The sequence below is a fragment of the Salvelinus sp. IW2-2015 genome, linkage group LG1 (genome assembly GCF_002910315.2).
Source record: "Salvelinus sp. IW2-2015 linkage group LG1, ASM291031v2, whole genome shotgun sequence".
NCBI classification, from domain to species: Eukaryota; Metazoa; Chordata; class Actinopteri; order Salmoniformes; family Salmonidae; genus Salvelinus; species Salvelinus sp. IW2-2015.
In genome coordinates this window covers 48,690,832-48,762,920 of record NC_036838.1, presented here as the reverse complement: position 1 = coordinate 48,762,920, position 72,089 = coordinate 48,690,832, and the positions used below count along the sequence as shown (strand labels likewise).

Sequence of the window (72,089 nt, the reverse complement as noted above, 5' to 3'; positions counted from 1 at the left end):
GAGAGCTAAAAAGATTTCTAGCTCCTTGGTGCTGCCATAGAGAAGTGCCCATCAAGAAGCCACAGATAAAATGACGTCAAATCACGTTATATCTACCGTAGCTTTGATTGGACTGGTCATGTCATGTTAACCATAGAAAGAAGTCTGGTGACTATTTCTAGTGTCAATTTTAGATCAATGCTATGCATTTTCAGCCATTCCTGAACCTGAGACCAGACACAGGCTGACCTGAGGGCAATACCAAAAAAATGGTCTATTGATTCTGTATCCTCACACAGAAATCTGCAGAGCTTCGATGATTTTATGCCCCAAATATTCAACATTTTGTTGGTGGCAAGAATTCTATATAATAATTTTAGCTAAAAGCACAAAGTCTTGAATCTTGCATTGTTTTATATATCAACTCATACACCCTGTACCATGGAATCGGTACATCAAAAAATCTCTTCCAACTATTTTGCAATCTGTATGGCACAGTTGTCAACATCCTGTCCTCAAATGAAACTGGTATACTTTCCTATTTTTTCTATTTTTATTCCTCCACCAGTTTTGATCCTTTATATTGGCAGACAGACCAGTTCCCTACCTCCTCCGCTGCCACCTGCCTCCTCCATTTTTGGGTAACTGTAATCAATTGGTTGTACCTTGATTGAGCAGACCTTCTCGTACAATTCTGATAACTCCATGAATGACATAACTCTCCCATTCCAATTTACAATATAATTAAAACAAAATACTATTTTCAAACATCTTCCCATAAATACAGGTATTTTATCAACAAGCACATTTGAGTTCAGCAATAATATTTGTTTGTAATATATGTTCTATCTTTTCAAGGCATGAAATTTAAATTGTAGCCACTCTGCAATGCTTGTTTGGAAAAGAGAGATACTTTGACAAAAGTATAATTTTCAATTAATCGAAAATGAGAAATGGCAATCTGCACTAAGCAACAAGGCAAATTTTTAAACAATCTCGAGCACCGAGCCAGCCCCACGCACCAGCCCTCCGGTGCCGGCACAACGTACCAGGCCTCCAGTTCCTGTTCCACGCACTCGCCTAGAGGTGCGTGTTCCCAGCCGGTACCACCAGTTCCGGCACCACGCACCAGGCCTACTGTGCGCCTCCAGAGTCCAGTATGCCCTGTTCCTGCTCCCCGCACTCGCCTGAGGTGCGTGTTCCCAGCCGGTACCACCAGTTCCGGCACCACGCACCAGCCTACTGTGCGCCTCGGCAGGCCTGAGTCTCCCCCTGTCCACCCGCCTGAGCCGTCCGTCTGTCCAGCGCCGCCTGAGCCGTCCGTCTGTCCAGCGCCGCCTGACCGTCCGTCTGTCCAGCGCCGCCTGACCGCCCGTCTGTCCAGCGCCGTCGACCGCCCGCTTGTCCAGCGCCGTCTGAGCGCCCGTCTGTCCAGGTCGTCTGAGCCGCCCGTCTGTCACGCCGTCTGTGCCGCCCATCTGTCCAGCGCCTCTGAGCCACCCGTCTGTCCAGAGCCGTCAGAGCCGCCCGTCTGTCTGAGCCGCTAGAGCCGCCGTCAGTCAGGAGCCGCCAGAGCCGCTCGTCAGTCAGGAGCGCCAGAGCCGCCCGCCAGTCAGAGCCGCCCGCCAGTCAGAGCCGCCAGAGCCGCCCGTCAATCAGGAGCCGCCAGAGCCGCCCGCCCGTCAGAGCCGCCCGCCAGTCAGGAGCCGCCCGTCAGTCAGGAGCCGCCAGAGCCGCCCGTCAGTCAGGAGCCGCCAGAGCCGCCCGCCAGTCAGAGCCGCCCGCCAGTCAGGAGCCGCCAGAAGCGCCCGCCAGTCAGAGCTGCCAGAGCCGCCGCCAGACAGGAGCTCCAGAGCCGCCCGCCAGTCAGGAGCTGCCAGAGCTGCCCCTCAGTCCGGAGCTGCCCTCAGTCCGGAACTGCCCTCAGTCGAAGCTCCCCTCAGTCCGGAGCTGCCCCTCAGTCCGGAGCTGCCCTCCGTCCGGAGCTGCCCTCAGTCCAGTGGGCCCTTTAGTAGGGTTCCAGTCCTAGGTCGGCGGGAGGGTCGCCGCTCTAAAGACGCTACTGAAGCGGACTAAGACTATGTGATGGGTCCACGTCCAGCGCCAGAGCCGCCACGCGGACAGATGCCCACCCAGACCCTTCCCTATAGGTTGAGGTTTTCGCCGGAGTCCGCACTTGGGGAGTACTGTCACGTTCTGACCTTAGTTCTTTTGTATTTTCTTTGTTTTAGTATGGTCCAGAGTTGGGTGGGTTATCTATGTTTGTGTTTCTATGTTGGGTTTTTTGTTTGGCCTGATATGGTTCTCAATCAGAGGCAGGTGTTTGTCATTGTCTCTGATTGGGAACCATATTTAGGTAGCCTGTTTTCTGTTGTGTTTTGTGGGTGGTTGTCTTCCGTGTCTGTGTGTTCCACACGGAACTGTTTCGTTTTTTTCGTTCGTTCACTTTATTGTTTTGTTTTTCAGTGTTCAGTTTGTTCCATTAAAGATTCATCATGAACACTTACCACGCTGCGCATTGGTCCGACAATTCTTACTCCTCGTTAGATGAGGAGGACGAATTCTGTTACAATATGATACTGGAAAAATTCTGTTATATATTATTTTGTCTTAGTTAAAAATAAGTTGTCCTCCAGTAAACTTTGACTAAATTTCCAATATCCCCGTCCACGTGGAAAATCTATAAGAGTTATGTGAATGCCAATTAGATGATGATCTGATATATCTCACTAGGTCGGGATTTTTTAGTCTCCAAATATCCACTATTTCTAATGTGTCCATAATATTTGTGATTTCCTTAAGGTCACGGTGATGATAGTTTGTAGAGTGATTACCTTTACGGTCCATTGAGGTACTCAACACTGTGTTAAGGTTTCCTACCATAATGATTTGATCATTTGTTGCCTGTAAGTTTAATAAATTGGTATAAATGTTTTCAAAGAAGTATGGATCATCCTGATTTGGACCATATAGATTAATGAGCCAAATCTCTTTTTCGTCCACTTTCATATTCAAAAAGATCCACCTTCCACGCGATTCATTCCTGACTATTTGCACATTCAGATCGAAATTTTTGTTAATTAATATCATCACACCTTTTGAGTTCCTTTGTCCATGACAGAAAATTATTTCACCACCCCATTCCTTTTTCCACACAACTTCATCTAAGGATGTAGAGTGAGTTTCCTGTGAACAGTATATGTTATATTCCTTTTCTTTTAGCCACGTAAAGACTGATCTTCTTTTTTTATAATCTGCTAAACCGTTAAAATTATAACTGGCTATACTTATTTCACCCCTTACCATAACTAGATACTATTCTCAGTCTAAATTGACCATAATTAGTGCTTGTAAAGTTACTGCCATCAGAGGTATTATGACAGTCAAAATTGGAGCTTTCAAATGTCTGATATTTAGAATTCAAGAAATAGGTTCTAGCAATATTTGTTTTATTATCTTGCCTGTTTGCCTGTGAGCCAATGCCACAGATGTTAGAAAATTGAGACAAGGTATTTTGTGTGTAGTAAATCTGAGTAGGTTGATGTGTATGATATTGGATGTGATTTAGTGAGTGTGTACGATGTCTGTATAAGAGTAAGACTATAATGTGTGCTGTCCAAATAAATAATAACTCTGCCAATTTGCATGGTTGAATGTCTATGTGTGTAACATGTAGTGCGTATAGCCTTAATATTTATGATGATAATTGTAATCCATATCGTATCGCCGTCATAGTTGCATCGTAATTACCTTTAACATCAATGAAAAACACATCCCAGCATTTCCATAGCAATTGACGTTTCACATGATCATGAAAGAGACCTTGCATTACTCTAGAGACGGCTTCACTACAGTACAAATGTATTCCGTACAAAATATGTTATTATTCCCCAATGCCCATATTCTGATATCTTCCCCTTGCTTGTTGTAAACATATATAAACGTGTAGACAAATACATAAAAAAGATAGACAAACAAGAAACATATTAAATTATAAAACAGTTCTCGACAATAAAAGAAGAGAAAAGAGAAAGTGAGAGAAGAGAAAGTGAGAGAAGAGAGCGAGATCAAGTGTGTATGTGTATGTATAAGTCCGTATGTGTAAGCGAGCATGTAACTGAGTACGTGTGTGTTCATATCCACTTCATAATGTTCATATATTTTTACAGTTCCCATACTTAATTTTTTTCGTAACCTGAAGTCCCTGTAGAAATTAGTACAGCAATGGCGTTATGAAGCTGTCTCGGGAATAGCTGTCCATCTATAAAGAGTTTGTCCACAATGAGAAAGGCACGCTTACCCTTCTCCCTCTGTTMCCTCTGTACCGGATACAGTCTCTTATGACGTTCGTTTATCTCCATTGGAAATTGGTCATTGAGACCGAATTTGGTCCCTTTAAGCTCCCTTCCCCTGCTTTTGATCAGTTCCTTTTGTTGGTAGTATTCAAATTTTGCGATGATCGGCCAGGGACCTTTGGTCTTGTCGCTCCAAGTGTGTGTACACGGTGGAAAGGCACATTGTTTACAGTCTCTAAAGGAAGTTTCAAAGCGGATTGCAGGAATTCTCTGATCGCGCCCTCTGGATTATTGGATGCATCCTCAGGAATCCCAGAAAATGTTTTATTTTCATGCATGCTACGACTTGGTATGTCTAGTAGCGACTCCTTCATCACCCTGTTTTCCCTGAGTAGACAATCCATGTTGGAATCGTGGATTTTTACCTTGGCTGTGAGTGCCTTGTTCTCTCCTTGGAGCGTGAGAATTTCACTCTGGCTAAACTACAAACTCCCCCTCAGCCCTGCTACCTCACACAACTTTTCCAGTGTTGCATGGATTCCAGCCAGAGCACTAGCCTCTACTTCAATGGTAAGTAAATTGTCTGTGTCTGTAGATTAATCTGTTGTTGTAACGGTATTCGTCGTCTGAAGAAGAGGAATCATCGGACCAAAGCGCAGCGTGGTAAGTGTTCATGCTTGTTTTATTAAAACTGAACACTATAACAAAAATAAACAAGAGAATAACCGAAACAGTCCTGTAAGGTGAAAACACTAAACAGAAATTAACTACCCACAAAAACCATGTGGGAAAAAGCTACCTAAGTATGGTTCCCAATCAGAGACAACGATAGACAGCTGTCCCTGATTGAGAACCATACCCGGCCAAAACAAAGAAATACAAAACATAGAAAAAAGAACATAGAATGCCCACCCAAATCACACCCTGACCAAACCAAAATAGAGACATAAAAAGCTCTCTACGGTCAGGGTGTGACAGTTGTTCTTTTTTGTTGTTGGGTTAATTAAAGTTATTTTGTGAGGTAGTTGGATCTTTCCATTTCACAAACAACTTCATATGACTCTCTATACGGGAATACGCAAATAAAGTCCCATAAGGGATGGATGAAGATGAACACAAATATGCTTTACTTAATTTATAACCAATGATGTTACACTAGCCGAATAAGCAGCGGATGAGTGAAGTCTTTTTATGAAAAAAAGCATGAAAAAAACAACAAATGTTTTTGTGTTAAACCAATATACAACGAAGTCCAAAAAATGAAAGGTGGTTTGCACACAAAAATATATACAACTTTCAAACTTCCTCTTTTGTTTTTTTGCTTTTCAGCAGGCAGGGGTGGAAAACTAACACAAACGTTTCGGTGTCCACCTTCATCGGTGTATGTCTGTTTCTCTGGTTTCAGGCATCAGTTATGTAGAGTGAGACACAGGCGTGAATGATAGTAATCAACCGGACCAAGTTTTTCTAAACTTTTCTAATCAGATTTCGGCAATCAGATTGGATTAAATGTTAGAATTGGGTATTTCTGGAGGCAGAAAAAATGCACACCTGTTTAGGCGAGGTGCTGGCTAGCGGAGTGGAACACTTGAAAAATAATTGGGTATTTCAGAACTGAAAATTTGTTTCTGTTTCTGGTTTGAATGATAGGAAGCAAACGTTGATTAACAGTTGATTGGCATTCTCACGTTTTTGGAGTGCATCATGCACTCAACTGTAACAAAGACACTTAAAATATATAAAATCTATAGTGAGAAAATATTGACTGAAGTTGTAGTTTTTAGTGTGAACCACCCTTAAATGTGTTCAATTGCCATTCAAATGAATGAACAGTTGATTCTCAAATGATGTCTTTGTTTCAATACCTTAAGCACCAGACGAGTGCTAGAATCTCCATCTACAATTCCGTGAAATTCTTACTTACAAGCCCTTAACCAACAATGCAGTTATGGACCTGTGTTTGACATTTTAGGCTTTTTATTTTTCCCATAATCCCTGTGGCATCACTAGTAATTCTAATTCCTATGATTTATGTAGATTGTCTATGATTTAGGCATATAGCCAGTCACATTTGCAACCACATTATTTTACTGAAACTGGTCATACACAGACTTTTGTGGTCATATGTGGTTATTGAAAATGAGTAGCCTAACAAGTCTCAACATGTACTCAGTCTCAGTCACATTTGCAACCAAATGATTTGAACCATTGCAAATACTGTTGTAATTTGTAATTTAGTATTTTTTTGTAAATGAATTATGCCACAAAAGTGTATTACTTAATAGTATGCATGGTTTTCAGTTTTGGCTTGTAGGCCAACCAACCAGGTGAACGTGGATACCGTGGAGGAGGCAGTTGAGGGGCCGTGGTGATGGAGGGAACTGACTATATTAATTTGGGGACAGGTTGAAACACATGAAACATTCATGGACATTTAGCTAGATTACTGTTGCTTGCTAATTTGTCCTGGGATATAAACATTAGGTTGTTTTTTTTTACCTGAAATGCACAAGGTCCTTTTTTCTGGTTCTTTGTAGAATTTGGACCAATTTTGACTCATAAAAAATTGTATGTTCTCTACTTCGACAATTAATCCACAGATAAAATGGGAAACCTAGTTAATTTCTAGTAATCTCTCCTCCTTCAGGCTTCTTCTTCTTCTTCTTCTGTGGACTTTATATGGCGGTTGGCAACCAACTTTAAGGTGCATTACCACCACCAACTGGACTGGAGTGTGGATCAATCACCCATGTATGCTCCTAAAAACCAAGGAGGAGATGGGAGAGGGGGGACTTGCAGCATGTGAAGCAGTCAAAAATAGAACCAAGTTCTATTTTAGCTCATGGCTATGAGCTCGTTGACACTCGTTGATGCGCACAAGCAGTTTGGATGAAATGATTGAATAACATGTATGTGTACATTTATTTTACAACGCTTGCGCACGCAACGCAGGCGGTGTGGTCAGTATGTAAGCCAGAAATCTGAATCTTAAAGAAGAAATAACAAGGTGTACTCCATCATTGTCAGGAAAAGCCATTATAAAGAGTTGCCTCATTCCTCACATTTTCCAGACATAGCCCAGGCTACATGTCGATGATCTAAATAAACAGGAGTAGCTGGTGCATTTTTCCCCCAAATAGGTAGCCTATTTTTCAGATAAACCATAGCCTACATCTTAAAATATATATTTTTAACCACACAACTTAACTTAGGGAAACTTAGGGAAGCCTAGGGAAAATCATAACAATTCCTTGAATTCCTTTTCTACAAACAACCCACTCAATATCTAAACCATATTTTATTCATTTGAACCACTTTGTTTGAACTCTACAAACAAATCGGCTGTAAGCAACAACAGTGATAAGGTCAAGAAAATGACATTGACAATGTGATATATAATTCTGAAACACAATCCAGTTTATAAATGTAAAATAACGTTGCATTCATACATTGCTACATTGTTTTTCATAAACGCTATTTTATACATATTATTGGCCTGCAGTTAAACTTATTTATAGTAATAGACGCTAACTGAACTTCACAAGCATGTTGACATTTATTGTCACCGGTCTTGTCCTGGAGGCAGAACTGGGCGATTTCCCCTTAAATAGGCCAGGTGGCTATATTGTACAAATTATTTGGCCTTCATTTAAGGTTAGGTTTAAAATCAGATGGTATGGCTTTGTGGCTTTGCCAGCTAGTGACCACTCTACAGAGCCACCTCCAGAACAAGATGCATGACGAAAAACGCTAACCTGCGTTTCACAATTCTTGACTCGGTAACAATGCACAAACAGTCGTAAATTCACTCCGGAGCGCAAGAGGGTACTCAGAGTGCGCTAATTCAGTGCGTTTCGCCCTCGGAGCATTCCGAGCGCACACTGTACGCTCTGGCCGAGGAGTAGGGTTGATCCGAGAGTTCTGACCTCACAACGGCAGTCAAGCACCCAAGCTAACAGGATAAGCACCCAAGCTAACAGTCTAAGGTTGGCTAGCTTGCTAGCTACTTCCAGACAAAAATGAGAGAACACCTCACTCTGACCATTTTACTCGCCCTGGTAGAGGTGGTTGGGCTGTTTTTATGTTATCCATAGCATTGGTGACTGTAACTGTGTTGCTATCAACAATTTAATTACGCTTTTTTTGCCGACGTTTACTGGCACCGCCCATCTTCAACTGGTGTTTGGCGTTCGTAAATTCATCAGTTATTCTGCACTCTGGCACACTCAGGCGAGAGTGCATCTGAAATCTGAGTAGATAGCCAGAGTGAATTTAGTAACGTGCCCTTAATCAGTTATTTTGATCAGCATTGCACCGCGAGAAAAATATAATTCTAATTTGGTGTTCTATATAATTGTGATATCGTTGACGCTCAAAGCCTGTATGTTTTCTCTCATTGACTCCCATGCATTCTATGTCCAGCATAAGCATGCTCGTTCACGCATGTAAAAAAAAAAGGCTCCCGTGTGCTTTGGGCTTTACCCCATATTGAATTAGCCAGTCCCAGTTCACTCCCTAACCTTTTCCCTTGGCCCTGACCCTTTCGATATTTGTATATGTGCAAGCAATATGGTGTGAGCTCCACCACTTTCCTGATTATGCCTACCCAGACCCGTCAGAAAAATCGAAGGGTTAGGTCAGGGCCAAGGAGGAGGGGTAGGGAGTGCATTTGGACCAGAAAATGTGTATGTGCCACCTAAGAGTTTCAATACAAATCATGTCTGTGTGTTCATTCAGGTTTAAATTCACAGTGGAAGAGATGCAGGGGTCCTTTGTGACCATGGCCAAGGACACTGGCACTGCAGAGTGCCAGAAAAGACAGAACCGAAGAAGTGCAATGGTACATGAACCTATCTATTTTCTTTGTCTCCACTGTCCACAATGTGAGTGTGGGCTGTCATCTCTATAGTACAGCACATTATCTTAGTTGTTTGTTAGTGTACAGCAATGACAACGACAGTGAAAGTCAGCTAAGTTATCAACATCATGTATTGCTATGTTTGAGGCAATGACTAAAATACATAACCATTCTATCAGGTGTAAGAATAAAAAGAATGATGACTGAAATAAATACAAATACCAAATTAGTCTCTTCCCTCACCCCTCCATTTGTGCATTCACATGCGCCTCTGTCATATCCACAAGTGTCCCAAAACAGAAGTATGTACGTTGTGTTAGGAAAAAATGTAAACATAAAAGTTACTTATTGAATTCGTCCATTTGACCTATCTTAATGTTGTTTGTTCACTTTGTTGTTGGTTTCATTGCAGTGGCAGAAAATGGCGGAGCACCTGGGTCCACCTACCCACCATCACCTAAAACCCACTCCTCTCCCTACACCTGGAAAGAGATTCTCGCTCTCTCACCCACCCCCCCCCCCCCCCCCACCCCCCACTTATTTCTCCATATAATAATCCTCTTTCGTTTTCCAAATGTGTGGTCTTGTGCTTTATGAAGACATTTTTGAAGAATTATTAGGATCTAATATAATCATATTATTTGTTTAATGCATATACATCTACATGCATTTATGACAGTTCTACAAATTGTTACAATGAATCAGGAAAGCAGCAGATACGCCAGTCATCAGAACCAGGAGGACACATGCGTTCATATTTCTGTTCAGCGTAGTAATTTTACCTTACGTTGTGTCTCAGAAAAGGGGAGGGAATCTCAAAAAGAAAATGATCTGCCCTTTCCAAGCTTCTTTCCAGAAGAAAAGTCGCATTCAAGGGGTACCCACAAGCCAAATATCATTCATAATATACAGAGAAAAGAGTCGGCCGTAGAATTGAAACCGTGTGGCCAACCCTCATAGAGAGTGCCAGAGGTCCGGAACACAGGCCCTCCGATTTGACACACTGAACTCTATCTGAGAAGTAGTTGGGGAACCCAAGTGAGGCAGCCATTTTGAGAAGCCAAGGCTATAGAGTCCACCGATAAGAATTCGATGATTGACAGAGTCGAAAGCCTTGGCCAGGTCAAGGAAGACGGCTGCACAGTTTACTGCTTTTATCGATGGCGGTTATGATACCAGGCTTGTATCACCGCCTGGTACGGCAACTGCTACGCCCACAACCGTAAGGGTCTCCAGAGGGTAGTGAGGTCTGCACAACGCATCACCGGGGGCAAACTACCTGCCCTCCAGGACACCTACACCACCCGATGTCACAGGAAGGCCATAAAGATCATCAAGGACAACAACCACCCGAGCCACTGCCTGTTCACCCTGCTATCATCCAGAAAGGCGAGGTCAGTACAGGTGGCATCAAAGCAGGTACCGCAGAGACTGAAAAACAGCTTCTATCTCAAGGCCATCAGGACTGTTAAAACAGCCACCACTAACATTTAGTGGCCGCTGCCAACATACTGACTCAACTCCAGCCACTTTAATAATGGGAATTGATGGAAATTCATGTAAAAATGTATCACTAGCCACTTTAAACAATGCCACTTAATATAGATGTTTACATACCTACTTACTCTCTCATAGTTATATGTCTATACTTGTAGCTGTATCTCATCTACTGCATCTTGCCATCTTTATGTAATACATGTTCACTAGCCACTTTAAAGTATGCCACTTTATGTTTACATACCCCTACATTACTCATCTCATATGTATAGACTGTACACTATACCATCTACTGCATCTTGCCTATGCCGTTGCTGTACCATCACTCATTCATATATCTTATGTACATATTCTTTATCCCTTACACTTGTGTGTATAAGGTAGTAGTTGTGGAATATGTTAGTTAGGATTACTTGTTGGTTATTACTGCATTGTCGGAACTAGAAGCACAAGCATTTCGCTACACTCGCATTAACATCTGCTAACCATATGTATGTGACATATAAAATTTGATTTGATTTGATTTGATATCGTTTAGGACCTTGAGTGTGGCTGAGGTGAACCCATGACCAGCTCGGAAACCAGATTGCATAGTGGAGAAGGTACGTGGGATTCGAAATGGTCGGTGATCTGTTTGTTAACTTGGCTTTCTAATATTTTAGAAAGGCAGGGCAGGATGAATATAGGTCTATAACAGTTTGGGTCTAGAGTGTCTGGGTCTAGAGTGTCTTGCGCAAGTGGGCTTGCGCAAGTTTCTGCAGGGGGTGTTGAGATGTTGGCCAAGGTAGGGGTAGCCATGGCCAGCCGTAGAAAAATGCTTATTGAAATGATCAATTATCGTAGATTTATCGGTGGTGATAGTGTTTCCTATCCTCAGTGCAGTGGGCAGCTGGGAGGAGGTGCTCTTATTCTCCATAGACTTTACAGTGTCCCAAAACGTTTTGGAATTAGTGCTGCAAATTTCTGTTTGAAAAAGCTAGCCTTAGCTTTCCTAACTGACTGAGTATATTGGTTCCTGACTTCCCTGAAAAGTTGCATATCGCGGGGGATATTTGATGCTAATGCAGAACGCCACAGGATGTTTTTGTGCCTGGTCAAGGGCAGTCAAGTCTGGGGTGAACCAAGGGCTATATCTGTTCTTAGTTCTACATTTTTGAATGGGGCATGCTTATTTAAGATGGTGAGGAAATCACTTTTAAAGCGCAACCAGGCATCCTCTACTTACGGGATGAGGTCAATATCCTTCCAGGATACCCGGGTCAGGTCGATTAGAAAGGCCTGCTCGCTGAAGTGTTTTAGGGAGCGTTTGACAGTGATGAGGGGTGGTCATTTGACCGTGGACCCATTACGCACGCAGGTAATGAGGCAGTGATCGCTGAGATCCTGGTTGAAGACAGCAGAGGTGTATTTGGAGGGCAAGTTGGTCAGGATGATATCTGTGAGGGTGCCCATGGTTACGGATTTAGGGTTGTACCTGGTAGGTTCCTTGATAAATTATTTGAGATTGAGGGTGTCTAGCTTAGATTGTAGGACGGCCAGGGTGTTAAGCATGTCCCAGTTTAGGTCACCAAACAGTATGAGCTCTGACGATAGATGGGGGCGATCAATTCACATATGGTGTCCAGGGCACAGCTGGGGGCTGAAGGGGGTCTATAACAAGTGGCAATGGTGAGAGACGTGTTTCTGGAAAGGTGGATTTTTAAAAGTAGAAGCTCTAATTGCTTGGGCACAGACCTGGATAGTATGAAAGAACTTTGCAGGCTATCTCTGCAGTGGATTGCAACTCTGCCCCCTTTGGCAGTTCTATCTTGTCGGAAAATGTTATAGGTTGGGGATGGAAATTTCTGGATATTTGGTGGCCTTCCTGAGCCAGGATTCAGACACGGCTAGGATATCTGGGTTGGCGGAGTGTGCTAAAGCAGTGAATAAAACAAACTCAGGGAGGAGGCTTATAATGTTAACATGCATGAAACCAAGGCCTTTACGGTTACAGAAGTCAACAAATGAGAGCGTCTGAGGAATGGGAGTGATGCTGGGGGCTGCAGGGCCTGGGTTAACCTCTACATCACCAGAGGAACAGAGGAGGAGTAGGATAAGAGCATGGCAAAAAGCTATAAGAACTGGTCATCTAGTGCGTTGGGAACAGAGAGTTAAAACTTCTTGTCAATAGGGGGGCGCTGTTTTCACTTTGGAAAAAATCGTGCCCAAATTAAATGGCCTCGTACTCTGTTCTAGATCATACAATATGCATATTATTATTACTATTGGATAGAAAACACTCTGAAGTTTCTAAAACTGTTTGAATTATATCTGTGAGTAAAACAGAACTCATTTGGCAGCAAACTTCCATACAGGAAGTGAAAAATCTGAAAACGAGGTTCTGTGTCAGTGCCTGCCTATTCAACTGGCTTTTATTTATCGATCTGTATGCACTTCATACGCCTTCCACTAGATGTCAACAGGCAGTGGAAGGTTGAATGGGGTGTCTAGCTTGATCTGAGGCCGAATAAGAGCTTTTGGAATGACACGTCAGCTCTTTTGGCAGTTATCGACGGCGCGCAGGGGAYCCTCACATTCTCTTCTGAAAAGCGTTCGTTATACACGGCGAATTGCTCCGGCTCTGATTTTATTTGATACATATGAGAAAAACATCATAAAGTAGGATTTTTCAACCGAGTTTGATCAGTTTATTCAACGTTTATTGGGAATTTTGGAATTTTTCGTTCCATGCGCTAAGAGAAGATGGGCATGTTTGCGCCACATGGCTAGCCAAAGTTGCTAATTCGACACAAGAAATGGAAATTCTAAAATCAAACAACGATTTATTCTGGAAATAGGACTCCTTGCACAACATTCTGATGGAAGCTCAAGAAAGGTAAGAGAATATTTATGATGTTATTTCGTATTTTTGTGGTAAATGTTGACTCCAACAAGGCGGAGAATATGTGAGCGCTGTCTCACAATACTGCATGCTGTATGTTCTACTAAAGTTATTTTTAAAAATCTAACACAGCGGTTGCATTAAGAACCAGTGTATCTTTCATTTGCTGTACAACATGTATTTTTTAGTAAAGTTTATGATGAGTTCTTTGATTAGATTAGGTGACTGTCCAAAATATCTCTGGAGATTTTGATGAATTGTTGCTACGTATTCACAATGTATAACCACGATTTGCAGCTCTAAATATGCACATTTTCGAACAAAACATAAATGTATTGTATAACATGATGTTATAAGACTGTCATCTGATGAAGTTGTTCCAGGTCACAATTGTAAATGAGAACGTGTTCTCAATTTGCCTACCTGGTTAAATAAAGGTTAAATAAATAAATAAATAAAAAATGGTTAGTGATTAATTTTATCTCTATTTTGTCGGTTTGCGTTGTGTGTTTGGCTACTGTAGTGAGCTAATAGAAATATATATTGTGTTTTCGCTGTAAAACACTTAAAAAATTGAAAATATTGGCTGGATTCACAAGATGTTTATCTTTCATTTGCTGTACACCATGTATTTTTCATAAATGTTTTATGATGAGTATTTATGTATTTCACGTTGCTCTCTGTAATTATTCTGGCTGCTTTGGTGCTATTTGTGATGGTGGCTGCAATGTAAAACTATGATTTATACCTCAAATATGCACATTTTCGAACAAAACATAAATGTATTGTATAACATGTTATAAGACTGTCATCTGATGAAGTTGTTCAAGGTTAGTGATTAATTATATCTTTATTTTGTCGGTTTTGTGAAAGCTACCTATGCGGTGGAAACATGGTGAAAACCTGCCGTTGTGTGTTTGGCTATTGTGGTTAGCTAATAGAAATACATATTGTGTTTTTGCTGTAAAACATTTTAAAAATCGGAAATGATGGCTGGATTCACAAGATGTTTATCTTTCATTTGCTGTATTGGACTTGTGATTTCATGAAATTATATTATATGATATCCCTGTCCCGTTAGGCTAGGCTATGCTAGTCAGCTTTTTTGATGAGGATGCTCCCGGATCCGGGATGGGTATTAAGTAAAGGTTAAAGGAGCAGATTTCTGGGTGCGGAAGAATAGATTCAAGGCATAATGTACAGACAAGGGTATGGTAGGATGTGAGTACAGTGGAGGTAAACCTAGGCATTGAGTGATGATGAGAGAGGTTTTGTCTCTAGAGCCACCATTTAAGCCAGGTGAGGTCACCGCATGTGTGGGGGGTGGAAAAAAAGGGCTAGCTAAGGAATATTGAACAGGGCTGGAGGCTCTACAGTGAAATCAGACAAAAATCACTAACCGAAACAGCAATAGACAAGGCATATTGACATTAGGGAGAGGCATTTGTAGCAGAGTGATCATTGGGTCCAGTGAGTAGCTAAGCGAGCTGGAGACACGGCAATTCAGACAGCTATCAGGCCGGGATAGCAGGCTAGCAGATGGGCCTCAGGGGGATGTCGCAACGGAAGAGCCTGTTGAAACCTCCTTGGACGGATTACGTCGACAGACCAGTCGTGATGGATCTGCGGGGCTCTGTGTTGGCAGCTAAGGGTCCAGGCCAATTGGCAAAAGAGGTATTGAAACCCAGGAATTGTCTGAGGGGTCTCTTCAGCTAGCCGGGAGATGGGTCTAGCTCGAGGCTAGCTCCAGCTAACTGGTGCTTGCTTCAGGACAGAGATGTTAGCCAAGAGTAGCCACTCGGATAGCAGCAAGCTAGCTGCGATGATCTGGAGTAAAGGTTCAAAGCTTGCAGTAGTAATCCGGAGATGTGGTGGAGAAAAAGGAGTCCGATATACTCTGGGTTGATTTCGCGTTGTGRAGACTAGCAGGAATTGACCGGGCTGATCCTGGCTGATGTCCGCGTTAACAGTAATGACCGCTAGCAGTGGCTAACTGACTACTAGCTAGTAGCTAGTTAGCTGGCTAGCTTCTGATGGGGGTTCCGGTTCTAAAGTATAAAAAAAATAGCAGATCCATACCACATTCGGTGAGGAGGGTTGCAGGAGAGTATGTTCAGTCCGTTGATGGAAATTGAGATTAAAAAAAATATATATATGTATAAAATATATACAAAGAAAACGATATATACACGGGATGGGACAAGACAAATAAAACAGACGCCCAACTGCTACGCCATCTTGGAAATACCTATAAATAATGAAAAGTAATAACATTGGCCAGTGTTGTCTAATATCATTTTTCGGGCTTACCCAGAATTGCCAATGAGTATTATTTTCAAATGAGACTTAGGTTTGTCCAATTATGTCATGAGTTAGAAACATCTGCTCTTTCCATGACATAGACTGACCAAGTGAATCTAGGTGAACGCTATGATCCCTTATTGATGTCACCATTTCAATTAATGTAGATGAAGGGGAGGAGACAGGTTAAAGAAGGATTTTTAAGCCTTGAGACAATTCGTACATGGATTGTGTATGTGTGCCATTCAGAGGGTGAATGGGAAAGACAAAAGATTTAAGTGCCTTTGAACGGGGTATGTTAGTAGGTGCCAGATGCACTGGTTTGAGTGTGTCAAGAACTGCAACGCTGCTGGGTTTTTCAAGCTAAACAGTTTCCAGTGTGCATCAAGAATGGTCCAGCACCCAAAGGACATCCAGCCAACTTGACACAACCGTGGGAAGCATTGGAGTCACCATGGGCCAGGATCCCTGTGGAATGCTTTCGACACTTTGTAGAGTCCATGCCCGGATGAATTGAGGCTGTTCTGAGGGCAAAAAAGGGTGCAACTCAATATTAGGAAGGTGTTCCTAATGTTTTGTACACTCCATGTATTTTAACAGCATGGATGTACATGTATTTATGTACAGTTGAAGTCTGAAGTTTACATACACCTTAGCCAAAGACATCTAAACTGAGTTTTTCACAATTCCTGACATTTAATCCTAGTAAAAATTCCCTGTTTTAGGTCAGTTAGGATCACCACTTTATTTTAAGAATGTGAAATGTCAGAATAATAGTAGAGACAATGATTTATTTCAGCTTTAACTTCTTTCCTCACATTCCCAGTGGGTCAGAAGTTTACATACACTCAATTAGTATTTGGTAGCATTGCCTTTAAATTGTTTAACATGGGTCAAACGTTTCGGGTAGCCTTCCGCAAGCTTCCCACAATAAGTTGGGGGAATTTTGGCCCATTCCTCCTGACAGAGCTGGTGTAACTGAGTCAGGTGTGTAGGCCTCCTTGCTCGCACATGTTTTTTCAGTTTTGCCCACAGATTTTCTATGGGATTGAGTCAGTGAGTGTGTATTTTACAAATATATGTACATACATTTTATTTATTTATATTTTTGACAAATACATTTTCGTAATATATTTAAATATATTTATATTTTATTGAAATATATTCCAACATATAATTTTTCCATGTTTGAAACACAATCCTCCTTTTTTTGTCCACATACATTTTCTTAATTTATTCAGCTGGTTATTGATTTGAACAATTTGTGCCAAGTTTCTTGGAAAATAAGCTACAAAACATGTTTAGTACATTCCTGAGATTTCAATATTCCATTCAATGCAGTGCACGCAATCCCCTCCCAGCGCAGAAAGCAGAAAGCAAGAAGCCTGGCATCTTGGAAAGTCCCTCAACAACTGAGCCAATTATTTGAAAGTGATCTTATTATTCCCATTGAATGAAGACACTCCATTTAAAATGAATGAACCTCAGCTACTGAAACATTTCCACCACCAGAGGGTGGTCATATGATGTTATAAACTCAGCAAAAAAAGAAACGTCCCTTTTTCAGGACCCTGTCTTTCAAAGACAATTCATAAAATCCAAATACCTTCACAGATCTTCATTGTAAAGGGTTTAAACACTGTTTCCCATGCTTGTTCAATGAACCATAAACAATTAATGAACATGCACCTGTGGAACGATCGTTAAGACACTAACAGCTTACAGATGGTAGGCAATTAAGGTCACAGTTATGAAAATTTAGGACACTAAAGAGGCCTTTCAACTGACTCTGAAAAACACAGGGTCCCTGCTCATCTGCGTGAACATGCCTTAGGCATGCTGCAAGGAGGCATGAGGACTGCAGATGTGGCCAGGGCAATAAATTGCAATGTCCGTACTGTGAGACGCCTAAGACAGCGCTAGCAGGAGACAGGATGGACAGCTGATCGTTCCTCGCAGTGGCAGACCATGTGTAACAACACCTGCACAGGATCGGTACATCTGAACATCACACCTGCGAGACAGGTACAGGATGGCAACAACAACTGCCCGAGTTACACCAGGAACGCAAAATCCCTCCATCAGTGCTCAGACTTTCCACAATAGGCTGAGAGAGGCTGGACTGAGGGCTTGTAGGCCTGTTTTAAGCAGGTCCTCACCATACATCACTGGCAACAACGTCGCCTATGGGCACAAACCCACCGTTGCTGGACCAGACAGGACTGGCAAAAAGTGCTCTTCAATGACGAGTCGCGGTTTTGTCTCACCAGGGGTGATGGTCGGATTCGCGTTTATCGTCGAAGGAATGAGCGTTACACCGAGGCCTGTACTCTGGAGCGGGATCAATTTGGAGGTGAGGGTCCGTCGTGGTCTGGGGCGGTGTGTCACAGCTTAATCGGACTGAGCTTGTTGTCATTGCAGGCAATCTCAACGCTGTGCGTTACAGGGAAGACATCCTCCTACCTCATGTGGTACCCTTCCTGCAGGCTCATCCTGACATGACCCTCCAGCATGACAATGCCACCGCCATACTGCTCGTTCTGTGCGTTATTTCCTGCAAGACATGAATGTCGGTGTTCTGCCATGGCCAGCGAAGAGCCCGGATCTTAATCCCATTGAGCACGTCTGGGACCTTGTTGTTTTCGGAGGGTGAGGGCTAGGGCCATTCCCCCAGAAATGTCCGGGTAATTGCAGGTGCTTGGTGGAAGAGTGAGGTAACATCTCACAAAAAGAACTGGCAAATCTGGTGCAGTCCATGAGGAGGAGATGCACTGCAGTACTTAATGCACTGGTGGCCACACCAGAACTGACTGTTACTTTTGATTTTGACCACCCCCCCTTTGTTCAGGGACACATTATTCAATTTCTGTGAGTCACTTGTCTGTGGAACTGTTCAGTTTATGTCTCAGTTGTTGAATCTTGTTATGTTCATACAAAATATTTACACATGTTAAGTTTGCTGACAATAAACGCAGTTGACAGTGAGAGGATGTTCTTTTTTTGCTGAGTTGATATGGGCCTACTCAAGGATTTCAGGAATCCTGCTGGGTTCTATCAGCTCTCACTGTTCCAAGGTGTGATGATAGTCACCATAACCACCATTAATGCCATGATCAATTCAGATCTTATATCATATATTAATACACTCAAGAGTTTATCTTACTTTTGATAAATATATTCAACATTTGATTTCATTATCATAATGCAAAAAGATAGGAAGTCAGAGTATCAAATAGGAAATATCTTATATTTTCCAACAGGAAAGATAGATTTAGACAGTAAAGGTATTTTATTGTATTTCAAGCACTTGCAACAGTAGAAGAAATCTTTGTCATTCTGATTTTATATTTAGAATAACATTTACTAGTGGGAGAACTACAAAGAAGGGCAATAGATGGTAGTGAAAAATGTTAATAACAATTTTTATTTTCCTATTGCTGAATAAAATATATAAAAATGAAACCTCTATGAATATGATCTGTTGCTAAGCTGTGCTCTTCTCTTCCAGGACCTCTGTAAGACATGCATATCTGTCTCTCGTGTATCAGATGAGCAAGTGCTGACATTAGCCTTGCTTAGAGTTCTTTGCACACATATGTTGTGGTGTGTCAGTGTTTTATGACAGTTGGGGTGTGGTACCAGCCTATAATTGGTTACTTACAACAAACATTTAAAAAATATGGACCATTATTGAGTTAATAGTAAAAATCCAAATAATTTGTGTAATAATCTGTCTTTTACCGTTATAAACTGTGTAGATTCCCCAGGAGATTTCTTTCTGGCACAGGAAGCTAGAGAAAGAGAGAGAGAGACAGGGGGGTATACTGGTATCTGAGAATGGCTCAGCAGCCTCTGTGTGGTAGAGATAAACACTACTGCATACACAGAAGACTGTTTCTTCGGAATTGGAGGTCTGACCCCAATGGCCACTGGTCTGCCACCGCTGTCCCCCCTCCCCCATCATCATGTCATAACCATATCATAGAACTGCTCAACTGTATATTATAGGTTCCACTTGTCAGTTTCAGATATCTTTCTCTCTCTCTCTGTGTGTGTGTGTGTGTGTTGTGTGTGTGTGTGTGTGTGTGTGTGTGTGTGGTGTGTGTGTGTGTGTGTGTGTGTGTGTGTTGTGTGGTGTGTGTGTGTGTGTGTGTGTGTGGTGTGTTGTGTGTGTGTCAGTGCATAGACAGAGATGTATCTGTGTGTGTAAATGTGTTTTTTAACTTGTGTACATTTGTGTATTAAGAGTGGCATGGCTTTGCAGGGTTTCAGGTTTTATTGGTTGTATGTACAGGAAACACATGGTATACTCCGTCCAACAAAATGCTTATTTGCAGGTTCCTTCTCAAAAATTCAACAACAGTAAGAAATAATAAAATAAAAGGATACGAACGTAAAGTAAATGGCTCAGTAGAATAGAATAAACATTTTATGATTAGTATAATACCTACTGTATATTCCTCTGTGTCTGCTGGGTGACAGTGTTCCTCTGTGTCTGCTGGGTGACAGTGTTAGGCCCGTAATTCCCGGCCTCCCCCTTTCATCTTGATAACCTCTTATCAGAGACAAGCAGCTCACTGAGTGTCACCAGCCACATCCCTCGCCACCGCTCTCCACCACTCTCCTCTCCTCACACAAACCCAGCTGTACACAGTCAGGACCTCATCCTCATTGTTTTCTCTTTCTTTGAGTGAGCCATAAGGCTCAAAATTATCTCTCTGACTTAAGATTGAATACTTAATTCATCAACAGATATAGTTCCTCTGAATTGTTCTAATTTGAATATTGTGTATTTGAATGCTCTCTATCACCATGACAGGAACAGGGACTATACAGCAGTTGTTCATGTAAATTCTCTTACATTTCCACTTCAAAAAGACAGTTACAGGCAGTGAGCTACAGTAGGACGTGTTTCTTGTGCAATGAAAGGTTTCACTTCTCTCTAACTCTCTCCTAATTTCCATGAAAACCGTAAATGAACAAAGGAGGAGGAAAGTCGAGGATGCTTTGACTACCAAATGATTGTGACAGAGTGAGGCCTGTCTGAAGCCTGCCTGTGTCCAGACCATATCTCTCTCCATGATTGCAGCACCTCTCCCAATTTGCATTACTGTCCTCCACTCTAAGCTGTGCAGAACCACAGAGAAATGTATTCTTTGCATTTTTTATTTGTTTTGTTAAAATGCCCATCTCTCCTTTTTACGATGTGGGTCTTATCAGCGTTGTATGCATATCCATCAACAGACAAAAATAGTCCCTGCTGCAAGCTGCTTGCATAACTCAATGAAGATTGTAATTCAGGAGCAGATACTGAGAAGAATTCCAGTGCGCAAAATTCAGTGAAATTCAGAGACAGTGAAATTCTGACATACACATTTTATTAGTCCAAGACATTGGTTGAGACGTATGGTTGAAGTCAGAAGTTTACATACACTTCGGTTAGAGTCATTAAAACTCATTTTTCAACCACTCCACAAATGTCTTGTTAACAAACTATAGCTTTGTGTATGACACAAGTKATTTTTCCAACACTTTTTTACAGACAGATTATTTAACTTATAATTCACTGTATCAAAATTCCAGTGGGTCAGAAGTTTACATACAGTAAGTTGACTGTGCCTTTAAACAGCTTGGAATTTACATAATTTGTGTCAATTGGAGGTGTACCTGTGGATGTATTTCAAGGCCTACCTTCAAACTCAGTGCCTCTTTTCTTAACATCATGGGAAAATCAAAAGAAATCAGCCAAGACCTCAGAAAAAAACTGTAGACCTCCACAAGTCTGGTTCATCCTTGGGAGCAACTTCCAAACACCTGAAGGTACCACGTTCATCTGTACAAACAATAGTACGCAAGTATAAACACCATGGGACCACGCAGCCGTCATACTGCTCAGGAAGGAGACGCGTTCTGTCTCCTAGAGATTAACGTACTTTGGTGCGAAAAAGGCAAATCAATCCCAGAACAACAGCAAAGGACCATATGAAGATGCTGGAGGAAACAGGTACAAAAGTATCTATATCCACAGTAAAACGAGTCCTATATCGACATAACCTGAAAGGCCACTCAGCCTAGGAGAAGCCACTGCTCCAAAACTGCAAAAAAAAAAGCCAGACTACGGTTTGCAACTGCACATGGGGACAAAGATCGTACTTTTTGGAGAAATGTCCTCTGGTCTGATAAAACAAAAATAGAACTGTTTGGCCATAATGACCATCGTTATGTTTGGGGGGAAAAGGGTGACGCTTGCAAGCCGAAGACCACCATCCCAACCGTGAAGCACGGGTGGCAGCATCATGTTGTGGGGGTGCTTTGCTGCAGGAGGGACTGGTGCACTTCACAAAATAGATGGCATCATGACGATGAGAAATTATGTGGATATATTGAAGCAACATCTCAAGACATCAGTCAGGAAGTTAAAGCTTGGTCGAAATGGGTCTTCCAAATGGACAATGACCCCAAGCATACTTCCAAAGTTGTGGCAAAATGGCCTAAGGACAACAAAGTCAAGGTATTGGAGTGGCCATCACAAAGCCCTGACCTCAATTCCTGTAGAACATTTGCGGGTAGAACTGAAAAAGTGTGTGCGAGCAAGGAGGCCTACAAACCTGACTCAGTTACACCAGCTCTGTCAGGAGGAATGGCCAAAATTCACCCAACTTATTGTGGGAAGCTTGTGGAAGGCTACCCGAAACATTTGACCCAAGTGAAGCAATTTAAAGGCAATCCTACCAAATACTAATTGAGTGTATGTAAACTTCTGACCCACTGGGAATGTGATGAAAGAAATAAAAGTTCAAATAAATCATTCTCTCTACTATTATTCTGACATTTCACATTCTTAAAATAAAGTGGTGATCCTAACTGACCCAAGACAGGGAATTTTTACTAGGATTAAATGTCAGGAATTGTGAAAAACTGAGTTTAGATGTCTTTGGCTAAGGTGTATGTAAACTTCTGACTTCAACTGTAGCCAGCAAACTCAACCCCACGATTTGAGATAGAGTTGAGCGGCGACTAGTGTGGGCGGACTGGAGCTCCGACCAAACATAAAATGAAAATGTTATAAAAAAATGACAGATTTCAGCACCCAAAGAACAGCACACATTTACAGTCTATTGTTGGGGTGCTGAAATATGTCGTTTTTGATAAAAACGTAATTTTATGTGACGTTGGAGCTCCAGTCCCCCCACACTAGTTGCAGTTCAAATCTATTGTAAATCGTGGAGCTGAGTTTAGTTGGCTAGTCCAGATATTACTGACACAAGCCACATTAATACCCGTCAACACCCCTTTTTTATACAACAATACCATGACATAAATGGAATCATACAGAAAATATTAAAAACTGTTCATGTTAACCATTCCTATCAATAACATAGAAGTAAATAATGATCATAATAAAGAGTTTCTGGGTATTGATACATTTGCTGACAATTTCTAGTTGGGACTGACTATAGTGAGTCTACCCTAACAGACAAATTAGATCTCTTGGTATAGCAGGACAAGGAGGTGTGTCTTTCAAAAAGGTTCTCCCCAACCCCTCCCATCGCTCCCTTTCTAACCTTAATCTCAGTCATTTTCGAGGGGTTCTAGAACTCAGTTAGTCTTCTGGAGATTTTCCCACACATACACAGATACAAACCTCAGGCTGAATGATCTCTTAATCTCTCACCTAGCTGGGTATCCTTCTACTGCGGCCGTACTTTACTCACCTTTGACATCCACTCCTCACAGGGACCTCAGGTAGGTACAGCTTTTCTGTCACATTACAGTGCCACTGTACACACTATCAGCCTGTGAGTGACAGTGGAAGTGTAATGGTGTGAAACTGGAACCTGTGGAAGTTAGCATTCTGCATTACTCCAGATCATTCGTTGATTGATTGGCTGCAACACTATGGGAGATAAAAGTGGCAATGGCTTCTTTAGATAAAGTTCTTAAACTTTTTCATCATGTTACATTTTGGTAACCCTAGCTACAACTGTAACACTACAGTTACAGTAAAGGAGGGCATTGTTGAATTATTTATATCCAGACAAGTGTACACTTATCAACATGGGTCTTAATTGCTCATCATGTCTTTATTTCTAGTATGTTACTTCTCTTCATCTAGTTGGATTAATAATTTGAGTTGAATCTTAATTTAACATAAAGCATTTTCATTAACATTTGAATTGTAACTATTTCACTTTACAATTTTGACATCTATGTATTTTTGCCATAACGGATGGTATACAATGAGAGTAAAACTCTCCTATACCATTGGAAATTTACAGTGTCATTTCACTATTTTCCTATTGTGATTATTTGGGCAAATTGTTTTGTTGTTGTTATTGCAGTGATAGCATTGATATATTATGCACAATTTTTTTATTAAGAGAAGTTCCATAACAGTGGTTTTCTATGGTCCACTGGCTGTTAGTCAGCAGTAATTGTGTTGCAATAGATTTCTACTAATCAGATGGGATTAGTTGATTCCGTCATATCACTGGTGCTAGGTATATTAAGTAGGACAATAATGTACTCTATCTGATTTTCTCAGACTCCATCAGACCCTATTAGGCTCCTCTTTTCCCTTATCACAAGTGAATAAAGATATGGTGCAACATTGTGTCTACTACTAACTACTGTACACCCTGCACTGTCTGTTACAGAGCAGACCATACTTCCGTTGTTTGCAGAGATTAATTATACCATCAATTCCATTGAATGTGATAAACTCACTTTATATTATGCAAAATTGTCACTGAACTATATCAAATTATCAAAGCACCAGCACCATGTAAGTGCTGAACATCTATAAACAGATTATTTCCATTGAATGAACTGTTTTCAATTTCATTATTACAATTTGTATTAGTTTTTTCCTTAGAAGAACTCACTGTTTTAGCCCAGGGATGTTTCTCTCATATTCTGTTTTTATAAAACACATAATATGAATTCCTATAAAGGTCATTTGTTGTAGTCAGCAAACGTTTGTTCACTGTTTGTAATTACAGATAGGTTTATTAATTATTAGGGTCTACTTTCAGCCACAGGCAAATGAGGATTCTTGAAAGGGAAGTTAGAAAAGAACTGCTGCTGTCGAGGGACCATCATGTCTTGAAGTTACATGGGTTTCTTTAAAATGGCATCCACACAAACAACATTATTGAATGTAAATCACATCGGCCTACTGAGATGCTGGTCCTGTCTGGTTGTTTCTATAGGTCAAATCAGGTCCCAACTAGATCTATTCCCTGGGACTCCCTAAGAATGGCAGATTTCTCCAAATCCTTTCTGTTGTTTCAGAGTCAGTGGTTATCTCTGTAAACATGGAGGATTCTACTGAACAGTCTCACTGGGTGTCTCCGGCTCTGCTCAGCTCTGATCCCCTGGCCAGCTTCTCCTCAGAGCCTGGCTTACTACCTGCAGGAGAGGAGGGAGAGCCCTTCTTCTCCAACCATGAGACTGATTTCACCAGCCTGCCCTCCTACTTCTCCAACCCCAGCCACAGCAGGGCTCCATCAGCCTACAGACACAGCTCAGGTCAGCAGTGTGGAACCTAACATAACTTTAAAACGTTTATGTTGACCTTTCAGAGTTTAAATTAACATTGAATATAAAAGTATTTGAAAAATGTGTAATGAGGGACTCCCCTGACAACTATGCCCGTCTATTGTATCTCTCTCGTACAGTCCGCCAAGTGTACTCCTCGCCCTCTCTCCCAAGCAACCTCCAATGGCTAGAAGGGCCTGGAAGCCACTCTCTGAGCTCTCCTTACAACCCATCAACCTCTACTTGGACCAGCAACCCTTTCACCAAGACTCCACTGCACCCACACACCCCAACCTCCCTTTATGCCTCCAGTGCCACATCCTCGTTTTCCTGCAGAAATGGGTACTCCTCTCCAGGCAGGGATGGCAAGGAAAGTCCCAGGCTTCAGGAGGCCTTGAAGGCCGAGCGCTTGAGTCCTTTAGGGGGAGGTGGTGGAAGCAGTTTTCTGAATCTGACTTCAGCTGCTGGGGGTGTTTACACACCATCTCCCCACTCCCACTCGCAGATGCTGGGCCCCTACAGCTCGTACATAACCTCTCCACAGGACTACAGCACAGCAGGCCTCTACTCTCCAGGGGCATGGATTAACCCCTCCTCCTACTCCCCCAAACTACGTAATAAGATGAGGCTGTCCCCACCAGGTGAGCAAAATAGGACTCCAGAATAGCCTGATTTTTGGGGGGTTCAGTAGAGATTACTTAATTACATACATCTTTATGTGCACTAACTAATATCGTAGGCTAATTATTTGGGGTTCAATACCTGAGGAAGTGGAAACTCAAAACACATTAACTAGATCGCTAACTCTAAATATAATACCCACTGCTAGTAGCCATGTATTCATCCAACAGTAAATGTAATGTCTTAAAAAAACATTGCAGTTGTAGGCTACCACCTACAGTAGGGCTGTGGCGGTCATTACATTTTGTCAGCTGGTGACTGTCAAGAAAATAACTGCCAGTCTCATGGTAATTGACAGTTAATTAACATAAACACGTTTAGCATTTCCTGGCTTCCATGTACAGCCTACAATTCACTGATGCAGACATTTGGAACATCTACATTTTAAAAAGTCTAATAAATCAATTTAATATAGCCTACACCATCACATTGAATCCATTATTTATTTTAGACAGGTTTAAAGAAACATGATATGAAGAAAATGTAGTCTATTTCAGAAAAACAGAATAGCATTCTCTGAGTTGTCTTTATGTTAGGCCCTGATATGGGTAAATAAAAAAAAACAAGAAAATCATGCCATCTGGGTTGCTTAATATAAGGAATTTAAAATGATTTATACTTTTACTTTTGATACTTAAGTATATTTAAATTCAAATACTTTTAGACTTTTACTGAAGTAGTATTTTACTGGGTGGCTTTCACTTTTACTTGAGTCATTTTCCTTTAATGTATCTTTACTTTTACTCAAGTATGACAAGTGGGTACTTTTTCCACCATTGGCTATATGTTTTGATTTTTAATACATTCTAAGGCTGCATGATGCGACTCTAATGATGATTTGAAAAAGGTTGCATGAAAGGCATGAGCTTTTCTTTGTTTTTTTTGCAGGCTGCACATACTTCATCAGTCACTCAATTACAATTTGACAAGCACTTGATATTATTCTCACCAGGCCTCGAATTTCCCGTGGCATCCCCCTTGTGTGGCCGTAATGCCCCTAAACAATCCATGCCTTTTGCGGCCAAAGTGGCCGTTGTGCCATTGGGCTGAATATAGTACACTCAACAAAAGTAGAAACGCAACATGTAAGGTGTTGGTTCCATGTTTCATGAGTTGAAATAAAACATCCCAGAAATGTTCCATATGCACAAAAAGCTTATATCTCTCATATTTTGTACACAAATTTGTTTTCATCCCTGTTAGTGGGCATTTCTCCTTTACCAAGATAATCCATTCACTTAACGGGTGTGGCATATCAAGAAGCTGATTAAACAGTATGATCATTACATGGGTGCACCTTGTGCTGGGGACAATAAAAGCAAACGTGAAAATGTGCAGTTTTGTTACACAACACAATGCCACAGATGTCTCAAGTTTTGAGAGAGCGTGAAATTGGCATACTGACTGCAGGAATGTGCACATGAGCTGTTTCCAGTTAATTTCTCTACCATAAGCCGCCTCTAACATTGTTTTAGAACATTTGACAGTACGTCCAACCGGCCTCACAACCGCAGAGCCACGTGTAACCACGCCAGCCCAGGACCTCCACATTCGGATTCTTCACCTACAGGATCATCTGAGACCAGCCACCAGGACATCTGACTAAACTGTGGGTTTGCATAAGTGAAGAATTTCTGCACAAACTTGTCAGAAACCATCTCATCTTCATGCTTGTCGTCTTCACCAGGGTCTTGACACGACTGCAGTTTGGCGTTGTAACTGACTTTAGTGGACAAATGCTCACCTTCGATGGCCATGGGCACACTGGAGAAGTGTGTTCTTCATGGATGAATCCCAGTTTCAACTGTATTGGGCAGATGGCAGACGTTGTGTGGAACAGCGGTTTGCTGATGTCAATGTTGTGAACAGAGTGCCCCATGGTGGCGGTGGGGTTATGGTATGGGCCGGAATAAGCTACGAACAATGAACACAATTGCATTTTATCAATGGCAATTTGAATGCACAGAGATACCATGGCGAGATCATGAGGCCCATTGTCGTGCCATTCATCCGGTGCCATCGCCTCATGTTTTAGCATAATAATGGACGGCCCCATGTTACAAGGATCTGTACACAATTCCTGTAAGCTGATAATTTCCCAGTTCTTCCATGGTCTGCACATGCACCAGACATGTCACCCATTGAGCATGTTTGGGATGCTCTGGATCGACGTGTATGACAGTGTGATCCAGTTCCCACCAATATCCAGCAACTTCGCACAGCCATTGAAGAGGAACTGGGACAACATTCCACAGGCCACAATCAACAGCCTGATCAACTTTTTGCGAAGGAGGCAAATGGTGGTKACACCAGATACTGACTGGTTTTCTGATCCACGACCCTACCATTTTTTAAGGCATCTGTGACCAGCAGATGGATATTTGTATTTCCAGTCATGTGAAATCCATAGACTAGGGCCTAATGAATGTATTTATATTGACTGATTTCCTTATATGAACTGTAACTCAGTAAAATCTTTTAAATAGTCGCTTGTTGCGTTTATATTTTTGTTCAGTGTAATTATAATTCCCTTCTCCCGGCTGCTGTGCTCCAAAGCACTCTCACTCACATGGCTTTCTCAGATATCTTAATTCTTATTAGCTAATGCCCGTCACGTGATCAGGTCCTTGTCACAGCTAAGCAGTAGGCTACAAGTGAAGACAGGCACATCGGGGATGCAATTGCACGTGTCACTCTTATCAAATTCCGAGGCGCATATTGAAGATGTTAGAAGAACTGTCCAAATTTAGCCTACTTTTCGTCAGCCAATAAGATGAGGAGGCAAAAGCATTAGCCTATGTCAATCTACTATCCCCCATCGTACAGAAGTTGACCTATTCTATTGGACAACTTGTTCTTCTGTGCAATAAATAAATATTCCAAACATACTCTGGGACAGTTGTGGGATGCGACAGATCCCAAATTAATACAACCACTCGCATCAAAAWWRTTTTTWAAAGAAATGAGGGTGATGCAACAGATCAGAACATTTTGCTTAAAATGTTGATAAACTATTAGACTATTTCTTCATATTATAAGTGTAGCAAATCGCACACGGCAGTAGGCTATAATTGCGATTTTTCCAAAATGCAATCAATTAGCGGAAAACACTGTTCTCAAAAATGACCGCAAATGCGATTATGCATGTAATGCTCTATTATAAAGGTGCATTTTTATGGTGAAAATGATTTTCCCCGAATTTGAAACTCGTGCTGCCTATGTATTTCTGTTAGGCTCTACACCCGTTGTAAAGCAGAATAATGTGCTTAATTTTAAGAAGTTATTTGGCCACTTTAGTTGTGATACAAACATTATCAAAACATATAGGCCTATGGGCTAGGCTGAATGAGGTGTGCGACTATGATTTGAGAATGTCGCAAAATATGTGTGAAATTAGGTTGGATTTAGAATGGACCATTAACATGTCTGTCTCGGACAGAGCATGAGGGGAAAAAAGACATGTCATCTATGCACCTAAATAGAGAATGGAGGACGCTTTTCCCTTTGTTCATTTTCATGCCAGCCTGGTAGGCTATACTCCTATTGTAAAGTGAAGCATTGTGCTTAATATTAGGAAAGTTGATAAATAAATAAAGTAGGCCTAGCCTTTAGAAAGCTGTTGGGATCCTCTTTTTAATAGAGGCCATCAAAACTCTGTTTTCTAAGCAAATGCATTAGCCTATAGAAATATTGCGCAACATGAGCTCATGGGCTCTCATGAAGTGTTTGATTTTATTTTCGTAAACATTTGCATTGATGTCAGAGTGACTAGAGGGACGATAGAGTCCTGAGTACTTGACAGTTGTCAAGTTTGGTAGGCTACTAATGACCATCAGCAGCATCAGAGCTTGGAGAAGCCAAGTTACCATGACTAAATGGTCATGTGGAATTTTATTGTGAATTTGATTGTGTGGTGGTAATATGGTCACCTTAACAGCCCGACAGTATTAACAATGAGACTTATAGGCCTATGCCCTCAACAACAAGTGCATTTCGCTCAAGTTCTACTCAATACCTCAAAGCCATACCAAATCGTAGCTATTGAGCTGAATATTCAGAGTTGAGAAATAACAATTATAACTACAGAAAGCTGAGACCCTCCTCTCTTTGACAGTGACAAGGGAACAAAGCTTCCAAAGCTGTGTTTTAACCACAATTGCATTTTGAAATGTTCAGTGGCGTAAAGTACTTAAATAAAAAATACTTTAAAGTACTACTTAAGTACTTTACTATTTATATTTTGGCTACTTTTACTTTTACTTCACTACATTCTTTATTAAACAGCATGATCATTACACAGGTGCACCTTGTGCTGGGTACAATAAAAGGCCACTCTAAAATGTGCAATTTTGTCACACAACACAACGCCACAGATGTCTCAAGGTTTTAGGGAGCATGCGATTGGCATGCTGACTGCAGGAATGTCCCCCAGAGCTGGTGCCAGATAGTTGAATATACATTTTTCTACCATAAACCGCCTCCAACGTCGCTTTAGAGAATTTGGCAGCACGTCCAACCGGCCTCACAACCGAGACCATGTGTAACCACGCCAGCCCAGGACCTCCACATCCGGCTTCTTCACCTACAGGATAGTCTAAGACCAGCCACCCGGACAGCTGTTGAAACTGAGGAGTATTTATTTTTTATTTAAATTTGTAAAAATGTTTACCCCCTTTTTCTCCCCAATTTCATGGTATCCAATTAGTAGCTACAGTCTTGTCTCATCGCTGCAACTCCCGTATGGAGAGACGAAGATCAAGAGCCATGCATCCTCCGAAACACAACCCAACCAAGCCGCACTGCTTCTTGACACAATGCCCACTTAATCTGGAAGCCAGCCGCACCAATGTGCCGGTCGCGATAGAGCCTGGACTCAAACCAATAATCTTTAGTGGCACAGCTAGCACTGCGATGCAGTGCCTTAGACCCCTGCGCCACTCAGGAGGCCTGAGGAGTATTTCTGTCTAAAATGAAGCCCTTTTGTAAGGAAAAACTTGTTCTGATTGGCTGGGCCTGGCTCCCTAGTGGGTGGGCCTGGCTCGCAAGTGGATGGGCCTATGCCCTCCCATGGCTAGCCATGGCTGCGCCCCTGCCCAGTCAAGTGAAATCCATAAATTAGGGCCTAATGAATTTATTTCAATTGACTGATTTCCTTATATGAACTGTAACTCAGTAAAATTGTTGAAACTGTTCCATGTTGCGTTTATGATCACTCGGCTACACATGCCTGTCCGTAATGTCAGTATGCCTTGTCTACAGCTGTTTCGGTTAGTTATTATTGTTTTATTTCACTGTAGATCCCCCAGCCCCGCCCAACATATCTTAGATAGCTCTTTTGTCCCACCCCCCACACATTCTGAGACCTCACCTGGCTTAACTTGTGCCTCCAGAGACACAACCTCTCTCATCGTCACTCAGTGCTTAGGTTTACCTCCACTGTATTCACATCCTACCATACCCTTGTCTGTACAATATGCCCTGAATCTATTCTACCACGCTCAGAAATCTGCTCCTTTAATTCTCTGTTCCCAACGCACTAGACTACCAGTTCTTATAGCCTTTAGCCATACCCTTATCCTACTCCTCCTCTGTTCCTCTGGTGATGTAGAGGTTAACTCAGGCCCTGTAGCCCCCAGCAACACATCTATTTCCCAGGCACTCTCATTTGTTGACTTCTGTAACCGTAAAAGACTTGGTTTCATGCATGTTAACATCAGAAGCCTCCTCCCTAAATTTGTTTAATTCACTGCTTTAGCACACTCAGCCAACCCAGATGTCCTAGCCGTGTCTGAACCGTGTCTGAAGGCCACCAAAAATTCTGAAATTTCCATCCCCAACTACAACATTATCTGACAAGATAAAACTGCCAACGGGGGCGAAGTTTCAATCTACTGCAGAGATAGCTTGCAGAGTTCTGTCATACTATCCAGGTCTGTGCCCAAACAATTCAAGGTTCTACTTTTTAAAATCCACCTTTCCAATTTGAGGTTCTACTTTTAAAAATCCACCTTTCCAGAAATAAATCTCTCACCGTTGCCACTTGTTATAGACCCCCCTCAGCCCCCAGCTGTGCCTTGTACACCATATGTGAATTGATTGCCCCCCATCTATCTTCAGAGTTCGTACTGTTGGTTGACCTAAACTGGGATATGCTTAACACCCTGGCCGTCCTACAATCTAAACTAGATGCCCTCAATCTCACACAAATGATCAAACAACCCTAAATCCATAACCATGGGCACCCTCACAGATATCATCCTGACCAACTTGCCCTCTAAATTCACCTCTGCTGTCTTCAACCAGGATCTTAGCGATCACTGCCTCATTGCCTGCGTCCGTAGTGGGTCCGCGGTCAAACGACCACCCCTCATCACTGTCAAATGCTTCCTAAAACATTTCAGTGAGCAGGCCTTTTTAATCGACCTGGCCCGGGTATCCTGGAAGGATATTGACCTCATCCCATCAGTAGAGGATGCCTGGTTGTTCTTTAAAAGTGCTTTCCTCACCATCTTAAATAAGCATGCCCCATTCAAAAAATGTAGAACTAAGAACAGATATAGCCCTTGGTTCACCCCAGACTTGACTGCCCTTGACCAGCACAAAAACATCCTGTGGCGTTCTGCATTAGCATCGAATAACTTTTCAGGTGACGCCAGGAACCAATATACACAGTCAGTTAGGAAAGCTAAGGCTAGCTTTGCATCCTGTAGCAATAATTCCAAAAAGTTTTGGGACACTGTAAAGTCCATGGAGAAGAAGAGCACCTCCTCCCAGCTGCCCACTGCACTGAGGATAGGAAACACTGTCACCACCGATAAATCTACGATAATCTATCATTTCAAACACATCACGGACCATTTCGAAACCCCCCGTACCTTCTCCACTATGCAATCTGGTTTCTGAGCTGGTCATGGGTCCACCTCAGCCACGCTCAAGGTCCTAAACGATATCATAAACGCTGTCGATAAAAGACAGTACTGTAGCCATCTTCATCGACCTGGCCAAGGCTTTCGACTCTGTCAATCACTACATTCTTATAGGCAGACTCAATAGCCTTGGTTTCTCAAATGACTGCCTCGCCTGGTTCACCAACTACTTCTCAAATAGACCTCTGGCAGTCTCTATGGGGTGCCACAGGGTTCAATCCTCAGGCCAACTCTTTTTATCTGTATATATCAATGATGTCGCTCTTGCTGCTGGGGATTCTCTGATCCACCTCTAAGCAGATGACACCATTCTCTATACATCTGGCCCTTCTTTGGACACTGTGTTAACAAACCTCCAAACGAGCTTCAATGCCATACAACACTCTTTCCGTGGCTTCCAACTGCTTTTAAATGCCAGTAAAACTAAATGCATGCTCTTCAACCGATTGCTGCCCGCAACCGCCCGCCCGACTAGCATCACTACTCTGGACGGTTCTGACTTAGAATATGTGGACAACTGCAAATACCTAGGTGTCTGGTTAGACTGTAAACTCTCCTTCCAGACTCACATTAAGCATCTCCAATCCAAAATTAAATCTAGAATCGGTTTCCTATTTCACAACAAAGCCTCCTTCACTCATGCTGCCAAACATACCCTCGTAAATCTAACTATCCTACCGATCCTCAACTTCGGCGATCATTTACAAAATAGCCTCCAACACTCTACTCAGCAAATTGGATGTAGTCTATCACAGTGCCAGCCGTTTTGTCACCAAAGCCCCATATACTACCCACCACTGCAACCTGTATGCTCTCGTTGGCTGGCCCTCGCTTCGTATTCGGCGCCAAACCCGCTGGCTCCAGGTCATCTATAAGTCTTTGCTAGGTAAAGCCCCGCCTTATCTCAGCTCACTGGTCACCATAGCAACACCCACCTGTAGCATGTGCTCCAGCAGGTATATTTCACTGGTCATCCCCAAAGCCAACACGTCCTTTGGCCTCCTTTCCTTCCAGTTCTCTGCTGCCAATGACTGTTATGAATTGCAAAAATCACTGAAACTGGAGACTTATATCTCCCTCTCTAACTTTAAGCATCAGCTGTCAGAGCAGCTTACCGATCACTGTACCTGTACACAGCCCATCAGTAAATAGCACACCCAACTAGCTCATCCCCATATTGTTATTTTTTTTATTTGTTGCTCTTTTGTACCCCAGTATCTCTACTTGCACATCATCATCTGCACATCTATCACTCTTACTACATTTGCACACACTGTACGTTGATTTTTCTATTGTGTTATTGACTGTACGTATGTTTATCCCATGTGTAACTCTGTGCTGTCGTTTTAGTCGCACTGCTTTGCTTTATCTTGGCAAGGTCACAGTTGTAAATGAGAGCTTGTTCTCAACTGGCTTACCTGGTTAAATAAAGCTGAAATTAAAAAAATAAGAAAATAAAAAACATTCTACATTGTCACCTCAATCAAAACTTCCAGTTTTTTGGAAGGCTAAAACCATGATTTAGTCAAACAGTAAAGTGCATTATGCTCATGATTCCTGTATTTAAACTGTCTTCCCTGCCCCTGTGCCTGTGCACTCGCTGAGGCCTGCTGCTGTGATGAGTGAGCCACTCTCCTCTCCCCCACATGCGCTTGAGAGAAAAATGTGTTCTGATCGTATAACATTTCCAGTGGTGGAAAAAGTACCCAACTATCATACGTAAAGATACCTTAATAGAAAATTACTCAAGTAAAAGTAATTGTCACCCAGTAAAATTCTACTTGAGTGAAAGTATAAAAGTATTTGGTTTAAAAAATACTTAAGTATCAAAAAAAATATATATAAATCATTTCAAATTCCTTACATTAAGCAAACCAGATGGCACCTTTTTCTTGTTTTTTAATTTACGGAAAGCCACGGTCTCACTCCAACATTCAGACATATTTTACAAACGAAGCATGTGTGTTTAGTTAGTCCACCAGATCAGAGGCAGTAGGGATGACCAGGGATGTTCGGTTGATAAGTGCGTGAATTTGACTATTTTCCTAGCCATTTCAAAATGTAACGAGTACTTTTGGGTGTCAAGGAAAATGTATGGAGTAAAAATACAATATTTTCTTAACCTCTCTGGGCTAGGGGGCGGTATTTTCACGTCCGGATGAAAAGCGTGCCCAAAGTAAACTGCCTGCTACTCAGGCCTAGAAGCTATGCATATTATTAGTCGATTTGGATAGAAAACACTCTGAAAACACTCCGTTTCTAAAACTGTTTGAATAATGTCTGTGAGTATAACAGAACTGATTTGGCAGGCGAAACCCCGAGCACAATCCATCCAGGGATTTTTTTTTTAAAGCTAATCTGTTTTCTATTGGTTTCCTATGGCAAGCACGTTTTAATAGAAATATGCTTGCAGTTCCTATGGCTTCCACCAGATGTCAACAGTCTTTKGAAATTGGTTGATGTTTTTCCTTTGAGTAGTGAAGAAGTAGCCCTTTCCATTCTGGGTGTATAGCCAAGTGTACTCTTTTGTTTGGGGCGTGTGACCTGAAGCTCGCTCCACTTTCATTTTATCCTCTATTGAACACAGTTTATAGCGTCTTAAATTTTATCGATTATTTACGTTTTAAAATACCTAAAGTTAGATTAGGAAAGTTGTTTGAAATGTTTCGACAAAGTTTACAGGTAACATTAGATAATGTGTATTCATGTCGGGCGAGTTGGAACCGGTGTTTTTCTGAATCAAACTCGCCAAATAAATGGGCATTTTGGAGATATAACTACGTAATTTATCGAACAAAAGGACCGTTTGTGATGTTTATGGGACATATTGGAATGCCAACAGAAGAAGATCTTCAAASGTAAGGCATGAATTATATCGTTATTTCTGAGTTTTGTGTCACGCCTGGACGGTTGAAATATGATTGGCATGTGTTTGTATGCGGTGTGCTGTCCTCAGATAATAGCATGGTTTGCTTTCGCCGTAAAGTCTTTTTGAAACCTGACACGGTGGCTGGATGAACAAGAAGTTCAGCTTTAATTTGGTGTATTTCACTTGTGATTGTATGAAAGTTTAACATTTCTAATAATTGAATTTGAATTTGGCGCTCTGCAATTTCACCGGATGTTGTCAAATCGATCCCGCTAATGGGATTTGATCTATAATAATTAATCAGCTTCTTGATATGCCACACCTGTCAGGTGGATGGATTATCTTGGCAAAGTAGAAATGCTCACTAACAGGGATGTGAACAAATATGTGCACCAAATTTGAGAGAAATAAGCTTTTTGTGCATATGGAACATTTCTGGGGATCTTATATTTCAGCTCATGAAACATGGGACCAACACTTTATGTTGCGTTTATATTTTTGTCCAGTTTATATTAGTATAACAGAAATTGCGCAACATGCCCATGGTCCGCCAGCCATCTTAAGTTTTTTCATTGTTTTATTTTTATATAGTTAGATTTTTTCGTATGTGTGTGTATTAATTTCAACCAGCCCACCCAACTAAAAAATGATCCAGCCCAATAGGCATTTGCCAGAATTGCCAGATGGCCAATCCACCCATGCTTTCCTCTGAACATCCTTTGGGATTTCAGATGATTCTTTGGGAACAAATGACCAGTAGGAGACTGATGTAGTGTGTTTGTGATTTGTGGCAGACGCCAGGGAGTGCGTCAACTGTGGAGCCACTAACACCCCTCTATGGCGTCGAGATGGGACAGGACACTACCTGTGTAACGCCTGTGGGCTTTATCACAAGATGAATGGCCAAAACCGTCCCCTGATCCGGCCAAAGAAAAGACTGGTATGATATGGCACAAGGATTGGATAAGCTAATCAGTTGTAAATTCTATTGTGTTGACATGCCAACCTATTGATTGAAAAACTCAAAGAATCCAAATGAACATTGGAACTCACCTTTCATCCACAGAATTGACGTACATTCCTCTCTCTCTGTTTCAGATTGTCAGTAAGAGGGCTGGGACACAATGTGCCAACTGTAACACCAGCACCACCACATTGTGGAGACGGAATGCCAGCGGTGAGCCTGTGTGCAATGCCTGTGGACTCTACTTCAAGCTGCACAACGTGAGTCAATGAACAAGATACACTGATACAGTATACTGACTGCTAGAGAGCTACTATTACCAGCTTCTAGCTAGCACCCCTTCACTGGTTAAAAAGACAAAACCCCACACAACTCCAAGCTACTGAACCCTAGTCATTGAACCGCAAGAGCGGTTTGTTTTAGATCTACCTCATGTAGTATAGTAGTATCAGGGTAATAACGGAGAAAGAGAATGTACTAACTTATGTATATGAAGTAAAGGCACACTTCTCTTTTCACAGGTCAACAGACCCCTTACTATGAAGAAAGACGGTATCCAAACACGAAACCGTAAAGTGTCCAACAAGAACAAGAAGGGCAAGATGAGTGCCATGTTGGAGCAATACCCTGACCTATCACAGGGTCCCACCCTCGATTACCACGGGGGCCCTTACTCCCTGGGCCCAGGGTCACTGCTCTCCTACAGCCACACCCCTCACTTCCTCCCCCCACCTTCCGGCCTGCACCCGTCTGCCAACCTGTCCTACACCCAACACCCAAACACTGCCATGGTGCCCACTCTGGTGTGAAACAGACCTGGGCATATGCAGACCCATAAAGGCAGCAACATACAGAGCATACAGACACAAAGTAGCCTACTGAGGAAAAGCTTCTTTGTAACAATGGATGCCCTGTACATAAATGCATTTATACTTGCTTACCAATTTTGCGTGTGAAGTTGATCTTGTCTAAACACTGGACATAATATGGTGGCTAATTTTTTCAAGATCAAAAAATAAAAACTTTTACAGAATAATTTGACTGTATTTTGTTAAAAGGCATATTCTATGTTTATGAAAAGTAAAATAATAAAAGTAAAGTTTATACGTCCCACTGTGATCATTGATACGGCTAACACTGGTATGAGCTTGTAGCTGTATTTTGTAAATACGCACCGACTKCAGTTGCCATATCCCTTTTCAAATGTTTATGATTTTAGTAGACCAATGTGAAAGGGCATTCAAATGTGAAATTGTTTTGCATTTGCTACATTTCTATATTTGTAATTTCTTAAAAGCTCCACATAAACAATAAAACATGAATGATAATATTAAGAAAACRTCTATACTATTTCTGGTTAATTTCTAAACAAATACCTGGGTTTAGGCACAAGTTGCTCGTTTTCAATGTGTAAATGGTATTTAAATTATCAGGACTGTTTCAGGTGCTGCAGTGAGTATCACTATAGTGGCATTGTACTCTCACTTGCTGAGGTATAATGGTGTCTTTGTCCAGGTTCTGTTGGGGTAAGGACTCTGACAGTGGAATTGTATTGGAGGCACCAGACATGCAAATCCTCGGTTTTCCATTAAGCTGCGGGAAAGTGACAAAACATTTAACTCAAGTGAGGAACTTGTGCCAGGTTCTAAATTTAGATTGATGTGACATTACTTACCGTTAGGTGAACAAAAAATGACACATGCGCACACACACACACCATGGGCACACACAGTGTTCCACAAACACCTGCATGCTCATGGTGTTTCATGCATTACACAATTTCCCTGCTGTTTGCTATGGTGCGTGAACGCAAAGGTCATGTATTAACAACAAACATAATTTGCTTTGTAATAACTCAGAAACAAATATGATATGACAGTTTGATATTCTGATTAAAATCAGCTTACAGGCAGAATAAACATGTTCAAATCAATATCATGTGATAATATCTAACTGTAAATCATTTTGGATAAAAGCATCTGCTAAATTACATTTTTTTAATGTAAAATGTAGCATGGCTGAACTAGACAACATTCGGACTGCTATATGTACAGATTGGTATGGACAAGTACATCTCAATATAATATAGAAGTTGTGACCTCGAAAGTGTCTCTTTTTCTATTTCATGGTGGGGAGTGGGGTTGGGGTTATTCAGTACAGTGGCTGTCAGACTACTGATAACTTATCACTGAAGCCACACACTCTAAACCACCCACCTGCTGCCAAAAGCCAATCATACACACTCCCCTCCAGTTACTCACTAAGAGGCTCTGCAGTGCACATAGGTACTCAGCCCAATGCCCACGCATGCTTCAACAGACTTAATCTAACAATAGACAGACTATTCAATCTAAACAGACAAATCAATCTAACAATAATGATTATCACAGTAATATTAATCCAATGATAATATCAAACTAATAAATGACAGTATGACAACAGTCACTTTTTAATAAAAAACAACATTATTTGTGGTGTCAAGCTATTCATGAGGCATGACCATAAAGAAGGCTACATTTGTGAGCAGCTCTCTAAAGAGAATAATTTTGACTTCAGTATTACTGTACATTCCTGTACATAAACTTATTTTCAAAAACACTACCACAATAATATCTTCATGAACATGTCAAGCTGTGGACATAAATCCAGACAAATAGATTCAATGGACCAGATCTAGATCTAAACAGTCATTTGCAAAGTTGTGTTTATACAACCCTTGAATCCACGGTTCACTGACATTACGGTCACAGGGAGAAAGGACTCTGCCATGATGGTCACAGGGAGAAGCAGGACCTTTATTTATGCAACATTTTGTTTCAGCCTTGTGAGCACACCACCGTTGCAAGAAGAGCCAGTGAACATGCCACCTAGACTCAAGCTTACATCCACTTTCATTACGAGAGCGGATCATAATCATCTTCAGCCTGCTTTTGAAGAATGCATATCAAAAACGAACTTCATACAGTATGACTTCCAGGGCTCTCTGACATCCATGGCTCTCTGACCATAGTGTCAAGCCAATGTATAAAGGCCTTGTGAAATAAATCACTGAGAATTCAGCCATCTCTATTTCCCATAACTATCCCTCCTAATATTATATAATGTATATATACAATACATGCTCTCTATAATAATTTATTTTTTAATACACAACTCTGCTTGTTTTTCTCAAGGTTTCGGCTCTTCCTCTCACTGTTTTGTGAGCTTAAAAAAAATAAGAAGATGCTGAGTTAGTGAATATGACATGAGAATATGAAGAGAGTAAGAGTTAGATTCTCCGAGAGGCTGGTGAGTTTCCATAATTTATTCAGCCTTTCCTTAATTGGCTTTATCTGCTGGTGCGGCCAGCTATGGTTTGGGGAAATGGCAAAAAATGACAGGGAGAGATTAGCAACCACAGGCCATCCGTTGGTTCCCATCTGTCTATTCCATTGACACTTTCAGTATTATTCTTTGAGAAGTCATTGCTTCATGTGTTTTGAATAATGTAGGCTCCAATGAATAGATACAATAGTATGTTATCAGAAATAACCTAAAAGTTTGGTATCAGCCTATGCGATAATTGTTCAGAGTAATACATCAATAAACATTGTGTAAGAAAAAACACCACTATGTGAATCTATTTCTGCTCTTGTGAAATGACTGCAGAGTTATGTTTAGTATGTGCTGTATATGTTCTGTACCTACTCTTGAAAATATTTTTGTTGAAAAAGACCAACAAAAAAGTAGGATAAGAAATAAATATACATGATTTACAACTACATGTATATATATAAATATTCAAATATTGAATTCAAAGGGATTGTTATAGCCAGGGCTAATCATCTGTCAGTGCACAAGCACACTGGGCTTATGTAAACATGACAAACTCTTAAGTTCTATTTTCGTTGATTTAGCATTTATATGTGCTGGAGGTAAACTAGATGTGGCTCGTATTAAGCCACTTCATTGGTGTTTACAATTATATACATTCAAATATTAAATTAAAAGGGATTGTGATGTCTTCTTTTAATTGTGCAAGGGTAGAAGGACTATGATTCCAAACCAAGTTGGATGTTTCACTGCCATCAGTACTGTAGACAATTTCCAAACTCTATTAGCGAGGAGCTCCAAGAGACAATGTGATATTGGCAGTATCTTAGAGGTAAACTTTTCAGAGCAACACTTTCTCTGGGAAACAGGACAAGGTATTCCTGATATGTTGCACTGAGTTGAGGCTGAAAAATAGTCGCTCCAGAAACTGTATTTGTTGAGCACATGCACCCCCTAAAGGCATATTATGAGAATGCAGCATGGACAGATCTGAATTCATTACTTTCTCCATGTTCCCACTATCTGTGTTGAAATGTTGTCTGTGAATCACATAGAAAAAACCCCACTTAAAACATAAATATGTTTTATTATTTAGTGCATGCCTGAAACTCCAGTACAGCAAGGAAAGAACATAACATTTTAGAGCAATTGTCACATTGAAACTGAGGTTTCAGTTAAAGGCCCAATGCAGTAAAAAACATGATATAGCTGTGTTTTATATATATATATATTTCCACTAAGAGGTTGGTAGAATACTGTGAAAATTATGATAATGCCCTTTTAGCGAGAGCTGGTTCCCCCTCCCTACTAAGACCACAACCAGAGTCCTAGCTGAAATTCTCTTGCTAAGGGAGTTTACATTTTTTTTTATTACCATTTCGATTGAAAGCAATCACAGTAAGGTACTTAATTGTTACACCAAAATGATTTGATATGAAGACAAAAACAGCAGCATTGGGCCGTTACCACAAAATAAAAAACAATATTCTAAAATCTTCAATGTAATTGGTCAAATGTCAATTTGGAAAGAATGTATGTAGTTGGTACTAGGGTATAAAGGGTAACACACAAACCTAAAAATACATAAACAATCTCCTATGTCCTCCTACACCAGCTGTAGTTTTCCCATTCACGCTTAGCTTCAGGTCCATTTAAAGCACCTCCAGTCTCGAATGCAACACCCTCTATCCAAGTTAAAAAAATAAAACCAATAATTATAAAAGTAAGAAAATAATGTCATAAAATGTTATTTTACGTATTACTTTTCAAATGTAAAAACAAATGTTACAGAGCACAGGATAGGTGAGTAGTGAGACAGCTCACCAAGCTACATATTCATTGCCCAAAAACTGTTATAGCCAGGGCTAATCATCAGGTTTCTGTCAGTGCACAAGCAGACTGGGCTTATGTAAACATAAACTATAAAGTTGTATTTTTGTTGATTTTGCATTTATATGTGCTGGGGGTAAACTAGATGCGGCTCGTATTACACCACTTCATTGGTGTTTCTTCATGATGAGAGTGCCGACCAGCACTCCTGAAAGCAGAATCACCCCAAATAGCAGCCATTTAATTATGCTCTCCTGGGACCTTCGAACATCTGCAGCAGCATCTCTGCCAAAGATCTCTGCAAAACAGTCCTTTCAAGGAACAGAGGAAGATTAATACAGTGAACTATGTGTTAGCAGCCCAGCTGTTTGCCCCAATACTCCTATGTAGCTTCTCCCTTTAGTGTAGTCTATCATGGTATTCTCTATTTCTCAGAGAGAGTGGGTGCAGAAAAGGATGCGCACGCACAATAGTGTTGACAATGAGAATGTATTACTAAATCCCATAATTAGGATGTATAATGTGCAGAGTAAAGTATCAGCTCCAACCTACCCATCCTCCTTGGCTCTGGATCCAGGGCTGGATATGGTTGTCCAGGTAGGTGGTCATCCAGTCTGCGATGCGTGTCACCAGTGGGCTCATATCCTTCTCAACACACTCAACACACAAGGCCCCGCCGAAAGCAAACAGACCCACCACGCGACCCCAGTTGACCCCGTCCCTGAACACTTCGTCCATCACACTCTCAAAGCTGTGGTAGGCTGTGGCAGGGGTGATGTGGAGCTGGGAGGAGAGGTCACTGAAGGCACGGGTGTAGCGCAGCTCAAACTCATCCACTGAGTCCCGTAGTGCTGCTTTCACTGGCTCCATGACCCCCTGTGGAGATGAGGGCTTCGCCAAAATGCTTCGGCTGTTCCGGTTGTTCCCCACAGACCCATTTGCAATGGCCTCATCTCCCTCAGTCCGTCCACTTGCACCCTCCAGCCCCAATTGACAACATGAATAATTCCTCTGGGACAGTCTATAGCTTATAAAAAACACCACCAGTTCCCTGTTACTGTAAGACATCTTTTCCACCTTCTATGCACCCTCTTTATCCATTGACTTTTCACTCTATTTGGATCCCCAGGGCTCTTCTGCCATATCTCACACTGTAACTGAGATGTCTGGAATAAAGGCTTGCTGTCTGGCAGTTTCCTCTGGGATGCAACAAGTTATCACACCCTGGAAGAAAAAAAACACTCACACAAATTCTCTGGTGCAGAAAACATGAAAACACTGGATTCTATTGTTCATTGTTATTAAGAATGGAACTCTGCCCCAGCAGCATCACAATCACATTGAAATACTGCACTGCTAAACCCAGGTCTGTTGGGTATGGTAGATGTTTTTTTTGTTGTTTTTTTAGACACATACTGTATGAAACTTATTACGCCATACCATTGGGGCGCCGCTTTGATGTCAGGTAGCAAGCTATCGGTCTTGGCTATCTAAAGCTATAACCATCATATTAATTTCCACCGAACAATGCACTTCTTTGGCTATATACAACGAACCAGCTAATATAGCTACTATTTTACATTATAGCACGTTTGACAAGAGTGCACAACAAATTGTCAAAATGTGTTTGCTTTTAATGCTGCGCTACTGCCATATAAATGGATTTCAAAGCTCAAAAACAAACGTATTGAGATCAAGTTAATATCACCTAGGGTACAAGTGACAAACAAGCAGTAATTTCTTAATACAGTATTCATAAAATAAGTCAAATGTATGTATGTATACGTAACTAGCAAATTAGCATCGCCGCTACCTAGCTACACATGACAGCTGCTTTTACACTCACTATACAAGCTTCCCATCTCCATAGCAATATTTCTTAAACCAATCCTTTAAAATATCATGGTCTGTCATACTTACAATTGCAAATCAGACTGATGTACCTTTCAATAAATAAGCATCGAGTTTTTTTAAAGGTAAATTAAATTTTTGTGCATAAAAGCATTTAAAATAACGACATATTTCAAGCGAATTGGAGCGGCGAGAAGGCCAATAATGCCATTGGCCAGTTTTGTTCACGTAGATCGGATGTTCCGCCTTCTCACAAAATGAATCACCAATCAAAGACACACCGGAAGTTGAGATCGTGTTCAAATTATCGCGGGCAGATTATCCGTGTGTTCAGATATTTATGTCAACGTGTTCCCCCAAAGATTTTGGAGTATAATCTCTAGTATAGAGAGTGGTGCAGCGTCTAATGCACTGCATCTCAGTGCAAGAGATGTCCCTAGTTCAAATCCAGGCTGTATCACATCAGGTTGTGATTGGGAGTCCCATAGGGATGTGCACAATTGGCCTAGGTTTGGCCGGGGTAGGCTTCATTGTAACTAAGAGTGTGTTCTTAACTGACTTGCCTAGTTAAATAAAGGTAAAATATATACAGTACCAGTCAAAAGTTTGGACACACCTACTCATTCAAGGGTTTTTCTTTATTTTTACTATTTTCTACATTGTAGAATAATAGTGAAGACATCAAAACTATGAAATAACACATATGGAATCATGTAGGAACCAAAGTGTTAAACAAATCAAAATATATTTTGGATTCTTCAAAGTAGCCACCCTTTGCCTTGATGACAGTTTTGCACACTCTTGTCATTCTGTCAACCAGCTTCACCTGGAATGCTTTTCCAACAGTCTTGAAGGAGTTCCCACAAATGCGGAGCACTTGTTGGCTAATTTTCCTTCACTATGCGGTCCAACTCATCCCAAACCATCTCAATTGGGTTGAGGTCAGGGGATTGTGGAGGCCAGGTCATCTGATGCAGCACTCCATCACTCTCCTTCTTTGTCAAATAGCCTTTACACAGCCTGAAGGTGTGTTTTGGGTCATTGTCCTGTTGAAAAACAAATGATAGTCCCAAAAAGCACAACCAGGTGGGAGGGCATATCGCTGCAGAATGCTGTGGTAGCCAAGCTAGTTAAGTGTGCCTTGATTTCTAAATAAATCAGTGTCACCAGCAAAGCACCCCCACACATCACACCTCCTCCTCCATGCTTCACGGTGGGAACCACACATGCAGAGATCATCTGTTCACCTACTCTGCGTCTCACATAGACACAGCAGCTGGAGAAAAAAAATCTGAAATTTGGACTCAGACCAAAGGACAGATTTCCACCGGTCCAATGTCCATTGCTCGTGTTTCTTGAACCAAGCAAGTCTCTTCTTACTGGTATCCTTTAGAAGTGGTTTCTTTGCAGCAACTCGACCATGAAGGCCTGATTCACGCAGCCTCCTCTGAACATTTGATGCTGAGATGTGTCTGTTATGAACACTGTGATGTATTTATTTGGGCTGCAATTTCTGAGGCTGGTAACTCTAACAAAATCATCCTCTGCAGCAGAGGTAACTCTGGGTCTTTCCTGTGTTGGTCCTCATGAGAGGCCGTTTCATCATAGCGCTTGATTGTTTTTGGGACACCACTTGAAGAAACTTTCAAAGTATTTGACATTTTCCATGTTGACTGACCTTCACGTGTTAAGGTAATGATGGACTGTCATTTCCCTTTGCTTATTTGAGCTGTTCTTGACATAATATGGACTTGGTCTTTTACCAAATAGGGCTAACTTCTGTATACCACCACTACCTCGTCATAACACAACTATTTGGCTCAAACGCAGTAAGGAAAGAAATTCCACAAACTACCTTTTAACAAGGCACACCTGTTAATTGAAATGCATTCCAGGTGACTACCTCATGAAGCTGGTTGAGAGAATGCAAAGAGCGTGCAAAGCTGTCATCAAGGCAAAGGCTGGCTACTTTGAAGAATCTAAAATATATTTTGATTTATCACTTTTTTGGTTACTACATGGAATCATGTGTTTTTTCATAGTTTTGATGTATTCACTATTATTCTACAATGTAGAAAATAAAAACCCTTGAATAAGTAGGTGTGTCCAATCTTTTGAATGGTACTGTTAGGGTTGCACATTTTGGGGAATATTCAGAGATGGAAACTTTCCATTGGAATTAACAGGAATCTATGCAAATTAATATTAATACCATTTAAATGTAGATGCTTTTTACATTGGATATATTTACCATATCATATGGAGACAGAAACAAACATTTTACCTTAAGTAGACAATTGCAAATTATTAAATCCTTCCAAAATATATAAAATAACTAGCTACGAATTGAACTTTAATTAAATGAGTTGACTCTTCACATAGGATGATTTCACTGAACAAAAGAAAGGGAAAAWTGAATCATCCCCAATGATCCATCGCATCTCCCAAAAGACATTTTCAACATACATCTCTGTAACATGAAAGCCTAGAAACTAAAGCTTTGGTTGTCTTCCTCTCAGGCTTCCATGTCTTCTCCCTCGACCTACTCAATGTCCACCTCTTGAACATCAGAGGCCTCATCTTCACTGTCACTTTCCAACCTTGAGGATGGCTCATTGTCAGGCTCAAAAAGCCTCAAATTTGCCCGGATGGCAACCAATTTTTCAACCCTTGTATTTGTCAGCCTGTTGCGTGCCTCGGTGTGTGTGTTCCAAAACAAGGACCAGTTGCACTCTGAGGCAGCTGATGGTGGAATTTGGAGGATGGTGGAGGCAACAGGGGAAAGAGCCTCAGATACAAAGTCCCTTCCACCAGGTGGCTGATGAGATATGTTGGCACGACTGCCATATTGCATATCCATCCCAAAGCCCTTAATTGGAAGTGTACTTCGCCAGACTGCCAAGAACCTTACCCTCATCCAGGCCAAGGTGGCGAGACACGGTAGTGATGACGCCATAGACCTTATTGATCTCTGAACCAGACAGGATGCTCTTGCCAGCATACTTGGGGTCCAACATGTACTCTGTACGGGCTTCAGGCAGAAGTCTTCACGCTTTGATGCATTTCAGAACTGCAGTTTCCTCTGCTTGGAGCAACAGTGAAGTGGGCAGGGCAGTATGGATTTCTCTTACATCTGCAAGCAGAGTCTGAACATCAGACAGGATGGCATTGTCTCCCTCAATCCATGCAATGGCTACTGCTATAGGTTTCAGGAGTTTCAGGCTGCTTACCTCTCTCCCAAAATACATCATCCAGGAGGATCCTCTTGATGGGGCTGTCCATATCGGCAGACTGTGATATGGCCATTTCTTGGAGACTCCTTCCCCTCCAGGACTGTCAAACATGATGACAACAGCACCCCAACAGATGTTGCTGGGCAGCTTTATTGTGGAGCTCTTATTCTTCTCACTTTGCTCGGTGAAGTAAATTGCTGCTATAACTTGACCCTTCACATACCAAACCATTTCCCTGGCTCCCTTGTAGAATGTATCCATTGTTTTCAGTGCCATGATGTCCTTGAGGAGCAGATTCAATACATGAGCAGCACAGCCAATAGGTGTGATATGAGGGTAGGACTCCTTCACTTTAGACCAAGCAGCCTTCACGTTCGCAGCATTGTCTGTCACCAGTGCAAATACCTTCTGTGGTCCAAGGTCATTGATGACTGACTTCAGCTCATCTGCAATCTAGAGACTGGTGTGTCTGTTATCCCTTGTGTCTGTGCTCTTGTAGAATACTGGTTGAGGGGTGGAGTTGATGTAGTTAATTATTTCTTTCCCACGGACATTCGACCACCCATCAGAGATGATTGCAATACAGTCTGCTTTCTCTATGATTTGCTTGACCTTCAATTGAACTCTGCATCCAGCAAATTAGTAGATAAAGCATGCCTGGTTGGAGGGGTGTATGCTGGGCGAAMAACATTCAGAAATCTCTTCCAATACACATTGCCTGTGAGCAGAGGTGAACCAGTTGCATACACAGCTCGAGCAAGACATTCATCAGCATTTCTCTGATTACATTCCTCCATTGAGTCAAAAAAAACTTCTGATTCCAGGAGTACCATGAGCTGTTGCTATCGATAAGGTGTCCGATTCATCATTTTCACCTCGAATAGAAGTAGAGGGACTTTTGTCAGAGGTTGCTTGATGTGAGCACTGAGGGAACTTCATGCACTTGGCCAGATGATTCTGCATCTTTGTTGCATTCTTCACATATGATTTGGCACAGTATTGGCAAATGTACACAACTTTTCCTTCTACATTAGCTGCAGTGAAATGTCTCCACACATCAGATAGTGCCCGTGGCATTTTCCTGTAAAGATTAGAAGAACAAATAAAATAAAAATATATATAATTCCATGTACAGATAAATAGTTAAGCAGTTAAAATAAAAAATCTTACAAAGGAGTTTAATCTATTTAAATGAAACATGTATGGTAACAGGTGAATTAACACTCAGTTAGCAGGCTCAAGCAAGTCAAAATCCACATGGTAGCAAAAACTGACTTGCAGAAATTGTTAACAAGTTAGAAATGCTTTAAAACACACTTTGCTGTAAGCTACCATTTACGATTAACAAAAAAATTGTCATACAAAATATATTCACCCCACCCATTATTGTAATCAAAACTTACCAGAAAGCAAGTAGTCCTTTGCTCAGTGTAGTAGTGTGGTCTCAATAGAATCTCATTAGCGTGCAAGATCTTGAGAATCAGCTGTACATGTGATGGAAGAGTGCACTGTGCATGCAGAGGGTTGCAATTCCATTGAATTGAGCAGTTTAACCAAAATATGCCACAAGATCTAGAATTTCCTTGTGTATCCTACAAAAAAGGTTCACTGTTATAAGCAAACTTTTTTGATGGATTTAAGCAAAATTCCCCAAATCCAGGGCTTAACTTCCCGGAAAGTTTCCGACCCTTTGCAACCCTAGGTACTGTATATTTTTATTTTATTTTTTATTTTATTACAATGGAGTATATTTGTATAATGGAGGGGCACAATAACATGATATAGTGTTAGTCAAATGAAGGTTCTTTGAAAAAAGCTTTATTAAACCAATTTCTTTGTTTAAACAAAAGTGAACATAGGTATGTATACATGTTACCCTGCTATCTCTAAAATTGAAATAACAATAATACATCATATGGGAGGACAATCCATATGCCTATAAGAAGTGAAAGTTTTTGAATTTCACTTAAAACTGACAGTCTAAATGTATGCATAATCTAATGTAGGCCTACTAAATATGTACAATGTTCCCACCAATATTAGCTACAGACACCATACATTTTCTTTTGCACCATTTCAGCATACCTTTATCTGGAGCCAGAAGTTTTAACAGCTAGTTTCTATACTTGTGTAGTTCCTAATTTATGAATTAGTAATTATTCTTTACTTTAACTGAGCATCCCACTGAATTTATGAAGTCTTAATTTGTCCTGTCAGTCTCTCCTACCTTCCCTGACTTCCCTATAACTGAAGAACTGCAGAGTGTAAGGATTACCTGCACCAAACCGTCATGCTTCCCCTGTACCGCAGGTCTTTTAGGCTGCTCTCATTTTGATGGATCATCTTACCGACCCAAGGCACCTTATTTAGGCCTAGAGTCTGTAGTAAACTAACAGAAGGTGATTCAGGTTTTTGATCAACCATCTTGATAAGGGCCCATCTCTATTTTAGGCGCCTCAATGCTTGGAGATCTCTCTTCTGGCAGGTTTGATTTTCCTTAAGATGTGACATCCACAGATTTTGGTGTGTCAACTTGCCCATTCTCAATGGAACAGTCCTCTGGTTCGAACTCACTATCAGATGAGTCAATAGATATGGGTTCTGTGTAAGTACTTAGCTTGAGGGTACAGTTAATTGTCTCGCATTGCTTTCTTTGGRCTGTGTTAAGAGCCGGCCTAGACTTAAAGGCCTTCTCCACTGACGTGATGGGGAGCTTGGTTTTCTCCTCAAAGTCCATGTCATGCTTCAGTCCCTTGAGTGCCTGCATGTCAAAGCCAAGTAGCACTTTCAATTTCCTGGTCTCACAGTCTCCCTCACATGACCTCCGTCGATTAGCGAAGTGACTGGCAATGTCAGACTTCCAGAGCCACAGGCTTGCAGACAGCTTCTCTTCTTCCTGTGAGGTTAGATAGGGGCGACGATTGAAATAGGCTGAGAGGAAGGCTTTTCGTGCCTCATAGGTCTTGTGCTCATAGCTTCTGGGGTCCAACACTAGATCCACAGCCTCCCCTGGCTTGTCCATGGGGTAATACCCAACATCATTGTTAATCTTCATCCTCTTGGAGTCAGACATGGTTTGGGTGGGTAGCTGACGCTTTAAGAACCCTGCACCAGAAGAGTTGAGTGTTAAGGCAGACTTTGGTCCCGGGCCCTTCTGGGCCCTGCCCACAGCTCGGCACTGCACAAGATGCAGAGTGATCGTGGAGGCCACCATGTTACTGGTGTAGACACCCAAACAGTGGATGCACTTGTACGTCAACTTCTTCTCCACAGGGTGCATCGTCTGAAGCACTTGGTGTCGTTCCCTCAGATGCTGTGCCAATGCATCAGAGATGGGACCCTTGAGGATGGTGAAACACAGTGGGCATAGGGTCTTGCCAACCTCATTGCTGCCAGATACAGTGGCTTGACTTCTGGCAAGCATGTCATTCTTTCTTTCTGGCATCTTTGAATGCAGACTCTTCACTGGAGCATGGAAGCTGTTCTGAGCATGGGAAGCCATAGACTGCTCCTGGGCAGCTACAGGTTCCTTCATGTTATAGGTTATAACAATAAGCTGTATGATCTTGTTCTTAGCCTGCCCAATTGTGAGGTCAAAGGTAAGCGGGGAGGCAGCTGGAGGACCAACAAAGTCATCTGGGTGAGCCTGACCCACATGATCCAGCATTTTCTCCACATTATTGAAGCTGGCATGACACTGTGGGCAGGTGAGCCCATGGATCAGCATGTGGTTAAGCAACGTGTCACTTGGCAGATAACGGTTGCAAAGCAAACACTTACTGGTGAAGTTGTGGATCTTCATGATGAACTTCGCAATTGCCCATACCTTCTTAGCCTTGTGTGCCTTCTCAAAATGAGCACTGTAGAGGTTTTCAGGGAAGAGCTCATTGCAGACTGTGCACATTTTCCACTTCTGTGTTTGGGATGTAAGACTAGCATTAGCACCTTCTCCCAAACCACCATTGCCAGGAATGTTCAAACGCTGGCCAGCAATAGAGGACTGACTTGTCACATTCTTTAGTCCAGTAGGTCCCTGCTTTAGATGGACCCCCACCATATGGCTAACCTGTTCAGATGTCAGGGTACGACCCCCAGTCATCACAGAACCCTTCTGGGCCATCCCATAGCTTTGCGGTCTGGACACCACAACGTTAGCATGTCCAATCATGGTTGTCACCTGAGAGCCAATGCGCTCATGATATTCAATGACATGCTGCACCAGCGCCTCATAACTACGGGTGGAGAATTGACAGCGCTTACAGAGGATGTTGTTGCCGTTGACAGCATTGGCTCCATTTTTGACTGATGTTTCTGAGACCATGGCAACATAGGGTGAGACCACATGCTGGAAGTGCTCCCTGTAGATGTGCCTTCGCACAACATTGTACAGAGGGTCCCGGAAGTTACACTTCTTGCAATAGTACATTGCCTTCTCCACCTTGTTATTTGCCCCCACAGCAGCCCCCTGGTAGCCCCCTAGACCCTGACGTGCCACACTAGATATGTGGAAGACCTTGACATGCGTTTCCATTGTCTTCTTGCTCGCAGTGAAGGTGCAGTAAGGGCAGTTGAGCAGGATGCGGTTCTCAAAGTTGTGCCTGTGGACATTTCGGAAGTGGTTTTTGTAGCCCGAGTAGTACTTGGAAGAGAAGTTGCACTCTGTGCAGCAGAAAGGCTTTGACCGGTACTCCTGTAAAAAATTAAAATAATAAACAGGCGAGTTTGAAAATGTAATCACAACATTTACAAAATTGAAATGGTTGCTCCTTTATCCAAAACTAGTTGTATTTATGATTGTGACAAACAAAGAAGTACTATAATCATTACAAGCCCCAGAATAAGGGGTAATTAAATTAATTTCTCATTTCTAGTGTGAGTCATTTACCTGTGTTTTTGAGAATGTCGGATCCCATGAACAAAGTTCCAGGCAGACAGTATTCTTCACATAGTTCTCATCGGGGCAAAATTCTTTGAGGTCCTATGTGAGAGGGACAATTATTCTGATCAGAAATCACAGTACTGTATGCTGGAACTTGTCAAATTAGATTATATGCCTATTAATTTTTACCACCATATTTTTTTCGGAAGCACAAATGACTATAAAAATGAGTGAAACTCTTACGTTAGGCGCACACACAACACTAAAACCTTAGTGATAGGTAAAAGCTATGACTTGTTTTATTTTCTCTCCTACCTCCGCTTGCTCCTTACAGTACTCCAGTCCAATGTCACAGAGAGCCACCTTCACCTGTTTCCTTGCTCTTCGTATCCTAGTGAGGTTGTTCACAGGGAGTTGATACATCTTTCCAGACTGCAAGAATAAATCACAGAGAATTCTATTACTACTCGTGTCAAACCCATATGGCCTGCTCATACACAAAGTTAGCCAAGTACCTCAACTCCATGATGATTTTATCCAGGGTTGATCTCAAACTAGTTTTTGTTTTAAATGAACCACTGACTTGCTATGAAGTCAATACAAAAAAAAGCACATTCTTAAACCCTTACCATGTACCAGTTTATCCTCTGCTGTTGCGAGCGTTTGTTTGTTGAAACGTTTTAATAAAACATGAATCAAATACAACCGTTACCTTGTTGAGATTTAATTGGCACATGCGCATTCGTGCTGAATTGGCATCTTAGAGCAACAGCAATTTAGAAACAGTCGCTGGTTGTAGTTACTTCATTAAAGTCTTATTAAAAAGTATGCATTTCAGCAAACAAAAAAAATGCACGCAATAGAGGACAAACATTGTAATATTTGAAGTATCGATTGCATAGCGACTCGAATGCGTTGTAGGTTAATAAAAAAAGATAGTCTACATTCAACTCCGTAGATGAAATCATCGTGGAGTTGAGGTACTTGGCAATAACGTTTTAAGATTATTTGCATTCGAACAGCATTGATTGGCACAGACATGATGGGACTTCAATTCTGGTACAACATTATTCTCATCTATTGGCTTCCTGTACAGCTGAAACGTCCTTATGTAGCTATGCGGTCGTCACTACTTACCATAGCCACAAAATCATAAACCCCGCCCATTTCTACAATTTATCTTTAAGTGATTTTAAACCTAACCACAGTGCTAACCTTATGACTAACCTTAAATTAAGACTAAAACGAATATGGGCCTAACGCGTTAGCGAATTAAGCTAGCTAACATCACTTAAACCTCTGATGGTTAGTTACAAATCCTTTGTCAAAGGTTGGTTATCTAGCTAACGTTATGTTTAATGTTAGTAATCATTATGAAGTGAGGTAAAGAAAATACACAATGGATGCTAGTTAAGATACCTTATTTGTTAGCTAGCGTCAGTTTAGCAGAAGGCGAACTGGCTAGCATGCAGTAGCTAGCCAATGTCTAGCCGACCAACTAGCCAGCCGATGATAGCCAGGCATGTTTGTTCGCTAGTTAACTTGCCGCCATAACTAGRTAGATAACTAGTTATACAAAATACCGCGCCTCAACTCTAACCAATCTTACCTGGTATGTCTCCGAACCCAACCACACAAAAACTGGCTGCCCAAATGGTTTGCTGAGATAAATGCTAGCTAACAAGTAACGGTAGCTCGTTGGCTAACAAATGAATCCAACTCAATGATGCGGTTGTTGTTCGTCCTCGCCAAGCCGGTGGTGCTGTTTAGCTAGTTAGCAAAATCTCAGCCATCTGCAATATACGTTCAATTAATTGCTAGCTAATAGCCACAATATGTGGGGTGGATTTCTAGTGCATATTGTACAGCATACATGGCCAATTGGACTGTTACAATTGAATCCGACAATCATCAGCACTTCTCTTGAACGTTCCCAACTAACCCGAGCCAAGTCAATCCAAAATGGCGAGGAGGAAAAGACGGAAGTGAATGTTTGGGGAGATAAGTTTTAAATGTACAATATTTTTTTCTGAGATATGTGCTTCCCTTAGTACTGAGTATCTAATTGTTTCAAAAGTCACACCTATGTTTCTTGGGTGTAAAATCAAGGAAAGTGGTCCAAAAGTATCATATATTTTTTACTCTGACTGGAGCCACCCACCTATTCCACGACATGTGGGCCCATAGAAGACTAGGCCACAGACAGAACAATGAGCTAGTTATAAAAAGTATTTGACTAGGCTACTACACTCTGACCCTGTGATATAGTTTTAGTTAGTTTTGCCAATTTTTCTCTAGGCTAGCAACTGTAGCCACCACCAGGAATAGGCTAATACTATCTAACTAAACAATCTACAGCATGGGTGCTCAACAACAAAGCCATGCACTCTTATAAAACATTTTTCAAGAGTCTCCCAAGAAATTGGAAGTAGTATCTTACAGATCAATATATAGCTTAGAGATCAATTTGTACAAATGTCCAACCACACTGTGCCCCTTTGTAACACAGCACACAATAGTTTAGCTAGTTCAGGAGATTTCTGAGGCAGGTTTTGGAGAATTTTGAAGGTACTTCTGGTCACCCCAGTGGTTCCATGACCTCCAACACAACAGTGCGAGGTCCCGTCATCACCAGCCTGGTGACCTGGCAGTAACCCAGGTGAAGAATGCTTTGCCCATTCACCTGACTCACTTAGGTTTACAATAAGAATCAGGAGAATGTCACAAAAAATAGGAACTATGTTTGTGTTACCTTAACCCCTGCAGCAGGGCTTCCAGGATCGACTGCCTGGACGTAAACTGGGGCCATACCTCTGATCACAAAGCCCCAGCATCCCCCATCACATGAGATGCGCAGCACGCGCTCCAGCAGGTGTATCTCACTGATCATCCCTAAAGCCAAAAACCTTCATTGGACGCCTTTCCTTCCAGTTCTCTGCTGCCTGCGACTGAACGAATTGCAAAAATCTCTGAAGTTGGAGACTTTTATCTCCCTCAACAACTTTAAAAATCTGCTATCCGAGCAGCTAACCCATCGCTGCAGCTGTACATAGTCCATCTGTAAACTACCCACCCAATTTACCTACCTCACCCCCCATACTGCTTTTATTTATTTACTTTTCTGCTCTTTTGCACACCAGTATCTCTTCTTGCACATGATCATCTGATGATTTATCACTCCAGTGTTAATCTGCTAAATGTAATTATTCGATTTATTGCCTACCTCATGCCTTTTGCACACATTGTATATAGATTCTCTTTTTTTTTTTTCTACCATGTATTTGACTTGTTTATTTGTTTACTCCATGTGTAACTCTGTGTTGTCTGTTCACACTGCTATGCTTTATCTTGGCCAGGTCGCAGTTGCAAATGAGAACTTGTTCTCAACTAGCCTACCTGGTTAAATAAAGGTGAAATTAAAAAAAAATAAAAAAAATAAGGGGACTATATTTATTTCCCCCAATAGAGACAAGACTAGAAAATGAAGGTCATACACTACCCTAAATATTTTACCAGTCAAGTCTGTTAAGAACAAATTCTTATTTTCAATGACGGCCTAGTTCAGGGGCAGGACGACAGATTTGTCAGCTCAGGGATTTGATCTTGCAACCTTTCGGTAACTAGTCCAGAGCTCTAACCACTAGGCTACCGCCCCATATTTATTTGGACAGTGAAGCTACAACTTTTAATTTGGTTCTATACTCCAGCATTTTGGATTTGAGACTCGGCAGAAGGTCCGAAAAAGAAGACGTTCTTGCTCAATATTATTATTAAAAAAAAATGTTTTCAGTGGCGATTTTATCATGTAAATCTTAGTGGGGCAAAAAAAAAAGTGGGATGCATGCCAGCAAAGCCACTACACAACACAACACTAAACAATACATTAATTGCACTATAATGGTAACTGTTCAAACGGCCAGCTCATCTCCTTTCCAAGACCCCAACTTTCTTTTGGTTTTCCTATTGGAATGAGGTCATAATCATCATCATTTTATTAGTCAATAAGCAGCCTTCTTTCCCGGGACAGGGTAATACCCGACCAGGCAGAGCCTCAGCAGTCTATAGTGTCCATTCTGATGATGAAGCTGTTTTTCTCTCCTGCTTATTTTTCCTCCTTAGAAGAAATTGCTTTTATTTCTGATGTTATTGTGCATGCAGCTAAATAACCACAATTAGTATCAGAGAGAGTGGTGTTGTATGTGTGTGTGTGTGGATCATCATTAAATCCTTGATCTGGAACTACTGCTTCCTCATGTTCTGAACGGACACCCTGTGGTGGTTGCTACCAGCCTAAAACCCAGCACCTAAGTTTTTTTCTATCCTTTTTATTGGTCCTTCGAATTCATATTCAAATTTTACAGTAACAAATGGTGCTTACAAACTGTTAGGGCCTACATAAAGCTGTCCCAACAGCAGTCCAAACACCTTACCACTGCTACACCTGGCTATCAGCGGAGCCTTGTCTGGCAGCGAAATAGTTCATTCAGCCTCATTTACTGCCTTTTAAGAAACATAGCTGATATGGCAGACAACTCTTACAATATTCAATGATTACATTTCTTTGAAACAGGTTATAGGCTATAGTCACCACCAAGTTAGAACAGGAGGTGAAAATAGACCAAATTATTAGAGTGAGGCACATTGAACGCCATTTCTATCTTTGCGTGTCAAAAAAGATGCACGTTATATAACACTATTTGACACATTAAATAAGCTTTTAATTTGACGTGTCAAATAACGCAAATCTATTATTATAATCTATTATAATGTTGTGTGTGCTGAATTTGCACGTGCAAGCCAAGCACCACAACTACTATGTGTTTACAATACCGCACTATTCCAAATTATTAGGGTGAGACACATGGGCTACTAACAGTTTACTACACAACATACACTTAGTATTACGTTACTTTTTTAGCTACAGTATAGATTTCTCCCTTGCATATTACATCATTTATGCTGTAGCATACAAGAGTTTGCTATTTCRAACTTGTGTAATCTTTATGTACAATGGCCGATGAGCACCGATACGTTTTATCTATAATTTCTCTTCATTATCTCTCATCATATGACAAGGATTAAAAAGAATTTGCCAGTAGATTGTCAACTTGATGACAACTGATGATGACTGCTAGCTAAYACATTGAAAGTGAGATGTTGACATGATCAGTCCAATCAAAGTTACTGTAGATATAACATGATTTGATGTCATTCTTTCTGTGGCCAATGGCCTTGAGCCTTCTTGGATGGGCACTTCTAATATAACTCTATGGCAGAATCCAAGAGGCTAAAATTTTCAAGCTCTAATCTTAGAATTGGGGATGACGTACTGTCCCATTCAAAGTTCCTAACATTTTCCGGATTGACCTTCATGTCTTTAAGTGATGATGGACTGTCGTTTCCCTTTGCTTATTTTTGCTGTTCTTGCCATAATATGGACTTGGTGTTTTACCAAATAGGGCTATCTTCTGTATACCAACCCTACCTTGTCACAACACAACTGATTGGCTCAAACTCATTAAGAAGGAAAGAAGTTCAACAAATTAACTTTTTAAGAAGGTACACCTGTTAATTGACATACATTCCAGGTGACTACCTCATGAAGCTGGTTGAGAAAATGCCAAGGGTGTGCAAAGCTGTCATCAAGGCAAAGGGTGGCTACTTTGAATAATCTAATATATAACCCTTGAATGAGTACTGTCTATATTTATATATATATATATATATATATATATATATATATATATATATATATATATATATATATATATATATATATATATAGACAGTACTCATCCTTGAATGATATATATATATATATATATACAGTGGGAAAACAAGTATTTGATACACTGCCGATTTTGCAGGTTTTCCTATTTACAAAGCATGTAGAGGTCTTGTCATTTTTATCATAGGTACACTTCAACTGTGAGAGACTGAATCTAAAACAAAAATCCAGAAAATCACATTGTATGATTTTTAAGTAATTAATTAGCATTTTATTTCATGACATAAGTATTTGATCACCTACCAACCAGTAAGAATTCCGGCTCTTACGGGCCTGTTAGTTTTTCTTTAAGAAGCCCTCCTGTTCTCCATCATTACCTGTATTAACTGCACCTGTTTGAACTTGTTACCTGTATAAAAGACACCGTCCACACACTCAATCAAACAGACTCCAACCTCTCCACAATGGCCAAGACCAGAGAGCTGTGTAAGACATCAGGGTTGAAATTGTAGACCTGCACAAGGCTGGGATGGGCTACAGGACAATAGGCAAGCGGCTTGTGAGAAGGCAACAACTGTTGCGCAATTATTAGAAAATGGAAGAAGTTCAAGATGACGGTCAATCACCCTCGGTCTGGGGCTCCATGCAAGATCTCACCTCGTGGGCATCAATGATCATGAGGAAGGTGAGGGATCAGCCCAGAACTACACGGCAGGACCTGGTCAATGACCTGAAGAAGCTGGACCACAGTCTCAAAGAAAACCATTAGTAACACACTACGCTGTCATGGATTAAAATCCTGCAGCGCACGCAAGGTCCCCCTGCTCAAGCCAGCGCATGTCCAGGCCCGTCTGAAGTTTGCCAATGACCATCTGGATGATCCAGAGGAGGAATGGGAGAAGTTCATGTGGTCTGATGAGACAAAAATAGAGCTTTTTGGTCTAAACTCCACTCGCCGTGTTGGAGGAAGAAGAAGGATGAGTACAACCCAAGAACACCATCCCAACCGTGAAGCATGGAGGTGGAAACATCATTCTTTGGGGATGGTTTCTGCAAAGGGACAGGACGACTGCACCGTATTGAGCGGAGGATGGATGGGGCCATGTATCGAGAGATCTTGGCCAACAACCTCGTTCCCTCAGTAAGAGCATTGAAGATGGGTCATGGCTGGGTCTTCCAGCATGACAACGACCCGAAAACACACAGCCAGGGCAACTAAGGAGTGGCTCCGTAAGAAGCATCTCAAGGTCCTGGAGTGGCCTAGCCAGTCTCCAGACCTGAACCCAATAGATCATCTTTGGAGGGAGCTGAAAGTCCGTATTGCCCAGCGACAGCCCCGAAACCTGAAGGATCTGGAGAAGGTCTGAATGGAGGAGTGGGCCAAAATCCCTGCTGCAGTGTGTGCAAACCTGGTCAAGAACTACAGGAAACGTATTGATCTCTGTAATTGCAAACAAAGGTTTCTTGTACCAAATATTAAGTTCTGCTTTTCTGATGTATCAAATACTTGTGTCATGCAATAAAATGCAAATTAATTACTTAAAAATCATACAATGTGATTTTCTGGATGTTTGTTTTAGATCCGTCTCTCACAGTTGAAGTGTACCTATGATAAAAATTACAGACCTCTACATGCTTTGTAAGTAGGAAAACCTGCAAAATCGGCAGTGTATCAAATACTTGTTCTCCCCACTGTATATATATAGAAATTACTCATTCAAGGGTTTTTCTTTATTTTTTATTAGAAGTAGAATAATAGTGAAGACATCAAAACTATGAAATAACTCATATGGAGTCATGTAGTTACAAAAAAAGTGTTTAACAAATAAATGTTATATTTGAGATTCTTCAAAGTTGCCACCCTTTGCCTTGATGACAGCTTTGCACACTCTTGGCATCCTCTCGACCAGCTTCATGAGGTAGTCTCCTGGAATGCAATTCAATTAACAGGCGTGCCTTCTTAAAAGGTCATTTGTGGAATTTATTTCCTTAATGCTTTTGAGCCAATTAGTTGTGTTGTGACAAGGTAAGGGTGGTATACAGAAGATAGCCCTATTTCGTAAAGGACCAAGTTCATATTATGGCAAGGACAGCTCAAATAATCAAAGAGAAACGACAGTCCATCATTACCTTACGACATGAAGGTCAGTCAATACGGAACATTTTAAGAACTTTGAAAGCTTCTTCAAGTGCAGTCGCAAAAAACATCAAGCGCTATGATGAAACTGGCTTTCATGAGGACTGCCACAGGAAAGGAAGCTGCAGAGGATAAGTTCATGAGAGTTACCAGCCTCAGAACTTGCAGCCCAAAAAAATGCTTRGAAGAGTTCAAGTAACAGACACATCTCAACATCAACTGTTCAGAGGAGATTGCGTGAATCAGGCCTTCATGGTCGAATTGCTGCAAGGAAACTACTACTAAAGGACACCAATAATAAGAAGAGGCTTGCTTGGGCCAAGAAACACGAGCATTGGACATTTGCCTGGTGGAAATCTATCCTTTGGTCTGCATTCCAAGCATTCCAGGTGAAGCTGGTTGAGAGAATGCCAAGTGTGTATAAAGATGTCATCAAGGCAAAGGGTGGCTACTTTGAAGAATCCATAATAGAAAATATATTTCAATTTTGTTTTTAAGCACTTCTTTTGGTTACTACATGATTCCACATGCATTATTTCATCGTTATTCTACAATGTAGAAAATAGTAAAAAATAAAGAAAAATCCTTGAATGAGTAGGTGTGTCCAAAGTTTTGACTGGTACTATATATAGGGGACCACAAAAAGCATCATACTAATTGGTTATGATAGAAGTCATTTAAGTAGGCTAGCAACTGTGAGGCTGGGGAACCAGTATTACCTCCATTTTTTTTTATTTAACCTTTATTTTAGTAGGCAAGTCAGTTAGGAACAAATTCTTATTTTACAATGATGGCCTACACAGGCCAAACCCGGATGACACTGGGCCAATTGTGCGCCGCCCTATGGGACTCCCAATCACGGCTGGTTGTGATACAGCCTGGATTCGAACCAGGGTGTCTGTAGTGACACCTCTAGTACTGAGATGCAGTGCCTTAGAGTGCTGCACAACTTGGGAGCCAAATGTAATGGGCCAAAGGTCAAAAGGTAACATCTCACAACGGGATGAATGATGCCATGCTCCAGCAAGGCATGGCAGAGCTCCAAACCCTGGCGCCTGCTCTCTGTCTTTCCATTCTGTAGCAACCAGTCGATCAACTGGCAGCCAGGGAAGGAGCGCTGGTATGCAACACCCTGCGCCTCCCTTAGATGCAGAATGGAGTCTGACAGTTATTACACTGCAAAACACACCACACACACAAAACATGTCACATCCATTTTGCACTCGAGAGACAGAATGAATGGAACAGTTACACACAAACTTGTGTACACAATTGGTAAAGTTGAATGTTTCAGTCCATAATCACCAAAACTAGCACATACTGAGAACATTCTGTAATTCAGATGATGTGGCTACCCTTCTTCCTAAGCTAGGCTTGACTTCTTCAAGGGCACCAGTTCCTACCAGACAGAGACCCCCAGGGTAAACAAAGTAGTTCTTACTGCTTATACAATCGTTGTCCTTGGATGAAGACCTTGACAGTGTTAAATGGAAATATGTCATCATCCTTACGGAAACGGTACAGAAATGTTGCATCCTTGAACATAGGGTACTTGTCACAAACTAAAGAGATCAGAAAGGAAACATTTCCTGAAAATGTTTTCACATTTCCCTACTTTATAGTTCAGCATTTTGGATCTCCTGTATCAATGTTAGTATATTGGCAAAGCTCCTTGGCTCTTGGTATCCCTGATGTAGGAGGAAGTGTATAATAGGAGTTGAATATACACTTGGTCCTGTGTCAGGGCTATAGGCTCTTGGAAAAGCTCTTACTGTGCATTTTATATCCCCTTAGAGATGTTACTGTGGTGCCCTACAGTACCATGGTGCACAATGTCATGTCCATAAGGTGTTGCATGAGGCAGACCACCGTTGCCCGATCGAGAGCTTCCTTGTGGCTGATCAGTCAGTCTGTAAGCTCTTGGGCCACAAAGTAGTTAGGGTAAGTGTGCAGATGGTACAGTCGGTCCTTGATCAGTTTGCCATCATGCAGCCTCAATGTTGCAGTGAGATACAATGTACAATTAATCAGCTATAACTAGTATAAGTAGGCAAGGGCACATAAAAAAAAATATTGAAACATGTATTTAATCAATTTCAGTTATGACATTTCTACATGATATATTTTATCTAATATTGTTAGATTTTTTATGGGAAGGTCGGCTGAAGAAAATATGTGACTATCTGAAATGAACTTGTTGGATTTCAACACAGTATGTTTCTACAGGTAGCATAACTGTAAAGAAAACCAAGCTTCTCTTTCTCTCTTTCTCTCTCTTCCATACCTCAGTTGTTCTACAGCAATCATAATTTCCGCCTTGTGCAGTCTGGTCATTGCTTTTATGTTTATGCTGCTTTCCATTTTCTCCATGTTCCTTTACTGACACTGGTCTAAAAAAACAACTAATTTCATTAGAAGCCAGTATGTTTACCAAATAACCAGTGCCCAGCTGCAGCCTCTGACCATGTGGGATAGATGTTGTGAGAGAGAGGGAYAGAAATCCTGATGGTGTTTAGAATAACTGCAACACTCACATCAATCAGGAGGACACTTGGTTTCTGATGAGGTATTCTCATCAGAATCTGTTCTGCCATGGACAAAAACAACTTAAGAGGTAGAGAAAGCTATGCCAGACCCTATAACCAAGGGGCCAGACTGAGTGGAGGGGGGTATTGAGAACCACAAGCCACCATCATCATACTTACTTACTGTGCATGCTCTGTACATTCTGACATTATAAAAAGCCAATATTTAAAAAATAATTAAGGAAAAAATGACAGGGTAGATATCAGACAATGACACAACACTAGCTTTCATTCACTGCTCAGTATACTCTGAGGGTCAATAGTGACGTTTTCCTCATATCACCACAAGGGGTCAGCATAGATCTATAAATATACAATTTGGCTACCAGAACTCTCAGGAGAAACCCCATAGAAATACAGTTATTTATAATTTACCTATTTCTAACTCTATGGTCCACCCTTTATGCTTGTCCATATAATTTAACCAGAAATCAAATAATAACACATACAAGTGGAATATAAATATTTATTTTCAGTGGGCTAGTCATGGACTAGAGAGTATAGGCTATTTGTTTATTATGGGTGGTGGTGGATTATTGCAAACGCACAACAGCTCTATTAGAATTATTGAATTGTGTTTTTGCATGATGGACTTCCACTTAAATATAAAGACCATTGTCCAAATACAATTGTGACTTTAAAACTGTGATAGTTTTATGTTATTTATATGGAAAGTCAGATGGTAATTTAGTGCGTCTACATTTTTAATAACTAGCCCTATTGACTATAATATATCCCTGGACATATAGTCTACAGACTAAATATTTAGTCCTCAGATGCTTTGCATTCCAGCATCAGTTCCCTTGTGGTCTTTCACAATAAACTATTTTAATACATCAAGTGGTGAGGTAGTGTGTGAGAGAAAGAGAAACATATGCACAAATTAAATAAAGTAGGCCACAGTAGCCTGTAAAATATGTAGTCTACAATATGTCTTTGCAGGTCTATGTAAAAGAAATGTTGGGCATCATTCTACATTCAACCTTTGTTGGATTGTCAAAACGCACACATCAGCTATTATGCAAATTACCCTTCTCGTCGTCTTTTTATTGGAGAAGAGCAGGGAGGTGTAGTCTATACCGTGTGACATCATGCAACGGTTCTTTATGAAGAAAGTGCGCTCGCAAGCATAAACCAGGACAGCTACACATATGCAGAGCTTTTGGCCCCGCCGTGGACTCAGAGCACCTTTCTTCTATCCGATTAAGAGGACGGTTATCTTTCCATTTTTACGCACGCGTGTTTTCACTGTAGATTTAATTTTACGGACTTACTAATTGTATGAAGCGTCTCATCAATAGTGCAATTGTTGCAAAAGACTGCATGAAAGAATAGAGTTTTGTGCCCCTTGGAAGTGGCCAAGACAAATAGATCCTGGAAAGAATGACCGCCGAATCGCATACAAATCTGGGTCTGCCGAAAACCCCTTTGGGTTATGTCAGTGAGTTCGACTTGATGAAGTTCGAAGTGAAGAAGGAGACAATGCAGGGGATTGATCACTCATTCATTGGGCCGTGCAGCGAGCTCCAGAGACCGGACTCAGTCTCCTCTACCCCGGTCAGCACCCCTTGCAGTTCGGTGCCATCGTCACCGAGTTTCAATCCGGGTGAGCAAAGGAACCCTGATGATCTTTACTGGACGCCCAGCAGTGGAGGTTATTCTCAGCAAATGTATCCCCACACTTTTGGCCTGACACCTGAGGACGCAGTGGAGGCCCTTATCGGTACCACAGTCCACGGGCACCAACCCACTCCGAACGGTCACCAACAGGCTCTCCAAGCAGAATTCGAAGGGTACGGGGCGGCACATAACCTCAACGGCCATGTCCAGCAGTACCCTGGACTTATCCGTCAACCCGACGGTCTCTCGGGTCACCCTGATATGCAAGATATGCACTGCCAAAATCAATATCACCACAAGCAGGACCTCGACAGCTCGGCTCCGCACTCACCCGACTCCCAGCTTAGTGCGCACCACCTCCATCAGCAGAATCGCCACGACAGACGACTCAACGTGGAGAGCGCCTTCTCGGACGACCAGCTGGTCTCCATGTCAGTGAGGGAGCTCAATCGGCACTTGAGGGGTCTGACCAAGGACGACATGATGCGTCTGAAGCAGAAGCGCCGAACCCTGAAAAACCGTGGTTACGCACAATCGTGCCGCTACAAACGCGTTCAGCAGAAACACGTTCTTGAGCACGAGAAGACCAGCCTTGTCACACAGGTGGAGCAGCTGAAGCACGAGCTCAACCGACTGGCACGCGAGAGGGACGCATATAAACTCAAATGCGAGAAATTGACTGGTTCGAATGGTTACCATGAAACTGGGTCTACCAGTGACAACCCTTCCTCGCCTGAGTATTTTATGTGAGTGTATTCTTTGTACCAGCTACCAAAGTTATTTTACTGATTTTATTGATAAGCTTATTTGTTTCAACAATATTAATGATTTCATACCAGTTCTTGATGCAAACCTACCATTTAATTCACCTTTTCAAATTAAGATAATAAGATTTGTAATATGAATCTATAATCAATCATGCATGCTGGACATGTATGGAACTGTCTATTTAGTAGGTCTAAAATCTGTTGTACATTGTCACACAAGTCTTCGTGAAAATACTTTAAATAGTTCCTCTTACTTTTGTTGAATTGAATAACCAGTCTGGTTTATGAAATTACATTACTTTTGGATTCATGTACTAGGCCTACTCTCAATTTAGTCTTAAATGGATTCATCCATCAAAACAATTTGAAATTATTTTTATTTTTTGTGTTCAAATCTTCACTTGAGTGGTATTCATGTATTAATTCTGCCTGCCGTAGGCTATCTATTATAACAAATATAATGAATACATGGGTGATGATGATGATGTATCTCCTTGTTCTAGATATCCTTTTATGTTATATTACATTTTGAGGAGCTGGTTCTGCTGGCCAGATGTGGCTAATGTTTTTGTTCTTTTCTTTCACATACATTTGTATTAATTGTACAAGAAAAAGAGCGAGATCTTTTAAAAGTATTATTAATGCATTATTGCCTGCAAATGACCATCATTGTTACCTGTCCAGTTGTGTTGAAATCTATTGTCATCTGCTTTAGACTTGTAAAGATCAATAAAGCCATTAATACTTTTATTCTGCAACTTTGTGTTTAATCTGTTGAGTAATCATTGGATCCACTTATAGACATTGTGCTGGCTCACTTAGCTATGTATTCATTTGGAGCTGGTCTGATTAATTAATTGATTACATTTATTGAGCATGGAAGCCAGGGGCTTTAAAATAAAAATCATATTTATTTTTCCAGAATATTTTGTTTTTACAGAGATAAAGGTTTGCTTCATGTGGCCATATTGTTAGCAGTATGAGAATAGTTTTTCTCATGTCTATAAAGAAGAAGTGAAGTGCGACTGGCAGACATAATGTAAAGGAGCATCTTGCTTACATCTAATTAGGCTAATTGATGTAGAAATATTTGATTGCTGAAAAAGAAAGAGTCATTACAACAAGAAGGAGCTCAATAAAACGCAAAATTCAAAGCTGTGACAAATGTGTTTTAGAAAAATTGYAAAACAAATACAGTTGAGTGATTGATTGATTAAAACAAATGTCTCTTCATTTACACTCTTACTTTCACCTTACTATACCTTCTATTATTACTTTCATCATGGAAAAACAAGTGCAAACTTTGCACCTGGTGCGTAAATCAGGCGCCAAGTAAGCTGCGGAATCCTTTTTTAAAAGTCTGTTCTGTGCACTGCATACAATATATCACACACATGCCTGTGCTGCATAATACACATAATCCTACACCATTTTACTCATTCACTTGTGTGGAAGAAAGAGCAGTGAAAGTCTCCAATGCACAGTATAACATTCCAGGTTATTGGTACTGTCATGACAGGAACAACGTTTTTTGGCATTTATAGTGAAAACATGTAGTTGTATTTATTTATATTTTTACACACAGTTATTGCATTTTGCACACAGTCAACTGATTTGATAGACAAGTAATTGGAATACAAAAAGTAAATATAACTGCGAGCAGCAATGAATGGGGTTCACAGGATGACGGAAAGGACACAACACCAGTTGCATAACAAAGCAAGCACTCTATCATGTAGGAACTCATTGTCTTACGTCAGATCGCGACGCTCATCCCTCAACCGATCTGTCTTGTAGGACATGGAACACATCTAAAACAAAAATTGATTTTGCTCATCCGCCTAACACTAGTTCCTAATTCTGAAAATCACTCCGCTCTCGGTAGCTATAGATGCACCTGATKTTATGGCAATCCAAACCATGCTCCAGCTAGCAGCAAAGTGCAWGCTTGTTTCAGTGGTCATATGTGACTCCACCTGGATTCGGTCTTATGTAGCAAAATTTGAAATTGTGTTTTTTACATTGGAGACTCAGAGCTACAAAAGGGTATATCATACACTGCATTTGAGGAACAATGTGGAAGTAATTCTGCTTTGAAAGTTGATCAACTTGTAAACTTACTTTTGAGAAAATGGCCTTTGAATATTTTGYTATCTAGTGAAGAGCTCCWCTTTGTCTACACCCATTCAGGATRGRTCACACCCTCTTAGACAGTAAATCATYCAGCGCCTTGTGTCACAAACGCAGATTTTAGAGAAACAACAAATGTCGGTACATATAAGRATCTTATATCGGCTGAAAGCTTAAATTCTTCTTAATATAACTGCACTGTCCAATTTACAGTAGCTATTACTGTGAAAAAATGCCATGCTATTGTTTGAGGAGAGCTCCTAACAACAAAACCCTTTTTTTCACCGCGATAGGTTTGATCAATTCACCTCTGAAGGTGAAATGTGTACTTCCATTCTGAAATATTGCTCTGATTTATCATCCAAAGGGTCCCAGAGATAACATGAAGTGTCGTTTTGGTAGATAAAATCATTTTTCCTAACTTAAAAAGGTCCATATAGCATGCACGATTAATTTTATATTTCCACTCGTTCAATTTGCAAAGAAGAGAATCTGTGAAAATCTAACCCAAAACAWTGTTTCAACCAGTCAAATCAAGTTCGTACATATTCCTCAGAGATCCTAAAACGTAACCAGACTTCACTATATCATTAGGGGTGTAGTATATCCTATAGGACACCAAATGTGGTCATAGCACGCGATGACGCGGGTGGTCTTCACTTGAACAACTCTAACTTTGTGAAATAAGCGCCAATCGGGGTCAAACAAAGCTAGCTAGATAGCCAATGAGCTGGGCTTTACGGGAGTATCTGGAAACCCTGTATCTGTCGTAAAATGTAGCTACTAACATTGTGCGACAGCATGCCTTTTCCTTTTGGACAAAAATTATAAGAATATTCAGAGTTATGAAGTTATGAAAACTGGTTGTTTTGCAAATGTTGAACTTATAATATGGCTACTAATACTGGAAAAGCTAAATCAAAGTCCAAGTATACAGATCTGACAATATTCTTGCAGAAAAATGTAATATGAATGCAAATGTCTCCTTCATGATTTGCCCAAATATACCTGGGTGACTTCACACTAAATGTCATATAGTTTGCTCATACTTCAAGTTATCCGCCTGAAACTTTGCACATACACTGCTGCCATCTTGTGGACACCATCGGAATTACAACTAGAGTGATGGCTAGAACTGGGAACTTTCTCTTGAATTTCAAAGATGGTGGTAGAAAAAAAACAGTTGTTTTTTTCTTTGTATTTTCTCCTACCAGATCTATTGTGTTATATTCTCCTACATTCAATTCACATTTCCACAAACGTCAAAGTGTTTCCTTTCAAATGGTACCACAAATATGCATATCCTTGCTTCAGGGCCTGAGCTACAGGCAGTTAGATTCGGGATGTTATTTTAGGCGACAATTGAAAAAAGGGGGCTAAACCTAAGAAGTTTTAAGCTTTAGCCCCACCCATCTTGTTTCGCTCTCGGAGCGCACACCTGATGTTCTGGCCGATGATTTGTTTACCTAGGGATAACATGAAAACAGCCTAACCAGCTCTGCTGACAACAATTTCATTACACTTTTTTTGCAGACGTTTAGGGGTGTTGTACACACGTCATGTAACGTTAGCTAACAAGCCAGCCAGCTAACGTTAGCTAGTTAAACAACATTGAACACATTGCCAACAATGCCACAGTGCTGGGAGCTAACCAACCAGATTCAACGTTAGCTAGCTAACATTAGGCTCTAACTAGAAAAGCAAACTGCTCTGGGATACGAGTCATAATGTCTGCTAGGGAGCCAGCCAGCTAACGTTAGCTAGCTAACAGTACACTTTAGCTTGAAATGAAACCACTTTCTGTCAAAATTAGAAATGTGTAATGTCTGAAAATGTAGCTAGCTAACGCTAGACTATCTTACCTGTATACATCATCATGCATTATGGGCGTGTCTCACTGTCAGGAATGCCATGCCACGGTTGCCCTTAGTTTGAAGATGTAATCCAGAAACAGGTGTTTTCTCCATCTCTTTAGCTATCATACTCTAATTCCACTGATTTCAAAACTTGATCCTCCAGAAAGTGGAGAGCAACACCTATGCAGCTCCACTACACAATACATWAAAAAAAAGCAGCGTTCGACAGGATTACCAACACAGACTGATGAGCTCAAATAGACAGAAGCCTTCTATATGCCAGACCAATCCAAACTCATCTCTCAGCATGTCCAGCCCACTCATTATCTAAGCCAATCATAGCTAGTGGGAAGGTTGCTTTCTTTTTTTGTGGCTTAACCAACAAGGCTTGTAATTTAACAATTTTATTGTATTTACAGATGGCATACAAGTTTGTTATTAATAGCTACTCACTTTAGCGTTAACTTCTTTGAGGTATTTTCTGAACAGCTTCTCACTTCCTTGTTTCTCCAGTTGTCAGTTCGACTAAACGCGGTTTAATGTTATACACTAATTTGTGGTGCCCAAATGTAAAAAAATGACAGTTGGAACTCCACAGCTGAAAATACATGATTCTTGTTGCTAGGAAACCATTTACAGTGCTTATGTCACGGCCGATGCTGGAAGAAGACCAAAGTGCAGCGTGGTAAGCGTACATTTTCCTTTTTATTTAAAATGTCGCCAACAAAACAACAAACGAAATAAACAACCCTGAAGCTTACAGGGCTATAGTGCCACAAACAAAGTTAACTACCCACACTGAAAGGAGGGAAAAAGGGCTACCTAAGTATGATTCCCAATCAGAGACAACGATAGACAGCTGTCCCTGATTGAGAACCATACCCGGCCAAAACATAGAAATACGGAAACATAGAAAACAAAACATAGAATGCCCACCCCAAATCACCCTGACCAAAGCAACTAGAGACATAAAAAGGCTCTCTAAGGTCAGGGCGTGACAGTACCCCCCCCCCCCAAATGTGCAGACTCCGGCCGCAAAACCTGAACCTATAGGGGAGGGTCTGGGTGGGCATCTAGCCGCCAGGCGGTGGCGGCTCAGGTGCGGGACGCAGACCCGGCTCCACCTCTGGCTCACCCCACTTTGGTGCCACTCTGGTGCGGGGACCCTCGTTCCGACCCTGGATGGGACCCTCGTTGCGGGCCCCGGACTGGGGACCCTCGTAGCTGGCCCCGGCTGGGGACCCTCATTGCGGGCCCCGGACTGGGGACCGTCGCTGGAGGCTCCCGACTGGAGACCGTCGCTGGAGGCTCCGGACTGGAGAACGACGCTGGAGGCTCCGGACTGCTGGGACCGTCGCTGGAGACTCCGGACTGTGAGACCGTCGCTGGAGACTCCGGACTGAGCTGTCGCTGGAGACTCTGGACTGGACCCTCGTTGCGGGCTTCGTGCCATGACTCTCACTGGAGGCTTCGTGCATGGATCACCACTCGGAGGCTTCGTGCCATGGATCATCACTGGAGGCTTCTTGCGTGGATCATCACTGGAGGCTTCGTGCCATGGATCCTCACTGGAGGCTTCGTGCCATGGATCATCACTGGAGGCTTCGTGCCATGGATCATCACTGGAGGCTTCGTGCCATGCATCATCACTGGAGGCTTCTTGCCATGGATCATCACTGGAGGCTTCTTGCCAATGGATCATAACTGGAGGCTTCTTGCCATGGATCATCACTGGAGGCTTCGTGCCATGGATCATCACTGGAGGCTTCGTGCCAATGGATCATCACTGGAGGCTTCTTGCCATGGATCATCACTGGAGGCTTTGTGCCATGGATCATCACTGGAGGCTTCTTGCCATGGATCATCACTGGAAGCTTTGTGCCATGGATCATCACTGGAGTGAGGAGATGTTTGGGCAGTCTGGTACGTGGAGCTGCCACAGGGCTCAACAGGCTGGGGAGACATACAGGATGCCTGGTTCTGGCCGCAGGCACAGGACTCACCAGGCTGGGGAGACATACTGGAGGATTGGTTCTTGGCGGAGGCACCGTATACACTGGGCCGTGGAGGTGCACTGGAGGTCTCGAGCGTAGAGCCTGCGCAACCCGTCCTGGCTGGATGGTTATCTTCACCCTGCGCATGCGGGGCGCTGGCACAGGACGCACTGGGCTGTGCAGACGCACCGGAGACACCYTGCGCAGAGCCGGTGCAGGATATCCTGGGCCGAAGAGACGCACTGGACACCACACGCGCTGAGCCGGCACCATCCATCCTGGCTGTATGCTCACCCTAGCCCGGCAGATGCGGGGAGCTGGGATGTAGCGCACCAGGCTGTGAATGCGCACTGGAGACACCGTGCGCTCCACCGCATAACACGGTGCCTGGCCATTACCACGCTTCTGCCCACGGTAAGCACGAGGAGTTGGCTCAGGTCTCCAACCTGACTCAGCCAATCTCCTTGTGTGCCCCCTCCCAGAAAATTGGGGGGCTGCCTCTCGGGCTTCCGTGCTAGCCGTGTTCCCTCGTAACGCTGGGCCCCTTTACTCGCTGCCTCCGCCTTCCTCGATGCTTCCACCTGCTCCCACGGCAGGCAATCCTTTCCGGCCAGGATCTCCTCCCATGTCCAGGATCTTTTGCCGTCCAGGATGTCCTCCCATGTCCAGTCCTCCTGAAAACGCTGCTCCCCCTTACCACGCTGCTTGGTCCGTTTGTGGTGGGTAGTTCTGTCATGGCCAATGCTGGAAGAAGACCAAAGTGCAGCGTGGTGAGCGTACATTTTCCTTATTACTTAAAATGTCGCCAGCAAAACAATAAACGAAATAAACAACCGTGAAGCTTACAGGGCTATAGTGCCACAAACAACGTTAACTACCCACACTGAAAGGAGGGAAAAAGGGCTACCTAAGTATGATTCCTAATCAGAGACAATGATAGACAGCTGTCCCTGATTGAGAACCATACCCTGCCAAAACATAGAAATAAGGAAACATAGAAAACAAAACATAGAATGCCCACCCCAAATCACACCCTGACCAAACCAACCAGAGACATAAAAAGGCTCTCTAAGGTCAGCTCGTGACAGCTTATGGTTTGCACATTACTTTATCCAGAGGGAATAGAAGAATTATAGCTAGCGTCTGAAAGAATGATATGGATTTAATATTTGTCAAATTATTGAGCATGTGCTGAAAACTCAGAAATGCATCAGAAATCATCCTTATTTTTAGCATATCGAAAAGCCTATCAAGATCCGGAGATGGACCTCAGCCAAGAGAAGGATATCTGGAATCAATATAGCTTCATATCTTGAATGTGCTGAGAAAACACAAATATGCAATGTATACAGTCAGTATTTGTCAACATAAAGAGA

General features: G+C 41.6%; 5 protein-coding genes and 1 long non-coding RNA gene across 7 annotated transcripts; 3 read left to right on the top strand and 3 right to left on the bottom strand.

Moving 5' to 3' along the window:
- The first annotated feature begins 7,851 nt into the window (after nucleotides 1-7,851).
- LOC111972011 (uncharacterized) lies at nucleotides 7,852-9,647 on the top strand. Its single transcript, XR_002878360.2, has 3 exons — nucleotides 7,852-8,260; nucleotides 9,012-9,114; nucleotides 9,545-9,647. It is a non-coding gene; the product is annotated as an uncharacterized lncRNA (long non-coding RNA).
- A 13,735-nt stretch (nucleotides 9,648-23,382) lies between these two features.
- Nucleotides 23,383-37,897, top strand: gata1a (GATA binding protein 1a). The gene is made up of 6 exons (XM_023995024.2): nucleotides 23,383-23,557; nucleotides 25,106-25,342; nucleotides 25,492-25,992; nucleotides 36,622-36,767; nucleotides 36,926-37,051; nucleotides 37,313-37,897. The coding sequence occupies exons 2-6, from the start codon at nucleotides 25,129-25,131 to the stop codon at nucleotides 37,598-37,600; spliced, it is 1,275 nt and encodes a 424-aa protein (XP_023850792.1). The 5' UTR covers nucleotides 23,383-23,557; nucleotides 25,106-25,128; the 3' UTR covers nucleotides 37,601-37,897.
- Nucleotides 37,898-41,665: 3,768 nt separating this feature from the next.
- LOC111969046 (bcl-2-like protein 1) lies at nucleotides 41,666-43,995 on the bottom strand. Its single transcript, XM_023995020.2, has 3 exons — nucleotides 43,854-43,995; nucleotides 42,486-43,157; nucleotides 41,666-42,244 (listed from the first exon to the last, which is right to left on the bottom strand). Exons 2-3 carry the CDS (start codon nucleotides 42,999-43,001, stop codon nucleotides 42,101-42,103), a joined length of 660 nt encoding a protein of 219 aa, XP_023850788.1. The 5' UTR covers nucleotides 43,002-43,157; nucleotides 43,854-43,995; the 3' UTR covers nucleotides 41,666-42,100.
- Nucleotides 43,996-48,813: 4,818 nt separating this feature from the next.
- On the bottom strand, nucleotides 48,814-53,878 carry adnpa (activity-dependent neuroprotector homeobox a). Of its 2 annotated transcripts, none has more exons than XM_023995012.2 (4): nucleotides 53,506-53,878; nucleotides 52,212-52,328; nucleotides 51,903-51,995; nucleotides 48,814-51,707 (listed from the first exon to the last, which is right to left on the bottom strand). In XM_023995012.2, exons 2-4 carry the CDS (start codon nucleotides 52,317-52,319, stop codon nucleotides 49,515-49,517), a joined length of 2,394 nt encoding a protein of 797 aa, XP_023850780.1. In that variant the 5' UTR covers nucleotides 52,320-52,328; nucleotides 53,506-53,878; the 3' UTR covers nucleotides 48,814-49,514. The 2 variants fall into 2 exon arrangements, with proteins under 2 accessions (XP_023850780.1, XP_070301553.1); XM_070445452.1 differs by having other exon boundaries at nucleotides 53,839-53,857.
- A 596-nt stretch (nucleotides 53,879-54,474) lies between these two features.
- LOC139027560 (DEP domain-containing mTOR-interacting protein) lies at nucleotides 54,475-62,648 on the bottom strand. Its single transcript, XM_070442966.1, is given in 7 exon segments — nucleotides 54,475-54,587; nucleotides 60,752-60,927; nucleotides 60,929-60,937; nucleotides 61,203-61,323; nucleotides 61,583-61,603; nucleotides 61,606-61,760; nucleotides 62,046-62,648. Coding segments are annotated over 7 exon segments (681 nt in total). The 5' UTR covers nucleotides 62,132-62,648.
- Nucleotides 62,649-63,454: 806 nt separating this feature from the next.
- Nucleotides 63,455-65,483, top strand: mafbb (v-maf avian musculoaponeurotic fibrosarcoma oncogene homolog Bb). Its single transcript, XM_023995005.2, has one exon. It carries the CDS (start codon nucleotides 63,730-63,732, stop codon nucleotides 64,714-64,716), a length of 987 nt encoding a protein of 328 aa, XP_023850773.1. The 5' UTR covers nucleotides 63,455-63,729; the 3' UTR covers nucleotides 64,717-65,483.
- The last annotated feature ends 6,606 nt before the right edge of the window (nucleotides 65,484-72,089 follow it).

Excerpts from the sequence above, each read along its gene's own strand:
- LOC111969046 (XM_023995020.2), bottom strand. The coding sequence starts at position 43,001 with ATGTCTTACAGTAACAGGGAACTGGTGGTGTTTTTTATAAGCTATAGA. Across the intron at positions 42,245-42,485 it reads TCCAGAGCCAAGGAGGATGG|GACTGTTTTGCAGAGATCTT; the intron begins GTAGGTTGGAGC and ends GTTCCTTGAAAG.
- gata1a (XM_023995024.2), top strand. The coding sequence starts at position 25,129 with ATGGAGGATTCTACTGAACAGTCTCACTGGGTGTCTCCGGCTCTGCTC. Across the intron at positions 25,343-25,491 it reads AGCCTACAGACACAGCTCAG|TCCGCCAAGTGTACTCCTCG; the intron begins GTCAGCAGTGTG and ends TCTCTCGTACAG. Across the intron at positions 25,993-36,621 it reads GATGAGGCTGTCCCCACCAG|ACGCCAGGGAGTGCGTCAAC; the intron begins GTGAGCAAAATA and ends GATTTGTGGCAG.
- mafbb (XM_023995005.2), top strand. The coding sequence starts at position 63,730 with ATGACCGCCGAATCGCATACAAATCTGGGTCTGCCGAAAACCCCTTTG.